The 66,775-nt window shown below is 36.6% G+C and overlaps 2 protein-coding genes across 2 annotated transcripts; both read left to right on the top strand.

The window, feature by feature from the left end:
• Positions 1-11,180: 11,180 nt before the first annotated feature.
• LOC129938413 (uncharacterized protein K02A2.6-like) lies at positions 11,181-14,249 on the top strand. Its single transcript, XM_056045963.1, has one exon. It carries the CDS (start codon positions 11,181-11,183, stop codon positions 14,247-14,249), a length of 3,069 nt encoding a protein of 1,022 aa, XP_055901938.1.
• A 108-nt stretch (positions 14,250-14,357) lies between these two features.
• Positions 14,358-15,182, top strand: LOC129938407 (uncharacterized protein K02A2.6-like). Its single transcript, XM_056045949.1, has one exon. It carries the CDS (start codon positions 14,358-14,360, stop codon positions 15,180-15,182), a length of 825 nt encoding a protein of 274 aa, XP_055901924.1.
• Positions 15,183-66,775: the final 51,593 nt, after the last annotated feature.

The following is a 66,775-nucleotide window of genomic DNA, read 5'->3' as shown; positions in this document are numbered from 1 at the left end:
CAGTTTGAAGATGTTGAGGCGGTATATCGTAGGGGTGTACATTTTGTACATTTGGATTAAATTCCGTTGTTACATGATGTGTTTGCGAGCTATTTGGATTCTGGGTGTTTATATTTGTGTGAGCGAATGTGTTTCTATTATTATTCTGTTGAGTGGGTGTATATGTGTTTGTTTGTAATTGAGCGCGAGGATTATTTGAAAATGTGTTATTATTATTTGTGTTGTGTTGGAATTGGTTATGATTACCTTGAGAGCTTGATTGTTGATTGAATGCATTTGGAAAATTGTTTGACTGCGAGTATGGTTGCTGATTTGTGTTGTTAAAATTGTTGCTAAAATGTAGCAGTGAGTTGTGTTTTTTATGGCAAAAATGACACGACTTATTACTTGGGCACAAATTTGTTCGGTGACTGTAAGCTAAACAATTGAAACAATTGCCAAATTGTCTAACAACTCGTTGTCTAGCACTTACGTCCATTTTTAAAAATTTCGAACATGTTCGTAAGGAATGTACACCTTTATGACATACCTTACACGTAAAATTTTCTGTTGCCTCAGTATTGAGATGAAAAACGTTTTTTTGTTTGTTTTTTCTGTGTTGATGTTGTATTTGTTTGATATTGCTGGTCCATCATCTCTAAAGTTCGGAACCTCGTTTCCAAAAAGTCAGAGAACTCTTTAAATGTAGGGATCTCTTTTTTAGTTCCGAGAGTTGTTTCCCATTTTGATTGCACCGTAGCCGGTAGCTTTTTCAAAAGCAAAAATAATATTATTGCATCCCAGTGATGGACAGGCAATTGCAGATTCTTTAAAGCGTGTAAAATTTTTGTTGAATTATCTAATAATTCTCTTATGCCCCTAGCATTTTCTTCTTTAACAACACTTAATTCATAAAACAACTTAAGTTCGTTGTTAACGAGAATTCTTTTGAAATCGTATCTCGTTGTCAAGAGTTCCCAAGCCTTATCATAGCTTGCATCATCTACACTTATGTGTTCTAGTAAAATACCAGCACCTTCTTTACAACTTGACTTCAAATAATGTAATTTTTCGATTTTTGTAAGTGAAGTGTTGTTATGTACGAGTGAAACAAATTGGTCATGGAAAGAACGCCAATTTTGATATTCTCCCGTGAATGTCGGTGGGTGAATTTTTGGCAAACGTACATCGTGCGGCTTGTCATTGGTCGACTTTTGAACCAATGTAGTAGCAGGCGAATCTTTTACTTTAGTTGCTGCTTCTGCTGCTGCAAACTTGTCTAGCTCATCTAGCAACTCAGATTTATAAATTGTATAAATCTCACCAGATTCATTAAAAAGCTCTTCGATTGGTGCTATGTCTACATCGCTGCAAACCGCGATTTGGTGCTGTTGAACAATGGTTTGCCAATTGTTACCAAGCGTTTCAAGCCGCGTAGAGACATAGTTCTTTGTCCTACGAGTTGCAGAAACTGTCTTCTTAAAATTCTCATAATCTTTAGATATCTGAGCACATATATTTTTTAAAATTTTTACAGCATTCATTTTAATTTATGTATTTAAAATTTCTTTATAGTATATATGTATATATACGAGTATATGTATGTTTATATGTATATAAATTACAAAAGTAAGTAAATTTTACTCACTGCGATTACTTTCAGGAATGGGTAGCTGGACAACTGCACTCTTGGAATGATGACTACGATGGCGATGACGACGGCGGCGGCGGCTGCGTTGGCGATGACGACGGCAATGACGATGATGATGATGAAGATGATGGTGATGATGGTGATGATGATTATGATGATGATGATGATGGTGTTGATGATGATTATGATGATGATTAAAATGTCTTTATTCAAATTAAATGTTAATTAATTAATTTTAAATTCGTTGAATAAACTTTGAAAAAGAACGACAAAATGTCGTCGCACTGTCTTTTTAATTAATTCAAACAATTTAATATAGGCGGTTTGTTTAAAAAGGCTCGCGAAGGACCAAAATGTTTTGAGTTAAATCGAAAAGGTAAGTTTAATTTTGAATTATAATTTTAAAATGGAAAATAATGAAAAATGGATACAAAATGAAATACACTCGTTTATAGTTATAATAGAAGTAAGTATTCTTTTATTTGTGACCTTTTGTCACCTTCAACTTCTTAACAATTTTATAACACATATACAAGCAATTCAACTACATAAAATATTCAACGAAAGACGACATCGGGTAGCGTTCTGAGCTAGTCTTGGCGGCAGCATCCAACAATGAGTAATCGTATATTACACAACAGAACATTCCCAAGAGTATTTACAAATTTAAGCTTACCTTGTTAGCTACCATAAATACTTCAATATCCTCCTTATCCTTCAATAATTGAACTTTCAATAGTAACATAACGAAAGTTTCTAACATTGCAACATAATTAAAAATTTCATTTTGCCATGGTTCATTTACACTAGAACTGATATATTTTGAGCATTTACCGAATTTTTCGCTGAATTCGTTATAACGCGATTCCATTTATTTTTCTCTCTTCTAAAGTAGAGAAAATACGTTTTTATTGACTGATGGTTTTCCTGCCATTTTCCTAAAAATATTGTAATCTCTTCTTTCAACTCCTCGATCCAAAATTTTACAATTATCGATATCTCAAAAAAGCATTTTCTTGCATATGGAAAACATCTTTTTTAACTCCAATTCATAAAAAGAGGAAGAAAGAGAAATGATAAAACAAACATTTTTAAAGCATTCTATATGAATTCCTTAGCTTCTTTGCAGATCCTTTAATACCCCAACACAGCACGGTTCCTAAACAAATAGATCAACCACCGCAAACGAGAGTCTAAGAAAATGGAAATGAAGTTGATATGAACTCCAAGGACTGGCAAAACGTTCGACAAAATGTCTTATAATCTTATAGTCTTCAAACTCTCCTTTTTAAACCTTGAACCTCTACCTCAAATGGATAACTTTTAACATTGATAAACTTGAATATTATATCCGATTTAGATCCGCTTATTCAAATCCTATTCTAGCCACTTCTGGCGTCTCGAAAGTTAGTCATTTAGACCCTTTCCTCTTTATCCTTTGGTTAGGTTAGGTTGATAGGATTAGACCTATTATACTATGAATTGAATTTTTCTGGTAGTCATTTAGAGGGTTTAGTAAAGCCTAATGTCCTTACTATTGGAATATCTTCAAATTCTTTAAAATTTTTGAAGAAGTGTCTTCTTCTAGTGAAGCAAAATGCCAGATAGTGTCATAAGAAGTCGACTGTGTCTTCTTGTTCTTCTTCATATCACATGTTATTTGTACCAAGGTGCAATTTATTTTTATGTGACCTATTATTACGATTATTATCACAAGCAGTCGTACATAATCTAGGTACCTAGTCGAGCGCGATTTTGTTTTGTCCAAATTGGGCAGTAGTTTCCTGACCATGGCTTAGGTTTCAAGAATTTTCCATATCGATCTCTACAATTTCTTAACCCAGTGCACCGAAAACTGCTTAGAGCTTAACAATGATGTTCACAAGCTTTTGCATAAGGTTTCGTTAAAAAATTGTCCACGGGATCTACTAACCCTTACTTGAACCGATCGTTTACATAACGTTTGTCCGACCTTTAACCTCACGTTCCGTTAAACAATTATTGTTTCTCTTAAAAAACATAGACTATACTGGTAAATAAAATCAGGCTATAAACTTAAATGAACGTTTCCATAACTGGCATCTGATTTTTTTATTAATACTGCAAAAATTCTAAAGTTTTTCAGCACAGAATTAAATTTAAAAAACGTCTCCAAAGTGACAGTTTCTCACATCCAACAAAAGCAATTTCATGTTCTTTTTAATTCATTATTTAATTTAATTGTTATTTTATTTTTATTAAAGTTGTTTTGAATTTATTTTTGCATGAACTTAAAAATACCATCATTTGTTTTTATTTTTATATTTTTCTTTTGTCACTTAAGGTTTTATTTCATATTTAAGTTAAAAAACACCATAAATTTATTATATTTAGATATTGCATTTAGCAGTTACCTGCAATTTTAAACTTTTTATGATTGAAATAATGGGACGTGCACTATTAATCCGCTTCTTTTAAACGTTACGAATATTGCATTGAATGTGCTTGATGGCTAGAATGAAAACCAGAGCTGTGCAAGAAGAACTTCTTGAGAAAGAAACCTTACGATGATGCAGCATGGATGATAACTCATCACATCGCACCAAAGTTTCTAAGTCATTAATAAATTAAGACTGATGCCGACGAACAACGACGACGACTATAAGGACGACTACGAGACTATACACTACAGCTTTTCGAGTTATACGATGACGATGTTGCTCATACAAAAAAGTAGAAGCCTTTTCTGCTATCCGCCAGATTGTGATAAACTAAAAGCATTTCGCTGTAAGAAAATTTCTATATGAAAGTATATTAGTTGAATATGGTGTGAAGGTCTACTCGTGGGTAACTTGCTTAACTATGGAGATAGAGGTAGAGCCATCTTCGGATCCTCGACCCTATATAATATAACTTCCCAACAAACCGAAGACCCAACCCTCTAGACCCTAAAACCTCGACGACCTACAGAACCAAACCCAAACCCTTACCCAAATCCAAACCTAGACCCTGATAGCGATAGGTATAGGTAGGAATATTAGGAGAAGGAGCCCAAACTCAAGCTCAAGCCCAACAATCCACAACTAGCTAGCTGTCACTGCTGGTTTCAGTGTTCTCGAAGTGCTCAGTTTATAAATAAAATATGACGCAGTGGAAATATTCTTCAACGTTCATGTTTTATAATTTAATTCAATTCAATTCAGTGTAAGGATAATGCAATGGAAGTGTTGTCGAGAAAATAGCATTCGAAATATTTGCGCGAGTTTTGTGAGTAAAATGAAAATCTTTTTCATCTATTTACACTCTATGCTGCGATGCTATGCTCCATGCTCTGCTCTGCCCTGCAATACTTCTTCACTCCTCCTCTGATGGTTCTTTTGGCCTCATAGCCATCATAATCACTAGCAACAGTAACGAAGGACGAACATTTGGAAGGAGTTATATTATGATGGTTGGGTTTGGTTTTGGGGTTGGTATAGTTGGAAGCTTTAGGTGAGAGTTATATTTATGCTTCAGCCCTTCGCAGTACACATAGCCACCTCTTTTTTTTGAAGAAAAGCTGACTATCAATTGGTCGCCTTTAGTCTTTTGCCATTTGAAAAGGATCAACTTTCGAGATAAGGATGAGAAGTTTATCAAGATGATGGTTGTCGGAAAAGACACAACAAAGTCATTAAATATGAAAAAGTTTCGATGCTGTGATCCTATTTTTTAATTCAACACAATTTTTACACTTCTTTCCGTTTCCCTCTAACTCTTCTTCTACTTCTTCTTCTTAGGTTACAAACTTACCCGCGCCAATTCAATGCCAAAAATTGTCTTTGAGAGCTCAAAACTCATTAAACGTTGAGGAAAACTTATCTCATTAATATTATAAATAATAGCAGAAAATATATAAAAAAAATATATAAATATAAATAAATATTCAACTTAAAATGAAATGGGTGGAAAGTGGAATTATAGAAAAACACTCTTTTAATTGCTTAGTGAGTTTTGAGTTGCCATTTATTTAAGATATTCTTTTTGATTTGTTGCTGGTTATGGAAAAAATGGTAAAAATTAAAAGACGACATTTAAAACTTTAGAGAAAAATTGTTTTTAATTGAGATTGTGCATTAATTTATAAAAGCATGATAGAAGTATAAAAGTCTACATATTACAGTGATATGTTTGATGAAATACAAAATTTCTCTTAAGAAATTTAATAGGTCCTTGATTTTAATACTAAATAAAATAAAAATGGCTACTAAATTAATTCATGGACACATTTAGAAGTCACGTCACGTTTCCAACTAAAGTTTGGGGTTATTAGATTAACAATGTGGCCGATGACCTTAAAACATTTTATTTTATATTTGGGTGCACTGAACCCATCCGGTGGGAGAAGTAGATGAAAAAGCTCTTCAATGGAAATTCATCAATTTTAGTCCAGTGAACCTTTTCAAAATCGTCAATATGATGAAATTCTTCACTAATAAATCTCGTACATAATTATTCAGTTTGTTTGAACCTTTTCATGTTTAAGGTTAATAATTCGTTCATATGATGAAAGTCATAACTGATAAATCTCGTACATCCTTTCTCAATATGTTTCATTAACATGATTAAACAAATGTATCCCTAATTTTTCTTCAAATGATAAACTGTTTTTTTTATATTGATAAACAATTTCACAACACTGATGAATTCATTTATCAATATGGTGATCTATTTTCCATTTTATGAAATACTCATGGATATTATAAAAAAATGTCTTCAATATGATGAACAAATTTACTATATCTATGATATCATTCATTGAAGTTTTACATCAATATGATGAAATAAACATTCAATATGATCGATTTATTTAGTAATGTAATACGATGAACTAATTTCTATGAAATCATTTATAAATAAGATGAATACGTTCGTTAAAATGATGATGGAGGTAAATGTGAAAAAGTGTTTTTTAAATACGATTAACGCAACTCTAGATTCGCGGAACTCCTCGATTTTCGCAACAGCTCAATTTTTATCATTATTGACGCGGTAATCGCAACTCATCAAAAAAAAATTGACTCGATAAGTGCAACTTTTGTTTTTATATGCATATCCCACAGGTTCTTTACTATTTTTGTTTTTGAAAGTTTGTTTCTAATGCTGATTGTGTACCAGGAAGGAGGATCACATTAAAAGGTGGCGAATACCCTAAGATGGAAAAGGCTTTGTACAAGTGGTTCCAGAATCAAAGAAAGCAAAATGTGCCAATTTCCACCGAGGTCCTGAAAACAAAAGCGTGCTCATTGATGCGAGCAATGGTTGGATAACAAATTTTAAGAAAAGACACGGAATTCACCTGTTGAAAATGTGTGGAGAAAAACTTCGGCTTCGTCATTGGAGCCAGACTTAGGCAAGAAGTCTTGAGCTATAGGTGCATCAATGAGCGCCTCATGACCATTCACATCAAGGCTCAATTCGGCAACATAAGCTTTATATGCGTGCACGCCACCACAGAAGAGAAAGATATCGCTCACCGCCTGCAATATTGGCACAACTCATTTTTTTCACTTTTGAGATATAAGAGATTTAAAATAATGCCTTTTTTCAATTAAGATTATTGTTCTTATAAATTAGGCTATCCTGATACGGATTTGCTATTTTGACGTTAGAATCATTAACTTCATAATAACATTTATTCGAGATTAAAAAGTGGGCGGCAACCGCCCTATTTTGGGGAAGTGTCATTATTGCATTAAGAAGAGTATATCGAAAGTCTTCAAGTGCTATTTCAAAGAATAACGGCATATTACAAAATTCCTCAACTATTTACCAAAAACTTGATGTAATAATTGAAAAAGTCGAAAAAAACTAAATCACGTTAGCTCTCCAAATAATGTTTTTTATTCAGCCAATACAAAATTCATTTCTTATTCATATAAACTTAAAAATAAAAAGTTAAATAAATTTCTTTCTTATAAACTTAAAATTAATTTTGAGTGTATTTATAAAATACGTAATGGCACAAATAATTATAATCATAATGTTTTCATAATGCACTTTGATGCAATAGTGGCACAAATCAAAATGTGCCAAATTTGCTTTAAGAAGGAGACGCGAACACACTCACGATCAAGATAATACTGAGAGAAGTGCCAGTATTGATATAAAGAGAAAGCACAAAAGTTTTAAAAGTTTGATGGCACTATCTCCATCTTTTGGAATTGAGAGGAAGTATCAATGTGCCGATTTTACAGAAATGTAAGGCGTTAAATTTTAACCATAATGGCGTTCACAGTTCAAATTTCAATATTTTTGAGTTGTGCCATTATTGCAGGCGGTGAGCGATATGTTCTTCGAGCTGTTAGACAAAACATATAATAAGTGCCCTAGCTACGATCTTAAAATAGCCCTGGGCGATTTTAATGCCAAGCTAGGAAGGGAAGCCATCTTTGGTGGAATAATCGGGTAAACAGCCTGCACGACAACACTTACGACAATGGATTCAGGCTCATAGATTTTGCGGGGCAAAACGTCGTGGTACATAGCCAGTACGCGTTTTCCACACTTCAACATCCACAAAGGAACTTGGAGTTCTCCATATCAATCTACCGTCAACAAGATTGATCATATTGCGGTCGAAGATGTCACGAGGTTAAAAAGCAGGAATGAAGTTCGAAAGTTTTATGAACAGGTGAAACGAAATTCACAAGTACATAAACTAGAACCGAAGGCTGAAAAAACTAAAGTGGACACATCATAGTGGAACCGCAGTCAATGCTGAGGATATGGAAGGACCACTTCTGCAGACTGTATAACGGCGACGACGAACTAAATTCCGCTGTCAGGCAGGATGATCCATTCAACATAGACGACGAAAGCCAACAATCCCGTCCTCCCGACTTAGACAAAGTAAAGATTGCCATATCTAAGCTGAAGTCTAATAAAGCCGCTGGAGCAGATGGCTTGAATGCCGAGCTCTTTAAAGCAGCTGGAGATAAGTAGGTTAGTAGCATGCACCAACTTATCTATAAAATATGGTCGGAAGGAAGCATGCCGATGAATGGAACCTCAGTATTTTTGCCTGATCCTGAAAAAAGGAGACCTTCTAAACTGCACCAACTATAGAGTAATCAGTCTACTTAACATCGCCTATAAAATATTCTCTGCGGTAATAATGTGAACGTCTAAAGCCCATATTTAACAAAAATCAAGAACACCAAATCGACACCCACCATTTTTTTATCGATTTTAAGGCCACATATGACAGCATCTACAGGGACGAGCTGTATAGAGCCATGTCTAGTTTTTGGCATCACTGCAAAACTCGTCCGTTTGTGCATGATGACCATGGAGAATTCAAACTGATCCATAAAGGTTGGAAACAACTTAACAGAACTTTTCGATGTCAAAAAATGTTTTAGACAAGCTGATCACTGTCATGTGATTTTTTTAACATCGTGCTTAAAATAATAGTGCATAGGACTTTTGTGAGTATTGAGGCAGAGGCGGCAAAAATGGGTCTAACGGTTAATGAGGGCAAAACAAAGTACATGCTGTCGTCAAGAAAGGACATACAACACCGACGTCTTGGTCAAAACGTCACCATCAACAGACGTAACTTCGAGGTAGTCAAGGACTTCGTCTACCTAGGCTCCGCTGTAAAAGGAAAAAAAACAACACCAGTGCAGCGGTGAGATCAAACGCAGAATAAGTTTTGCTAACCGCTGTTTCTTTGGACTAAGAAGGCAATTGAGTGGTAAAGTCCTCTGTCGAGGGACCAAAGTGTTGCTATATAAGCCCCTTATCATCCCCGTCGTGGTATACGGTGCAGAAGCATGGACTATGACAAAAGCGGATGAAAGCACCTTGGGTCGCTTCGAGAGAAAAGTTCTTCGTGTGATCTACGGTCCCGTATGCATCGAAGGGAATAAAGGAGAAGATTGAACGAAAAGCTGTACGGGCTGTACAGCCACGTAGACTTAGCCAGAAGGGTAAAAGTCCAACGACTAAGATGGCTGGGTCACGTCGAGCGCATGGAAACCAATTCTTTGGCCCCGAAAAGTCTTCGAATCCACACCCACAGGACAGTGCAGTAGAGGAAGACCGCAGATCAGGTGGCACGCACAAGTGCAAAGTGACCTTATCCAACTTGGATCGCGAAACTGGAGACATCTAGCTAGGGAGCGAGCTAGCTGGGGAAGTTTATTGGGTGAGGCCCTTGTTCACACAGGACTGTAGCGCTACCTTAAGTTAGTAAGCATAGCATTTCTTAAATTTTTACAAATTGAATTAATTGAATTAATTTGAAAGATATGAAGAACCGAACATCATTTTTCCCAAATTTACATACTATTTTTATTTCGACTGTTAGGACCTTTAAACGTCGAGAAATTGCGCCCATTACAATAACTTCCTATGGGAAGATACTAAAATATTTATTAAGAATCCATAAAAGGAACATTTTTTATCTTCAAATATTATTTTACCATTAGGATGGTTTTCTTGGAAGAGCCAGCCGTGCAATAGACATTTATAAAACATCCTTAATATTTCGAAGGCATTTGATAGAGTTTGACATCAAGCCTTTGGTATTGATGAATCTCTTCTCTCCAATACAAGTAGTACTTTAAGGGTTAAATCTGACATCCACAAAATAAACACTGGTGTGCCTCGGGGCTCCGTTTTGTCGCTGACGATCGTATTTTTTTATAAATGTTTTTTTTTTTTTTTTTTTTTCTACAACTTGTAACCCACAAAATTATTTATCCTTGTCTTTGGGATGTGGACTGTCAACGGCAGCGTATGAAAATCTCATTAAATTCTGATCTTGACAGCATTGTCCAGTGGGAAATCGAAACGGTGTAGAATTAATTTAATGCTTCGAAAACTCAATGCAGTCTACTGTCGAAAAATCGTAGTCCTCGGGTGGTACTTGCAGCGACTTAACAGCTTTCAGTTCCAGGTATGTGCATTACGAACCACGTTTTGTTCAATGCTTACGTATTTAAACTTGCCAAAAATGTTGGTAAGTGTTTGGGTTTTATCCGAAGCATTTTATTTTATTCTGATCTGGTTATAATCTACAAAGCTTTTATTAGTCCAAAACTCCAGTATACTTATCATATTTGGGTTTTGCCTTAATAACATACTCGAGTCTTTCGGATAGACTTGATAAAAAGAGTTAAAAATGATAGGAGATCATTCTCATACCCAGACAATTTGCTTATCTTGAACACGCCACTAGATTGTCGAGTACCAAGTGTAAATGCTACCTTATGCAATGAATTATAATTATAATAATTTATAAGACGAATTGTTATACTTAGTATTAAGAATGAGAAAATAAAGTTCAGTTCACTTCTAACTACAACTCCGAGTACATCACATAAATTGGCGACGAGGACACGAACTGATAGTCAAAGAAGAATTTTTTTTTTTTTCTGATCAACTGGCATTCCACGTGATCAACCAAGCATACATTTATCTCAGTTGAGGATCTTAATTTTAGATTTCCTTTGTTTTTAACAAAAAAAAAAGAAAAGTTTTATTTAAACAAAGTTAGTCGTGGTCTCAATAAAAAAAAATCGAGATGACCTCAGTAAACGAGAGCATATTAACCACAACTACTTCAAGCAGCGTACGGGAGTTCCGACCGCATGTCGATAGTTGGGAAAATTGGTGTGAACTATTAGATTCACATTTTCTGGAAAGTGCAGTCACAGAAGATAACATGAAAGTGGCGATTTTAATAAAATCAATAGGATTGGAAGCATATGGTTTACTTAAAGATCTATGCGATCCGGTTCTGCCTTCCAAAAAACCATTCAATGAATTGAAGGAATTGTTGGACACGCAATATTCAATTCCTGTAATTGTTTTTCGAGAAAGACGAACTTTCTTAGAAGCAAAGAAGTCGTATACAGAAACAGCGTCACAGTGGTTCGCTCGTCTTAAAAAATTAGCGAAAGATTGTAAATTTGGGCAGCATTTAGACGCATTCGTGCTCAATAAATTTATTACCGGCTTTGAAGGCAAAGTCTTCGAACGTTTGTGCGAAGAAAATGAAAAACTAAAATTGAGCGAAGCCTTAAAAAAGGCAATGGCAGCAGAAGTAAAATTAATCACGCAACAGCAACAACAAACGCAAAAAGAGGTTAATTTTGTATCGAAAAGGTACCAACGTGGTCAGCGAAGCAGCAGCAACAAGCAGAACAGCTCCAACAACAACAGCAAAGATAGTGGAAGTTCACGGCGACGGTGCTCACATTGTGGCTGGAAGAACCACACCAGTGAAAAATGCAAATACAAATCGAGCACGTGTAACAAGTGCGGCAGAGTGGGTCATTTGGCGAGCGTATGCAGCAGTAGCAGACAAATTAATTTAGTAGAAGTATCAAATAATTTAAGTAGTGAATTTAATACAACTTCTGATTACATTTCGAACTTTTCAAATTTTTCTATTTTCAGTGTTACTGGAGAAGCGGTGGCTTCACCATTTACAGAAGCAGTAAAAGTTAATCAAGTCTGGCTCGAATTTGTGTTGGATACCGGCGCAGCTTGTTCCCTGGTTTCTCTATCAATTTTTGATAAGTTTTTTGACCGCAAGATTTTGAAGCCCTGCGTTGATCGATTTTGTGCATATAACGGGGAAACTATACAAATTGTGGGTGAGTTCAAAGCAACTGTTAAATATCGCGAGCGAACACGTGAATTGCGGTTAATCGTTAGTAACACAAACAGTCCGCCCATTTTGGGCAGAGATTTTATGCAACTTTTTGATATGACTTTATCACAAATTAATTCGATTCGGTATGATCACAAACAAGACGATTTAGTTTCTCGAATTAAAAGCAAATATCGCAACGTTTTTAAGAATGAACTTGGTACATATAAGGGTAATAAAATTAAATTGAGTATAAGCGAGAATGCAAAGCCTGTTTTTTGCAAGCCACGTCCGGTGCCTTTAGCATGGCGTAGTAATATTGAAAATCAATTAAATAATTTAGTTAAAACTGGTGTGTTAATCCCTGTCGAAAATGCAGAGTGGGGTACACCTTTGGTACCAATCGTTAAGCCTAATGGCGACCTCCGCATTTGTGGCGACTACAAAACCACGGTTAATAAGTTTTTGATGGATGTAAAATATCCATTACCGCTTATTAACGAATTATTCACATCACTTCAGGGGAATCATTTTACAAAATTAGATTTGTCGAACGCATACAATCAATTAGTGTTGGATGAAGATTCACAATTGTTATGTGCTTGGAGCACGCATGTTGGTGTTTTCAAGATGACACGTTTGCCCTTCGGAGTAAAGCCGGCTGCGGCTATTTTTCAGAAAACAATTGAAACTCTTTTACGAGGTATTCCAAATGCAATCAATTATTTAGATGATATTGTTGTAACGGGTGCCACCACCGCAGATCATATGAAAACACTTGAGCTTGTTTTAGGAAAATTAGATTCTGTCGGGTTACGTCTAAATGAAAGTAAATGTGAGTTCTTCAAGGAACGAATTTCATACTTAGGTTTTAACATCGATCGTTTTGGTTTAAGCAAGAATAAAGATCGAATCGCATCCGTATTAGAAGCCCCAATTCCACAATGTGTGTCGGAAGTAAGAGCTTTCGTGGGTATGATTAATTATTACTCAAAGTTTATTCCTAATTTTGCTCATAAGATGGCACCTTTATATAATTTGTTGAAAAAAGATGTGAAATTCCAATGGTCAAAAACATGCCAAGAAGCGTACGAGTTATTAAAGCAAGACGTAACGTCGGATCAGGTTTTGACACATTTTAATCCAAAAATTCCAATAGTTTTGTCAACTGATGCTTCTAATTCAGCGGTAGCAGGGGTTTTGTCACATATTTTTGCAAATGGTGTTCGAAAACCAATTGCGTTTATTTCTCGTGCACTTTCACAAACAGAAAAAGGCTACAGTACTATTCAAAAGGAAGCATTGGCTATAGTTTACAGCGTCTCAAAATTAAAACAATATTTATTAGGCGTTCATTTTACATTAGAGTCTGATCACAAACCACTTTTGGCTATATTTGGTGAGAATAAAGGTTTACCAGTTATGGCGGCAGCAAGGATGCAAAGATGGGCTTTTATTTTGTCTGGTTTCGATTACTCTATCAAATATATTAAATGTGAACTTAATCAAGCCGATCACTTATCGCGGATTCCGCAAGAAGATGTAGGCAAAATAAGTAACGATTTTTCATATATAAATTTAGTTGAAACAGATAACCAGTTGAAACTAGATTTCAAAAATATTGCAAAAGAAACTAGACGCGACCCGATTCTGTCAAAATTGGTAGATGCGATAAATAGTGGTACAATTGATGCGTTAATGGGCGAAGAATTTGGCCCTTTTCGTAATAAGAAAAATGAATTGTCGGTTAAATACAATTGTATTCTATGGGGCTATCGAACGATTGTTCCATTTAAATTACGTGAAGAGGTATTGAAAGAATTACATCTGTCACACTTAGGCATAGTAAAAACCAAAGCATTGGCACGTTCGTATGTTTGGTGGCCTAAAATAGACCATAATATTGAGAAAATGATTTCGAGTTGTGTTTCTTGCAAGCTTACTCAGTCGAGTCCAGAAAAATGTCCTTTAATCCCATGGACACCCACTGAATGAGCTTGGTCTCGAATCCATGTAGATTTTGCTGGGCCTATAAATGGATTTTATTTTCTAATCATCATAGATTCGTATTCTAAATGGGTTGAAGTTTTTAAAACTCATGAAATGACATCGATATTTACAATCAATAAACTGCGAGACGTCTTTTGCCGTTTTGGTTTAGTTGACACATTAGTAAGTGATAACGGGAGACAATTTATTTCGTTGGACTTCCAACAGTTTTTGGCAAACAATGGCATTAAGCATATTTTGACCGCTCCAGGTCATCCGGCAACCAACGGCCAAGCAGAAAACTTTGTAAAAACACTTAAAAAGTCGTTGCAGGCCATTTTAAACGACACTGGTGGTGGCAGCAAAAATATGGACTTAATATTAAATCGGTTTTTGTTCGATTATAGATGTGCAAAACACTGCACCACTGGTGAATCACCAGCAAAGTTATTGCTTGGTAAAGAGTTAAAAAACCGATTTAGTTTAATGAAACCACCGTTGGTGCGAGAAAAGATCTGTGATAAGCAGTTATCAAACATTAAAAATTTTAAAGGCTCAAGAAATGTTAAATTTGAAGAAGGTGAAAATGTTTACGTGCGCGATTATTCAAATCCGAATAAGGACGGTTGGCAACCAGCTACCGTAAAGAAACGTATTGGCTCACGATCGTATAGTTGTGTTCTTACTCATAATAAAAGACGAATTAAAAGGCATTCGAATCAAATGATATCGGGCACATCAAATGCGTCACCAAAATCGATCGATGGTAGGGCAGATAACTCTCCTAAAGAAACAGCCAGGGTGACGGCAGAGCCGATAGTCAATGCAGATTCAGAAGCTGTTATCGCAACTAATGGTGCTGAGCCATCGATTCTCGAATCACGTTCTAGTAGAGGTTTAAGACCTATTGAGAGAACGAATTATAAAGTTTTTTTTTGATTAAAATAAAAGTACTTACTATGGTAATTAATTTGTAATAAAAAATAGATTCCATGAATTGAAATATTGAATATAAATAATGGTTAAAATAAAAGTAAAATACATATATGTGTAATTGAATTTTTGTTTATAATAAATAACTTACATATGTACATATATTTAACTACATTTCTTTTGATTCATGTGTATATAATATTCAAACTTAAGATGGGAGGTGTCGAGTACCAAGTGTAAATGCTACCTTATGCAATGAATTATAATTATAATAGTTTTTAAGACGAATTGTTATACTTAGTATTAAGAATGAGAAAATAAAGTTCAGTTCACTTCTAACTACAACTCCGAGTACATCACAAATGCCTATCATTGTTTTATCGTTATTTTTATAAACTATGTTCTAGTGACATAGCCAGTTGCATTCCTCCCCTAAACAATTCAACCGTAATACCCTTACTTCTAGGAATGCTCATCAGTTTTTTACCCCTGAGCTCAATATCGGATGCAGTGTTAAGTACAGGAATTCTTTCCTAAGCCGGACAACACGAATGTGCAGACATTACAAAATATCGGTTTTTCGTTTTTAATCCCTTCCCACTGTCCTAATTACTAGCCCTGTATCTAATAAAGTATTCAAAGGGGTGTTCATAACCCCTTTAGTGCAAGCTCAATATAAAAAAACCTATGTCTATTAATCTTTAAAGAAAATTGTTATTCCTTGTTACATGTCAAAAATACCGTAAAGTCTCTCAGAAGCTTATTATCATTCAAGAAAAAACTATTTTAAAACTTTTTTTTTATTTTCTTTAGCATTTTATTTTTTTGCATCTTTTGTTTATTGACATAAATTGACATAACTTTTTTCAAAATTATTACTATATTCGTATTAACAGCCATTGTGTGCCATACTCAAAATACAATTTTACTTTTGCATCAAAATTAACCTATAAACACCTACCTATTGAAAAACGATTATGAATTCATCCTTAGACTCAGTTCTGTATACGTTGCATGTATTGAATATTAATAAGACTTTTAAATAGACACTTAAGCTTAAAATGCTTAATTAATACTTGATTTTCGTTAAAGATATGCGTTTAAACTTTATTAGAGAATTAAACTTATAACAGTTTCAATCTGTTTCTAAACCAACGTAATAACATTTTCATAATGAGGAATTATGTATACAAAGAAAAAACATACACAGAAGGTTGCTATTATAATATTTATTGGTTAGCTCTTTTTATGTTTATATTAATTGACAATCAAATTTAACCATTCCCCCATCTTCAACGGTGTAAAAATGGCACATAAAATCATTTAAAATCCCTTTCAAGAGCACAGATTCTCGTATATTGACAAACCAATTTAATAAAGTTTTATCACGCATTGTTAAGACTGAGAGCCAGAAGAAGAAAGAATACGGCACGGAAAAGAAAACTGAAGAATCTCAAGCACCCTTAGCTTGAGAATATTTTTTTCAACTTGCGTTCTACGACTTAAGGTTAAGTACCTATATTCTTTAAGGGTAAGTTCTGCATTCGTAAGAAGCTTTTCCAAGAAATCTAAGAAATCAATACAAGAAGAGACCTTGAATTTTAAAACAACTTGAGATTAAGAACAAATTCATGCGACTGAGTTTTGAATGTTAGAGTAATTTTACTCCCTTCTAAAATGGGCAACAGGATATGGAAAGTGTGGATGTAGATATAACGGATATTATATTGGAAAACTACCATCACGAACGAATTATCCAAGACCGCAAGTTGTATTTTTGTTCGCAATCGCTTTGGTAAGTATGTACCTTTAGCCTTGCTGTTGGCTTTAAGGAGACTGAGGCGCTTTCCCTCCAACCCACACAGAAACACAGAAGTAAGGAATAGTAAGACACCCTAGAGAAATAAACGTAGCTAGCTTTAAGGGTAAGGAAATAAGGTTGATGGCCGAGGTTGATGGTGATGCAATCATCACCAACGTCTTCGTCCTTTCCTGCATTAGTTTCTTTTTCTTTTTTCTTTTTTTTGAACACATAATTTGCATATTATTACGAGGACCTTTTGTTCAACTGAATGTGTTTTTCCTTTCCCTTTACAAGTAGATATGTCCTTTTTCTATTTGTTTTCCCATATTCATAGTTAGCAGACACATAGTACAAGTACCTATGCCATTTACATATGATGATCATAACAGCATATGGAGGGCCTTGAAGATTGATTAAATTGGTAACAGGCCCGAAAACGAGATTTTGAAGAGAGAAGTCTTGTTCTACAGAAAGGGGGAGGGGGTTATTTTGTGTGATAAATTCGAAAATCTGGTATTTCAGGCAAAATGTCCTAAAGGTTTTTATTTATTTTCGAAAGAAAAATTCCATTCAAGATTTATAAACTTACCATAGTAAGATTTCTCGAATAGAAAATATTGACATTTCTCGAAAATACACATTTCTACCTCCAATATTTTTACTTGCGACTAATAGGAACTATGGCAAGTATTGCATTCGTTAAAAATGTCAAACTCGAGATTTTAATCGAACATTGCATTAAGATGGTAGAGAAGTAGAAAAAGTTGGGTCACTTGATTCAGTCCGTCTGTCTGTTCTCACCCCTACCACCTAAATTCTTGAGTGGATTCAAACTTGGAAATTAAGGTTTTAAACTGGTTTCTGTAAGGTGTTTTTTCTTTTGTAAGACTCGAAATAAGATAAACATTTTTAAATCTTGTCATGAAAAAGTGCTTTCTCAAATTCGCCGTTCGGATTCGGCCCAAAACTGTAGGTCCCTTTCATTCCTGACAACAGTACTCGCACACAGGAATGGTTGAGAGTTGTAAGTCACTAGGCCCTGGTTCACAACGGACTGTTGCGCCACCCAATTTAATTTAATTTAAGATTATTGAATTTTGAAGCAGTCTTATTTTATTTCTCGCGAGCTTGGCAGTTGTCACATCTTTCCAATTGTCTGTTACCCCATAGAGTTCCAATAAGGTGCGTTTGACGAGCAGGAAGGTTTTAAGCTTAGAACTACTTGGTACTTACTTACCAAAAGTGGAGCTACAGTCCGGGGCGGACCTGGGGCTCAACCAATATGCGTCTCCACTCTCAAACCAGCTCGGTGCCCAGCTGTCTCCAGTTTCGCAATCCAAGCTGGTCATGGTGTTCTGCGTGCGACAACTGAGTCGTGAGTTGCGGTTTTCCTCTACTGCGCCGTCCCTCGAAATTCCATTCGAAGACCTTTCGGGGTATAGCGTTATATCCATTCGCTTTACATAACCCAGTCGTTGGACTTTAATTCTGTTAACCAGATCAGTGTATCTTCACCATCGTAATGCTCAAACACACGTTACTGACATGATTTGATCTTTTAATTATATCAATATCATCGGCGTATTCGAGTATTTGGAGGGACATTTTTAAGATTGTGCCTTTAGTGTTGAAGGTTGAGTTTTGCACAATTACGATGTTTAAAAAGTCGCACCTTTTTTGACATCAAATGCATGGGGGAGATCTTGTCCAAACTTGATAGAACAGCGTGCATTCTCCATCGTCATTCTGCACAAACAGACATGTTTAAAACGGATGTCATAAATAGACAATGCTCTGTAGAGCTCTTCCCTATAGATTCTGTCATACAGGGCTTCAAAATCGATAAAGAGATGGTGGGCCTCGATTTGAAGTTCTTGGGTTTTTTTCCAATACATGCCGTAATTTGAATATTTTGTCAATGGTGGACTTTCCTGGTCTGACGCCACACTAATAGGACCAAGTTGTAGAAGAACGGCTTCAGACAGTCACATATCACGGCAGATAGGGTCTTATATGCAAAGTTCAGGAGGCTGATGCCTCTGTAGTTGATGCAATTTAGAAAGTCTTTTTTCTTATGTATCGGGTAAACTATGCTGGTGGTTGAGTGGTTCTATCTCCCTTACAGCGGAATTCAGTTCGTCATCGCTGTTATATAATTTGGAGAAGTGATCTTTCCATATTCTCAGCATCGACTGCAGTTCTACTACGATGTTCCCCTGATCGTCTCTACAGGCTTCGGTTCATGGCTGTACCCTTGGGAGGTTTTTTTTTACCTTTTGGTTCCTCTCTCCTCTTCTGCTCGTAGAGCTCGAGAGCAGCTCTAGTCCTTTAGTGCAGCGCCGTTTTGTATGCCTCTTGTTTAGCTGCGTGCTCTTGCCGGCATTCGTCGTCAAACCAGGAGTTTCGCTGTGGTGGCCGTATGAAAACTAGCACTTCAGAGGCGGCATCTCTGATAGCTGCAAGGCAATATTGCCACTGGTTTTTAATGCTTATTGCAGGCAGCATAGGACTCCGTAGGAGATTATTAGAGACTCGATCGGAAAAGAACAGGGTAGTCTCTTGCAATTGTAGCCGTCTAACGTCAAATCTTCTCACAGTACTTCCTTGTTTTGGCTTGGATTGGGATATCCGTAGACGTACCTTGGCTACAACGAGATAGTGGTCCGAGTCAATGTTGGCCTCTCAGAATGTTCGGATATAATGTCTACTGGAGGTCAATCTGGTTGACGGTTGATTGATCAGGAGATTTCCATGTCTCCAAGTAGATATTAAGATGCGTGAACACTGCGTACTACCTACCAGAAACGTCTCGCCCCGCAGCGAAATCGACCAGCCTTAATCCGTTGTTGAAGGTGGTGTCGTATAGGCTGTATCTCCCGATTATGCCACCAAAGATGTCTTCTCTTCCTAGCTTGGCATTAAAATCTCGTAAGACATTTTTAATGTCATAGCCAGGGCACTGCTCATATGTCTTGTCCAAGAGCTCGAAGAATATGTCTTTGGTGTCTTCATCTTTCGCCTCTGTTGGAGCATGCGTGCATATTAGGCTTATTTTGGCGAATTTAGCCTTGATGCGGATTGTCGTGTTGCGCTCGCTCACACTGTTGAAACTTAAGACTTTTTGCCTGAGTCTAGTTCCAGCAACAAATCCACTTTCAAATAGACGCTGTCTTTGTTCTCGGTAGTATACATCGCAGCCTTTTAGTTTGCGTTTGCCCGGTCCATTCCATCGCACTTCTTGGATGGCGGTAATATCTGCCTTGCAGCAGTTAAGGGTTTCCGCTAATTGTTCGGCTGCGCGTGGTCTGTTTAGGGACCTATGATTCCACGTACATATCCGAAGTTCGTTGTCCTTATTTCGTTTGCGTGGGTTGTCAACAGTGAATCCATCCGTATCCGAGGCTTGTTGGTGCTTCGCAACTATGAAATCTTTTACGTGGCCAGGAAGTCACCCCGACGCACAACCTCCAACCTGAAGGGCCAGATCCTAAGTATAACTCCAAAAATGGGGAGCCGGATAAAACCGCTCCTTACAGGCCTGGGCTTCGAATAAGTCGAAGAAGCCATATAAGGTGTTCACTAAGTAGTTCAACCTTACTGGAACTGTAGACGCCACCGTTGATTCCATCTCAAGAATTCATCCGCTGCCGCCTGGATAAGGAGAGGTGCCTTAGTGGAAACACCTATCCCCCCCTTTCTCGTTTGCTGCCCCCAACAACTTTCCACTGGGGTTGGAACCCAATCTCCAGTTGAGGTACTAGGCACCCGATGTTCACCGCGGGGAGGTGATAGTAGGAGTTGATAGACAGAGGTGGGTTTTGAGAAAAACCTGTGGACCTCTTGAATGCATACATGTCTACCATTTGAACATCAACATTTGATATTGTTGTTCCGCTTAAAATAAAATATATTTATATAAGTTACATAACAGTTACGGGGCGTTACATTATGATATTAATCTTATGTTTTGTGGGTTTATAAAATCAAATGTCCAAGTTTGCATGACTGTATCTAGAAGACAAAAATGTTTGCATTGCAAAGAAAGACTTATTACTTTTTTTGGTAATTTTTTCTTTTCGTAAAATATGCTGATTAAAAAATTTAATTTAAATCCAATATTTTTCATTTTCTTATGATTTGAATATTGTAATTGTAGCTATGTTGAGAAAAATGTGTATATTGACAAAAAAAAACTAAATAAGGTCTTTTAAATATTCTTAAGTGGTAATAATTAATAAAATTCCACCAGAAACATCAGGCAACGCAACTTTATCCGAAAACTATTCTTAATTTTCGAGGGATTCCGCTAATGATAAAAAGCTTCTTGTTGACAAAAGCCTCAAAGAGAATAAAACATTCACGGAAGAAACTGTGACCACCCACCAACGGGTCATGTGGCACCCCATGCATATCAGTTCAAAAAACGGGACGAAAATGGGTGGCAGTTAAAGTGCTAAAATCTTAACTAAAAACCCTAAAAACTGATTTTAAATCAAATATCTCGAAAGCAAGTGAAGATTTACACTTTTCATTATTTCATTCCATATACGAGTAAATCAAAACGGCATTTTATTTTATAATAAATAAAGACTTTTAAATATTCTTAAGTGGTAATAATTAATATTGGTTTTCGAATTAAATAAGCAAATCAAATATTGAAATCAAACTTTTTTTTAGCACAATATCTAGCTAATTTTTAGTTAAGTTTAGAAAAAAATCCAGTTATCTACTTTTTTACAAACAATGATTTTTGACTCAAGTATCTTGAGAACGAGATTAATTTTATACTTTTGTTACCTTGCACGAAATATTGTTAACGATATTTTGTAAATTTTATAGAAACATAGACCTCCGGCGGGCAAAAATCTGAAGATATTATTATATTCTCTTTTTTCAACCTCGTTTTTCAAAAGCGATGACCTATATTTCCAAATATCTTCTTCAAGACTTTAAAACTGAATAAAACTGTTACTTTTACCCTTTTCTTTATTTTTCTATCATAATAAAAAATTCACTCTCATCCCCAAACTTTCTGTCAAAAGTATTTTATAGTCTTACATTTGCAAACATCAATAACCTTTAAACACACAAAAACCTTGACAAAAAAAACTCTCAAAAGATTTCAAAATCTGGCACCATTTAAATAGAATAAAAATGACAAGCAAAAATCCAACAGACCTGAATCTACATAAAAATACTCAAAGAAAGCATAGCGCACATTCAAACGGAATAAGAAACCAAACTAAGAATAAAAGCCTGAGTATCCCATAATGCTTTCATATTTTTTCGTTTTCATTTTAGTCTTTTGGCCAATCACTACACTTACACTTAGCTTACAATTTGCATAATATATTATAAGATGTCCCGCTATACTTTTCTTCCTTAATGGCCAGCAATGCCAAAAGGAAAAATGTTTAATTCCTTGAATGAAAAACAAAACAACAAAAATGAACGAAAGAAAAGTCTTGCAGTTCAAATAAAAAAGTAAAGCAAACCGAAAAAACCTTTCTTTTAGGACCATTCATTATAGTTTGGCTTTATGGTATAAGGGCATAAAAGGAAATGACAAACAAATAGAAGCTACAAAAAAGGAACTTCATGGAGATAGTTTCGTAAAATGTTTTGATCTTTTGTTCTGACTAAAAACTCATTACTGTGTATCTAAGGCAAATTTTAACCAACATTGTCTACGGTCTTTTTACTTTAATTTCTTAAATTGAAAATCGACAATTACTATAGATCATTAAAAAACTAAGTTGAAATGATGTACATCTTCCGTTAGCCCTCCTTTACATCACGGGGAAAATTGGTACAACTGTTTCATGGGGTACATTTTTTCTCAGAATGTTCTTTATGAATGATTTTCAAACATTTAACATATTCGTAAAGTCGAAATTTTAATAGACAATTAATCTTTAAGGTCATTCAAAAATTTATTTCGTTAAAAATGGTTACTTCTTTTTAGTAACAAATTTGGAAGGAATACTCTGAAAAGATTTAACAAAGATAATAAAGAATTACGGAAAGTAGCATTGATATCATTGTGAAGATCTAATTATTGATTTGGACTATGTATGTCCAAGAAAATGAGTTAAAAGAATCCAATGATTAAGCTGAGGTTGAGGCAATGGGTCCACTAGAAAATTTGATGGAACACGACGAAGTTGGAAGTAGCGAACCAATTGAGCAAGAAACTTTAACCGAAGAGTTTTTCATTAATCCAAGGGGACGAAAGTAAGTGGGAAAAAGAGATAGATGTAGCAATTTTGTTTAGCATCCAAGGTAGCTAATACCCTTAACTCCCGGGGAACAATTTGACTTATTGTTGAATTAAAACATCCATCAGTTAAATGTCAATCGGATTCCTGACGTTGCAGATCAATCCGCCAACAATATTGACTTATTTCTTAGTTTGATAAATATGCTACCAGTGTATTTTTGACTCTAGGCACATCAGATCTTTGTATCGCATCTGCAAATTTCTCATTTCAAAAAACCTCATTAAAGAAAAAACTCCTATGAGAACCGTTTGTCAATATGAGAAAGCCAACTGGTACGGTCTCAGTGAATTCTTCAGTAACTTTAACTGGTCACTGTGTTTTCTCGATAATGACGCAGATTCCAGCGCAGATATGATTACAAAATTTAATTCTCTGTATAATGAGATATTCCGAATAGGGTAAAATCTATCAAACCCAAGGAAAACTCATGGTTTGATTTAAGCTGTAAAGAGATTATTAGGATGAAAGATGTAAGTTTTCGGATTTATAAACCCAACCCCACTGAGTTAAACCGAAATAAGTTTAAAGAAGCTAGTAAGACATGTAACGCATTTAATTTTTGCATAACCAAAAATGACGGCAAAAAATACTAGAATGTCCCAAAGTCAATCAAAATTTCTGGTAATTTGTAAAGAAATTGCTCAACACAACGTCATCGTCAGTTCCTATGCTCGTTTCCAATGACACTTCTTTTATAAGCTCGGTTGATAAAACCAATTTGCTTGCAACACAGTTTGCTGTTAATTCAACGCTAACGGAGAGTGTCATTAATCCTCCGGTTCTTGAGAGCGTAATCTTCAAACGAGGAACCTTTTTTAGCACTCTCAAAGCTGCTAAAATACTAAAAGATCTTGACATTCCCAAATCAGCTGGCCCAGATAGTATCCCCGCTATTTTTCTGAAAAGGTGTTCTTCGACGCTGACAAAACCACTGCGTAAGCTTTTCCATTTGTCCTATTCTACTGGTCTCTCTTCGAGTTGGTGGAAAACTGCATTTGTATAGCCTATCCCCCAAAAAAGGTGAATGCTCCTCCCCCTCTTACTATCGTCCAATTGCTCCTACGTTCTTTCTTTTCAATGTCATGGAAACGCTGATTAATTTTTAGCTTAGAAAATATCTTGAAGAACGAAAGCTTGACCAGCGTAGAAATAGACCCACTGGTGTTCTCATGGTTTATCTCACCGATCAGTGGACAAATCTTTACATTGTTTTGGCAAAATAAAATTATTGAGCTGATATTTCAAACGCAGTCGATAGAGTTTGGCATCAAGCTCTCTTATCAAAAATGCATGCATTTGGTATTGATGAATTCCTGCTTCTTTGGGTTAGAAATAATCTTTCGGACCGTTCAATTCAAGTAGTATTGGACTGGTTTAAAGCTAATATCCACAAAATAAACGCTGTTCTGCCTCAGGGCTCCGTTTCGTCTCCAATACTCTTCCACAATTTTATAAGTGATCTCTCATCTGAAACTTCTAACAGACTAAATTGTTTCGCTGATGACAATACCCTCAGCTTTTCACATTCGTTTTTAGATTCTCATCGTTGTTCTTCGGAAGTGGGCTTCCGACGCCAGCGTATGATAAGCTCATTTAATTCAGATTTTTACAGCATTATATAATGGGGAATCAAAAACCGTGAAGAATTTAATACTTCGTAAATTCAATGCTGTTTTCTGTCACAGAAGCGTAACATTCCCCTAATGCCACTTTCCATGAGTGGTACTTGCATCGAGGAGACTGAACAGCTTTTAGTTCTAGGTATGTGCATTACAAACCGCTTATTGTGGAATGATCACTTATTTGACATTGGTAAAAATGCTGCTTAATGTTAAGGTTTTCTCCGAAGATGTAAGAACGTTGTGCCCTTTTGATCTGGCTATAATCTATAAAGCCAACATTCGTCCGAAACTCAAGTACAAATCACATATTTGGACAGGTGCTCCTAGAGACTCAAGGCTCTTGGACAGAATTCAAAAGAGAGCCCTTAAAATGATGATGTACCGTTTCCTTACTGAAACGTTTGTATCTCACGAGTAGCGGGCGTGGTAAGGTTTCATGCCTGTCATTATTTTAACGCTACTTTCATAAACAATTCTCTAATGAAATAGGTAGCTTAAAATATTGGATTAAAAGTTATAGACAGGAGATCATTAATTAAAATAAGAAAGAGCGTTGGAGATATAACAGAGCCCTGGGACACACTAGCATTTACTTCTTAGTTTTTAGGATTGAACCCATCCAATAGTAGGTACTTGTATTCAACGATCCTAAAAGTAATTATTCATCCAATGAAGCAGGGAATCATAAAACCGAAAGCACGCATTTTTCATAAGAGAGCCCGATGCCTTTAAAATATAAAATGAAATAATCGTACTTTCTCCAAAATGTTGGAAGGATTGTTCGATTAGATGAATCATACACCACAAGTTGACCTATTGTCATAATGTCTTTCAACAAGAAGCTTTCCATCATGTAGACATATCTTGGATTATTAATTAAACACCGTTTTCAAGTTCTTGGAAAGAAGGAACGAAGTCGATAATAAGAGGGAAAGGAGGATTTGCCTTTGATGGGCGGGAAAAATATCTTTCTAGTCGGAGAGAGCCCTCTGTATAGTATGGAGTAGGACATACGAAAAAGGTCTTTGCGCCGGCATTGCATAACACCTCTTTCAAAAAATAACTTAAACTTTCTTTTTTAAGAAGGTATCCCGAAGTATACGAATTATACGAACACCTTGACATCTCTTTAAAAACCGTTGATAAAGATTTTAGCGACTTTAAAACGTCGAAAAATGTCAATTCAAAATTCAGATCGCTTATACAATAATTACCTTTGTGAAGATAACAAACGTAGTAAACATATTTGAATGTTACCATTTTCGTTTTTGAAAGAAAGATTTATCTATAGCAACCTCCAACTTTTGAAACTCAAATAAAACCAAAAGTATCGAACCTACAAACTATAGATACCTTAAACCCAACCCTTTCATTTCATAGCCAGAAACTTTTTGAATGAAACACAAAAACTTAAGCTATAAATGTAAAAATAAAACTAATAAAATAAAATACAATTTCCTTTCAGAAGATTTTTGGTTTGCACGTTAATCTCTCATATTTCTCCAAACGAGTTCGCCTTTATACCTTTTACGCATATGAAAGTAAAAAAACCTTAAAAATCACAACCTTTCAATGTTTCCGCCAAAAAGGACAAGAGTACGAGAATACGAATGCGAGTGCCGTGTATGCGATTGCTAGTAGCACCACTTCAGAGTCACTATAATGTTCATAGCCGTATGAACTCCCTTTAAGGACCTTTCACCTTTTTAATTAGTTACGTGACTCAATAAAATCTCAGTTTCCATATTATAATACCGTCGGTCGCGTCGCCCTCGGTTGAGAGTGGAGAATGGAGAGTGGACGAACGAACGCTTTGATGTCAAATAAAAATGGCAATTTTATGAAAATGCTCACAGAAAGCTCTAGAAGGAGGGTTGATCCGTTGAGAACTCAAGCGCTGGCTGAGGGTTTCACCAGCTTATAGCTATGCAGGTATTAAAGTTGACAATAAAATAGTGAAAATGTTGAAAATTTTATTACGACTTAAAAACGTGGTCATGGTCATGTATTATAGAGTTGTGCATTCCAGGATTTACTTATTAATTGGCTTTTTGAGAATAAAAATACAGTCGAACCAGCTTAACTGAACAGCATTAGATTTATTTAGATTTAGAGTTTAAAAGCCAACATTCATTTTTTATCTGTTACATTCTTGAACTTGAAACTTGATTACTTTTCCATGGAATCCATTCGGCAGATATTATGAAGCACTGAATGACAGTTAAGCTTGACAGTTGTGAAATACCAGCTCTACAAACTTCAATCCATGAATTTAATTACCCTGTATAATACGTTTTCGTATAAGAAAACGCTTCGAGAAGTGTTTTGAATGAGAGTAAATAAATGTTAAAGTTTTTTTTAATTTTTTCTAAACTTCCAAAAAGATAGAACAATACATTAATCGGGTTTGACTGTTTTTAAAATTAACAATGAGACGGAAACGTACAATAAAGTTGGTAATGCTATTTACGTCGAGGATTTAAAATTGACATATTTTCATATATTAAAGTAGGTATGTGATGTAGGTATTTGCCCTGACAGGCTTTTTGGCATGTTTCACGTTACAATGTAGGTACATTGTTGATTTTGAATGATTACCAGAAATATGTATGCTAGCAACTGGGTACACTTTTAATGGATGTACATTGTACATATGTATGTTTGTAAGGTTTTGTACACATAAAACAAGCTCTTTAAAGCTTAAGTGGCTTGAAGGTGTAAAAATCAGTTTATTCGAAATAAAATAAACAAATTGGACACACATTGTTGCTTTTTTTATAGCTCAAGTGCATCGGGAGTATAATTTAAATTTTTACATTTTAAACCAAGGATCAAATTTTAAGTAAAATGTTGAAAGTCGAAAATTTAGTTTTTTTAAAGTTCTTAAGCAAATCCAAAAAGTTAAACAAGAATGTGAAAAAAGTTTAATAATACAGCTAGAATATAACCAGATGATTAAAATATTGATTTGGTAAAGTCTTATGATTGGAATCAAAGCAGGTTTAATTCTGAGAAGCGTTTTCAAAGTCTACGAAAAACAATTTATTGGATTTTTACCAGACTTATATAATTTATTAGTGCCCCTAACATGCTTATACATAATGCGAACGATAGGAAAATAGGAATAGATTCAAGAGGAGAAAAGATAAACTTGTGTAAAGCATTCTACATTCTTCATGTGTGGCTGAGATATAAAACTCTGTACCAGAGAATATGTCCGAAATTGGGTTCGGGGATAAGACCATTGGTATACCCAGAAGTTCGAGCATTACGGCAGAATTGTTTGGGGTGCAACTGTCTAGTTTGATAAAACAACACGGTGTCACCCTCTAATTTTCAAAGCTCTTTTTATCATTCTGTTCAGTAGATTCAGGCTTTTTTTAAAGAGTTATCGGTCTTAATATCAGACCTTAACTTTTTTACAAATAAACAATTTTTAAATTGCAGTATTTGGTCTATTTCTAAAAACGAGCATGAAAAGCCCAAAGTACTATCACCAGGAAAACAGTTTAATGGCTTAGAAAGTACTTGCATAAGATCTGCATCGTTAAGGAATATGAACAAGTAAGCCGAAGACAAAATGGGACTCTGAGAAACACCAGCGAAGCAAAGGTTTGACAAAATTACCTAAACATTATAAATACAATTCAAGATATTTTTGTGTCTACATATAAAAAATAAAAGGAGGCTATAAATTCATGAAACCAAGTAAGGGTATCCACATTTCTATTCAATATCTTCAACAGATTTCGACATGAGGATGGATTGGCCTGCCTTCTCTTCAATCTGGCGTTGAAAAAAGTAAATTAAGACTCTGAAACATCTAACAGGGAAACAATTGTTAAAAGTCCTAGCTTAAGAAATTACATTTTCATCTATTGAAAAAGCCAAAAAGCTGTACAGAACTCACTTATCCACATCGACTGGTTGTCAAAAACCTGTGGTTGCCCTTCGTCTTCTAGAATCTTCGAAAGACCAACAATAATCAAGGTTCACGAATTTAAAGTGATCTTATATTTCACCAAACCTGAATCAATAGCAATGGCGTATACTATGGTCTATTAGACTCTTAACATCTATGGTCACTTGTAGAATATAGAAGAGAGACTTCTCCATCTAGCTCGGTCCCCAGCTAGATGTCTCCTGTTTCGCTCTCCGAGTTGGGTGAGGTCACTTTCCACTTGTGCGTGCCATCTGATTCGAAGTCTTCCTCTACTGCGCTGTCCTGTGGGTGTGGATTCTAAGACTTTCTAGGCCGGAGCATTGGTTTTCATGCGCTCTACGTGACCCAGCCATCTTAGTCGTTTAACTTTTACCCTTCTGGCTAAGTCTACGTCGCTATACAGCCCGTCATCATCTCTTCCACTCCCCTTCGATGCTTACGGGACCGCAGATCACACGAAGAACTTTTCTCTCCAAACGACCCAAGGTGCTTTCTTCCGCTTTTGTCAAAGTCCATGCTTCTACACCATTTAGCAGGACAAGGATAATGAGGGTCTTATATAGCGACACTTTGGTCCTTCGAGAGAGGACTTTTATACTCAATTGCTTTCTTAGCCCAAAGAAAAAGAGGTAAGCAAGACTAATTCTTCTTTTGATCTCAGCGCTGGTTTTGTTTTCTGCGTTTACAGCGGAGACTAGGTAGAAGAAGTCCTTGACTTCCTTAAAGTTACGCCTGTCGAAGGTGATGTTTTGACCGAGACGTCTTGATGACAGCATGTACTTTGTTTTGCCTCACTAACCGTTAAACCCATTTTTTCCGCCTCTGCCACAATACTCACAAAAGCCCCATTGACATCACGCTGAGTTCTTACGATTATGTCAATGTCATCAGCATATGCTAGTAATTGGACAAACTTTTAAAATATAGTGCCCTTTAGTGTTGACGTGTGAGCTCTGCACTATTCTTCCTAGAACGATGTTAGAAAAATCACATGACAGCGCATTACCTTGTCTAAAACCTTTTTTGACATTGAAAGGTTCTGTTAAGTTGTTTCCAACCTTTATGGAACAGGGTGAATTCGCCATGGTCATTCTGCCTAACGGACGAGTTTGGAGGAGGAATGCAAGTGGCTACTTCGGCAGAACATTCTTTGTAAAAATATCGGTAAGAAAACGAAAGTCAAGAAACTTTGCAACGCAGTTTGTGTGATGTTATCGGTTATAGTTCCATCGCATATCATTTCGAAATCTTGTACAAGTGCCCCTTAAGAAGACTCAAACTTGTCCTAGGAGCACCTACCCAAATACGAGAGTTATATTCAAGTTTTGGACGAATAAATGCTTTGTACATTACAGGCAGATCAAAAGGGGTTTACAATTTCCTGCACCATGCGTCCGATTAATCCTAAGCACCTAGCATAATATTTGCTAATATCGAATATGTGATAATTTCATAAGAGGTGATCTGTGATACACATACCGCTTTAAGGACAATAGATAGTTTTGAGTTTTTTAAGCATTAAATTATTTCTAACTCAACGAAAGGACAAAATTCATCGATAATATTGCTGCAAAGCTCTATCGAATGCTTTTGAAATATCAAGTACAATAATTTTCGTTTCCATGACTTTGGGAAAGGTAAAGATTTATCCCACTGTTCGGTTAGATAACCCATCGAATCCTCGGTGGACCTATTGCTACGAAAGCCGTAGTTCCGGTCATTAAGAAGCTTTCCTTCTTTAAGATATTTCTTAAGCTGATAATTAATAAGCGTTTTTATGACTTTGGAAAGATAGGACGTGAGTGCTATTGTGCGAAAGTTAGGGGGGGGGGGGGGGGTAGGATTCGGATTTTTTAGGGACAGGCTGGAAAAATGCTGTTTCCAATCCGATTGGAAAGAGTTTAAACCATTGATTTTTTTTCAGTAGTTTTGCCAGCGTTGAGAAACCCGTCTTCTTACCAATAGAGGATTTGAGTATCTCAAAGTTTTCAGTAAAATTGCAACTACACGACTGCAAAAGAATGTTTGTAACAAAAGATAGTTTACGCTCTCAAATACAAGGGACCTCAACTTTAACGTTAAATTAACAGCAAGCTGTGCTGCATGTAACTTGGATTTATCAATCGAAAGCAGTTTTTTACTATCTTTGACGTAATTTCTGGTTATGCAAAAATTTGGCCCATCGAATCGACCGTTATCTTTCTAGTTTAAACTTATTTCGGCAGTCTTTAGTAAGTTAGTTTTATAACAATATCAACTCACATCGATCCTAATAATCTCGTTTAGCTCGAATCAAACCATGAATTTTTCTTGGGTTAATTGATATTTCCCTAACATGGAGTGCATGAGCGGAGACGATTTATGGCTAAAGACAACGGGGAAAACCATTCCTCCACTGGAAAGATGGTTTGGACCAGGGCGCTTGAAACCTCTTGGTGGGAAACTGGATTGCTTTCGCCAGCAATAGGCAGTTTGAAGAAGCATCTTGAACAAGCGTTTATCTTGTCCTAAACCAAAATGGCAAAGTAAGTGAGTTAGTAAGAAGGTTGGGAAAAATTAATTTTTTTAAATAGATTTTTCATTTTTTCTTATAAAATTTCTGGTTTTTTCAATTTTGTTTAAAGCTAAATTTTGGTTCAATTTTTCAATTCAAATTTATATTTTCAATCTTTCAAAAATGAAACTCATTATTTTTTTCGACTCACTTACCTTGACAGTATCTTTGGTCACCACTCACCTCCATAATTCGAACATTGTGCATTTAAAATGAAGTTTCTGTTAAACAAGTTGATTCCTCAGGAGGCTATTGTGTATACCTATTTCTATTTCTATATAGATACAATCATATACTTGACTTATTTGTCAAATGGGGGTGGTAATGTAGTTATACTATGTCTTACAATCTATTTGAGCACAAATTTCATTATAGAATGTTGGCAACTTACCCAAGGGGGTGTTATTCATGTCCATGTCCAATAATGTCCAGTCCATTGCTGTTCGTTGTTTAGAGTCATGACCTGTGCGCATCACCTCATGTTAACTGCAATAACAATCACAATCTAGCTGCCAGCAAGATGTAAGGAGGCGATATCTATAAGTATCTATAGAGGTATCTATAGAGGTATCTATTTTATACATATCTTCTCGAATACCATAAGTACATCTAGAAGATATGTTCTACTACAAGAAACATCATTTGCGGAGTGGCAATTGCACCACAAGTTCAAACTTTGAATATAGATACTCCTCATTTGACCAACAAACAGAGGCAAGGAATAATAACACAATAATACTATACAACAATTGATAGAAACAAGGTATCTATAATATCAAGCTGCAGTCCTTATGTTGATGGTATTTCAATTTACGACGTTCGTCGTGTTGGTTTCATTGGCGGTAAGGGAATCTAGGAGCAGCTATGATTATGATACGCAAAACCATTTGATTTCAATTGTTTCAAATATGACGCATATGACTGGTGAGACACTATAATGGACCCGTTGTCACATATTTGATGGCTTGCAAAAGTAGCTTACTATACTATAGGGTCTTTCACTAGACGGTTTTTCTCTTTAAATTTAAAATACACAATGGGTGAAGGTGTGTACTCGTTTAAAGTTCTCATTTTAAAAAGCATGCTCTACGAAGACGAACTTACGTACACACGCACGCACAGACATCTTTCTAAAAATCCCTTCTTTCGACTTTAGGGAACTTGAAACGTAGAAAAATGTAAACATTTTCATTTCTACAAATTGAACCGATTACAATAACTTCCTATCGAAAGTTAAAAACTATTAAAACTTAGATTTAAAAGTCAAAGCTAGGTTTTATGTGATTAAAAACAAGATTTACCTAAAAATTAAAGATGTCTACTAGTAATAGCTGTTTTAAGATAGCTAAAGCTTGATTTATGTGGCTATAGCTTGTTTTTCAGGCCTTATCATCAAATTGTATTATAAGTTACAGCTTAAGATAGAATATTTTAGTTCAAGCTACAAAAATACAATAAAAAATCGTGAATCCAAGTCTTGAAAGCTTTGACTAGTTCTCGTATTAAGATTTCTTTTCAGTTGATTTTGGAATATGCCCGAAGTTTTGGACCTGTCCAAACTTTTAATATATCCTGATGAATGCATATACCATCAGAAGGATTTTTTTCAGTTTTAAGGTATAAACATGCAATTTAGGTGAAAAAATTCAGGAGTGTGTACCCAGAGTCAGTTCATAACGCACAAGCCTTAAAAAGATCAACAATAAATTTATTACTGATAATGACTAGGATATTTAGGAAAAAGATGTCTTTCTTTGAGATTCTTCTTATGGTATTACTCGAAGTTTTCAAATAATAATAAATAAACTGCGAAGAGCACTATTTTATAGAGAGATGTTTTGACCAATAAAAACAGATGTTTTGTGTTTAAAATACATCTTAAATCTTAGTATGGTTCCAATTCCCAATCTTGCTATTTTGTGTCACTTTGTGTGCTTCACAATTTGCCAACGTATTTAAATGTCTTATTATCTGGCGACATTTTTGACACTTTGCCACATTATCAAAAAGCCAAGACAATAAAAACTACAACTAGCTAAAAGCGAAGGTAATAGCTCCAGTGAAATAAACCTTCGTGACCATTTCCCTCAAAAAACTTTAAAGCTCTTTTTCCATTTTGGCAGTTATTTGACAAAACCCACAAAAGTAATCTTTTAAGAACTGTTGCACAGATACAAAGTTTAATATTGGGAACATTTTTGATAATGAAAACTTTTGTATTGGAGCTATACATCTTAGAAAACTAAACACAACAGTGCAAGCTCAAGGGAATGACATTAAAATGCTCTTAATCCGTGTCAAATTGGAAGCTCAACGATGCTTCAAGTCCTAAAGACGATAAGAAGTAGACATACATACATAAATACAATTGTCCATAGCTTAAGTACTTTGTTGAACTTATCCATTTATCGTTAGCTAAATTAGATTTAAAACTCGAAAAGTTCGATTTACGTGAAAGCAATACTTTACCATAAACAGTATTGGCAGTTTTAACTAAAACTTGTACATAAACAAATCGAAGCTTAAAATATTAAGCTTAAATTAGAGCTTTTTAGCTAAATTTATAAAACGTGAATTTATTTTTTATTCACATGAAACAAAGCTTAAGATGGAATTGTGTAGCTTTGGCTATTAGTAAGAGCTATGGCTAATTAGATTCGTCTTGGTTCAAAAATAGAGTAAATCTTGTTTTACCACAAGGTCCAACTTACTAAGATCCTCAGACCTGTAAAGTGCGCCTACGCGCCATCGTGTACGGCTTCCCGAGATGTGTTAGAGCTCCCTCCAATTTTTGCCTAGTCACGCTGATTCCTCCTGGACTGTTCTGCGCCATGTGTTTCTCGGTTGTCCAGCTCTTCTTACTTCGTGTGTGAGTGGATTCCAGCATTGCTAGTCTTGCAGTGTAGTCGTTAGCTTTTTGAAGCGTATGTCCAATCTAATCTATTGCCACTATTATTTCGTATTTTAGAGTCAATAGGTTCCTGGCCTGTCCTTCTATGAAGGACATCATTTTATATACGGTTTGGCCAGAAAATCTTAAGGATGTAACAAAGACATCTATTCACGAAGGTTGAAGCTTTCTTGTAATGGCCAAAGTAACCTTTCAAGAGCACCCTCATAAAGAAGCAAAGATTCGACATCTGTGCGAAACAGTCGTAGCTTTGTCCTTAAGCTGATAGAGTTATTCCTCCAAATTTTCGACAACATACCGAACGCCGCCACTTTTGCTACTCCGATGCTTCAGATGACGTCTTGTTTGATTCCGCTTTTGATGAAGACGATACCTCCAAGTTATAGAAAGCTCTCCACTTTTCCCACCGGTTGCGAGGAAATATTTATTTGAGAGGATAGTCGGGTTCCGAGGCTGATCATTCTTTTTTTCGCCGGAATTAATTTTCAGACCCACAACTTCTACCTCTCTCTTTACACTTGTTATCATTAGATGGAGACCCTTGGTCCTTTAAAAGAGTTAGCAAACATCGTCCGCGTTATCCAAGTGCTTTAAATAGGATGTCAAAGTCCATTGGATACTTCCACTACCTGACAAAGCTGCGTGCAGTACATCGCTCATCACCAACAAAAACAATATTGGCGTCAGAATACAGCCTTGTCTGACTCTGCTACAGATTTCAAAATCATCTGGCAACGTACTAACGTGCAGAACGCGGCACTTGGATCCATCAAATGTTGCATTTTTAGTTTTTCTGGGATGCCTCTCCTCCGTTAAGCTAACCTCCATATTCAACGCACTGCTCAATAATGATCCGCAGAGTGTTGATATGTTAAATACAGGACGATCCAGTGCGGAATGTTGCCTGCTCGGAATGGAGTGTGGCCTCAAGGGGTTCTCTGATGCGTTCCAGTATGACTTTTGCTACTATTTAGGCAACGGCAGTTAGAACATAAATTCCTCTCCAGTTTTCGCACTTGGTAAGATCTCCTTTGTTCTGAGCTTGTAGATAATTCAATTCTTCTACTCATCGGGGTCCAGGTTTCTTCTATAAGCGGATGATGACGTTGACGCTGCTTGTAAAAGCTTTGCGGGAATTAAATCAAGTTCTACCGTTGTTCTTAAGTGCTTTAACTGCGGTAACGATCTCATCTTTACTTTGAGGTGTGGTTTTGATTCGGGGATTAGTTTGTTCAGGTGCTTCAGAAGATATCGGCTGCACGTTGTTTGCACAAACACCCTGTTTAAAACCGAGGAAAAATGTTCTTTCCACCTTCTGACTTGCTCATCCATCGAACTTATCACAGTACCGTCTACTTCTTTCATCAAGTATTTTTTTGAGCTGTGTGCACGCACCATACAGGTTATTCTGTAAACGGTCCTGCTGTCGCACCAGTTTGCAGCATCTTCTGCTTCTTGCGCCAATGCGTTGATGTAGTTACGCTTGTCACGGCAAACACTGTGGTGAACCTCTCTCTTTTTCATGTGGTACGAGGACTCCAGCTCATTTTTTTCTTCCCCTTGTGCAGCAGTTATTCGAGTTATTAACTGTTTGCTTTAGTAGATCCTTGCCCAAGATTCTTCTAAAAGCCAAGTGTTGTTACTTCCTTCTTTTCGACCGACTATTCTGTCAGCGCCCGAAATGAAAACATTTTTCACAGCAATCCAATGGTATTTGAAGTCGTCATGTACTCTGCTGCTGATTGTTCTCATCTCGTGAGACAGGTGGTCCCTCAATTGTTGACGGGTCGTGGGATCCTTTAGTCTGGCGATGTTGAATTTGGGGGCTCGTGTTATTCCGTTGGATTCAAACTGTAGCTGTACGCAATCTTAGGTTAGCTCTCATTAAGTGGTGGTCACGAGCATGTCCCCAGTTATCGCCTCTTCTGTTTCAGAAATCGAAGAGACTGCTTATTCGCGAAGTGGTGAATTTGGTTAAAAGCCGCTTGCCTGTCCGTCGACACCCAGTTAATTTTGTGACACAGTTTATGTTCAAACATAGTGCCACCAATCCAAGCCATTGGCGTTGAAGAAGTAAATGAACCTCTCACCATTATTATTGCAATTCCCGACACCAGAACACCCATCACATGGCCGTTACTACCAACCTTGGAATTGAAGTCTCCTATAACAAAAATATTATCTCCACGGGTTGTGTTGTTGTAGGCAGATCCAAGTTGACTGTAAAAGCATTCTTTCTCTTCATCAGATGCGAGCTCCATCGGGGCGTAACACTGTATAATGGTGACGGATCGTACTCATCTCTGAAATCTAGCTTTGTAAGCCTTTCCCAAAGGGCTCCCACAAAATAAGGCTCCTGGTTGCCGTTTTTGGAAGAAGTAACCCAACTCCAGCTTCCCGAGCGTTTCCTGGATCATGACCAGAGTAAAGCATTACAGTGTTACGTATTGGTTACTTGTATTTGGCCGATCCCAACCATCGCACTTCACTTAACCCTTAAATATGTATCCTATACCGCATAAATTCTCTCTCTAATTGGAGGTATCTGGCATGGTGCTGACCTTTACTACGTGCATCCAGAAGCGTCCTCACATTCCAGAAACCAATCTTTGTCCGGGTACAATAGCCAAAAGTCGTCAACGAGTTATCATCCAAGACGTTATTTCGGTTTCCATAGCGTGATGAAGTTCAGTTACGAAGAGTGCTAATCTCCGTAACCTATCCTGAAGAGTCAGGAAACTTCGCAATTTTAGGTAACTTATGTATATAGGTATACACAAATCATTGCCCGGGAGCCACCACGACGAGGTAAGGCAAGAACTGCGACATGGCAAGAAAGTTACATTGCTGGCCTGAACCAAGTCTTAGCAAATCACCAACTACCCAATCTGCCATGCCGCAGGCACGCATACGAAGTTTAATATTGGGACAAGGCCCAAGGTCTATTAAAATACTCCAACATTAATTTAAGACCATAAAGGTAGTGTTCGTTAAGTTATTGTGGGCATGGAACCGGAAATGATGATAGGAACCGGAATAGATAGACAATTTCATAAAAACAATGTTTTGCTGCCACAATGTATATTGTTTTTCATTGATTATGGCACACCTCTTTCTCTTACTTCTCGCTCTGACTATCAAAATCAAAGAAAATATCCGTATTAGAATACAATATACAAATAAATGACATCTGATTTGACAGATGCAACTTCAACAATATGGCCGCTTTCACCTGTCAAAGTTGGGAAGTCCCTGAAAATGTCCCTTATATTTAAATAGTTTGTTTGAGTAAAACTCATGTTAATCCTTTTAACTTTTATACGTATTAAAATTCAGTGCCCTATTTTTAAACAGCAGATAATTATTTTGGAAAAAGAAAGAAAAAGTCTATACAAAACTAAAGGATAAGTTAATTTACTTTTATGCCCGACGACGCTCTCAAAAACATGTTCCTAAGTGCTGCAGTATCCTGTTTTCGAATCTTTGTGTATAGAATAGAGGTTGTGTTATGGTGCGTTGTCCTTTGTTTTATTTCGTATTTGATTTTTGTTTAACATTCTATACAATTTGTGCATCTTCGCTTTAGAAACTTGTACTTATGGTGGAAGAGATACAAAGTGCTCCTTTAAGGCTTATATTGTTGTTTTCCATACTTTAACTTTCACTAATTCTCATGCAAATGCAAGCTCTTGACATCGGCAATGGGTGTTTATTGTCTTTGTTCATAAGCTAAGTTTAAATTTTTTTGTTAACACTTTCTCACTCTTATCTTGTTTTCATACAATTTTCTTGTAAAGGGTCTTTCATGTGCACACAATGAAAGTGAGTGGGAGAGTGGCTCAGTAAATATGTATGAATTTATATAAACAAGGAGGAATATTCTGAACATTGAAAATTTTGTTCGCAGAAATTGCACTTTGAAAATATTTTATAGCCTCATGGATAAAAGCGCTGCTGCATCTAGGACTTAGCGGGAAAGTAAGCCAGTTTTTATTTTATTTGTAGATTATAATTTTACAAAAAAAAAACATATTTATTTATCCATAATAAAGAGTACACCTTAGTTGCCTTCTTAGATATAGAAGGTGCATTTAACAATGTCGACACATCTGCATTTGCACGTGTATTGATATCTCTGAAGGTAGATAAGTCGATCAGCGAATTGATTAATCAGATGCTGATAAACAGGATTATCAATTCAAAACCCTCTTGTTTGGAACTTAGTAATAAATGAATTACTAATTACTCTAGAAAGAGAGGGATACAGAGTGTTTGCTTATGCGGACGATGTTGCTATTGCAGTAACGGGTAAACATCCCAATATACTAAAAGAACTCTTACAAAACGCTTTAAATAAGCTTTTCAGATTGGCAAATCGGTGTGGATTAGGAGTTAACCCACAACAAACAGACCTTGTCCTCTTCACAAGGAAATACAAAGTCCCACTCATTGACCCTCCCCTCATAAACGGTGTACCACTTAAATGCTAACTAAAATGGTCTCATTTTTGATACGAAATTAAGTTCGAAACCTAATATTCAAGAGAGAATAAACATGGCCACAGTAGCCCTGTTCTCCTGTAAAAAGGCCATTGGTAATAAATGGGGCGTATAGCCCCGCATTACAAACTGGCTATATATCTCGGTCATAAGGCCGATCCTTACTTATGGAGTAGCGGTATGATGGACGGCGCTAAATATAACGTCAAATCGCGATTAACTCAGCAAAGTACAACGAACATCCTGCTTGTGTATGGGAGGAGCCCTTTGCTCTACGCCCTCCTCCTCACTTGATGTTCTGTTTCATCTTATACCGCTGGACATTTTCAGCAAGCTAACGGCTGCTAATACAGCCATACGGCTTCAAGCCTCCTCTCTGTGGATCAATAATGGAATTCGCCACACCAGTATTTTGAACTCGTTTAGATCTGTAAACAGTAATATTGACTACACCATACCAAATCCAGTTAGTTTAAAATTTAACTATAGTCTGTCCGATAAAAATTGGCAGTACAGGCTTATGGGAGAGCTTTTTAAAAATCAGTGGCGCGCTATTTTCTACACCATACCCAATTGAAGGAAACTCCTTTAAAAAGTTTAATAAAACACCCATGAATTTTCGATGGCATCCAACGTAGGTCCCATAACGACCTACCTGGCACACACTTGAGCATGCACTGATCGTTCTCTGCTGCTTTTCAACCCTCATTAAATCACACACATTCAGAGTTGCCTTTTTCAATTTCTTAACTCAGTTCGTATTTTTTTCTTACTTTTTCAATGGGTTTCTGTTGAGGAGCTTTTGCTTTGAGAGCTTTTTTAAAAGTTCTTAACGATGAGTGTTATCGTGTTGTGTTTTGACTTTTGCATTTCTTTTAAAGTTCTGGAAATCAGTTAAAATGCAGTTATAAAAATCAAAGCCATTTTATTTGAGGAAGTATATTATTTGCTTAGATTCTTGTGCCGGGCGGTAGGTTTGTCCATTTTGCGAGTTATTTTTGTGCGCCATTTATCTTACCTCTTGGTGGTGTGGAAAAAGATAATTTTTATTTCATTTTCATATATAATTATGAACAAAATGAAATTTCAATGTAAAAAAGAAGAATGGTAACCCTGCAGTTATTTTTTTTAGCTTTTTCAAATTCAAAATGCGCATTACGGCAACCCTGTAAGAGCTTTTTTGAAAAAGGTACTTATGCGTAGGAAAAGAGTGCGAACGAGGTGCAGATATCCCTATCTTCCCTGTACTGCCAATTTTTATCGGACAGACTATAGGGTCTAAATACAAATTTTTTAGAAAGATGTCTGCACGTCCGTAGACCGTCCGTTTTTTTGTCGTCCATACCTCAAGAACCAGAAGAGATATCGACTTCAAATAAATTTTGTTATCCAGATAATAATCCAGAAAGGCTCTCAAGCAAATTGCGTGATTGGTTCTTTTACCATAGCAGTTTAAAAATAAAAGAAATAGAAATAATAGAATATTTTGCTAGAAATAACTAACTTATTGTATTGGGAAAGGTATAGAGCACTATAAACGGTGACAAAATATTAAAACAAGTTATCACCTACCAAATAGTTTTAATTTATTAAAAATAATTCTTTAACGCTTATTATGACAATACCACAAAAAAAAAAAACAATATCAATTTCTTAATGCAACAGAGTGTCCCCAATAGAAACAAAGTCGATGGTTTCCATTCGAGAGCACGCCAAGTATAATTGTCCGTGGGAAAAACATGAACGTGCTCAAATCTAATCCGCAGACAGATATCGGCCTTGAGACTTATTGATAGTCATCGCAAATGCCAATCTAATTTGAAATTGAAGGCGTTTGAATTGAATTGGCACATCTGTGGGTATAATAGGGATTCGCTGTATGGTACTTAATCCCCTGGTAACAAATGTTGTATCTTGAGATTTGATTAGTTGAAATCCAAATTTTTTGCTGCAAAAATTGGTCGTTCTGCCGATGTCTGATTTGTATACTGTCTGTGTACATCGGGAAATATTTGGTCAATGACAGAAACTTGTGAATCAATAATCGTGCAGAAATCGACCGGTCATTTTATGCATCCAGTTTCATCTGTAGTAACTTTTCCGTTGAATATATCTAACAGTTGTTTTGAGAATGTTAAAGCGGATGGATCTTAAATACTCATATTTACTTTCAGTCACACTTTTTCAACATTACACCGCCACGGTGGCACGGGTTGATCTCATCAGCGTACGTTGAACGCGAAATAACTGGAAGTGTTTGTCTGAAATCACCTAAAAGAAGTAACAGCGTGCCGCCAAATAGTTTGTCGTTGTTTTTATGACTTTCAATGTCCTGTTTAACGCCTCAATCGAATGTTTGTGTGCCATAGTGCATTTATTCCAGATGATAATTTTACATTGTTTCAGATTTGTATTCTGGGTTATTTTAAATATTAAGTAGCAGTTTATTAAGTGGTCATTTGTAAAAAACGTACGAAACACCACGTCATCCTCGGTTCCAACGCTCGTCCACAATGGCACTCCCTATGTAAGCTCGACAAAGCCAATTTGCTTGCAGCACAGTTTGCTGTTAATTCGACGCTACCGGAAAGTGTCATGAGTCCTCCTGTTCTTGAGAGCGTAAATGATTCAATGGGACGAATCTTCTTTCGCACTCGTACAGTTGCAAAAGTACTGAAAGACCTTGACATACACAAATCCGCTGGCCCGGATAGTATCTCCCCAATTGTTCTGAAGAGATGTTCTTCATCGCTGGAAAAACCACTGCGTAAACTTTTCCATCTTCCTACTCTACAGGTCTCTTTCTGAGCGGATGGAAAATAGCATTTGTCCAGCCTGTCCCTAAAAAAGGCGAATCCTCCTCTCCCTCTAACTATCGTCCAATAGCACTCACGTCCCTTCTTTCTAAGGTCATGGAAACGCTGATTAATTATCAGCTCAAGAAATATCTCGAAGAACGGAAGCTTCTTAATGACCGACAGTATGGTTTTCGTAGCAATAGGTCCACTGGTGATCTCATGGTCCATCTCACCGAACAGTGGAACAAATCTTTACATCGTTTTGGAGAAAGTAAGATTATTGCACTTGATATTTCAAAAGCATTTGATAGAGTTTGACACCAAGCTCTCTTATCGAAAATGCGTGCTTTTGGTATTGATGAATCTCTTCTTCGTTGGATTAGAAATTACCTTTCTAACCGTTCAATACAAGTTGTATTGAATGGTTACAAGTCTGAAATTCATAAAATAAATGCTGGTGTTCCCCAGGGCTCCGTTTTGTCTCCGACACTCTTACTTATATTCATATATGATCTTATGTCTGCCACTTCTAATCCATTAACCTGTTTTGCCGACGACAGTACCCTCAGCTTCTCATACCCGTTTATAGATTCACATCCTTGTCCTTCGGATGTGGAACTTCAACGGCAGCGTATGATAAGCTCATTAAATTCTGATCTTGACAGCATTGTACAATGGGGAATCAAAAACCGTGTAGAATTTAATGCTTCGAAAACTCAATGCTGTCTCCTGTCGTTAAAGCGTAACATACCCCCGATGCCACTATCTATGAGTGGCACTTGCATCCAAGAAACTAATCAACTGTCAGTACTTGGTATGTGTATCACAGATCACCTTTTATGGAACGATCATATATTTGATATTGCCAAAAATGCTGCCAGGTGCTTAGGATTTCTCCGACGGTGCAAGAAATTTTTCACCCCTCCTGATCTGGCTGTAATTTACAAAGCCTTCATCCGTCCCAAGCTTGAATATAATTCGCATATCTGGGCAGGTGCCCCCAAAACTAGTTTAAATCTCTTGGATAGAATACAAAAAAGGGCTTTAAAAATGATAGGCGATAGAACTATAATTGAAACATTTACATCGCTAGAACACCGCCGAAATGTTTCATGCCTTTCGTTGTTTTATCGATATTTTTACAAACAATGTTCTGTTGAACTAGCCAGTTGCATTCCACCCCTTAAACGATTCAGCCGTAATACTCGCACTTCCAGGAATGCTCATCAGTTTACCCTTGAGCTCAATTTCGGGCGTACTGTCAAGTATAGAGATTCTTTCTTAAATCGCACATCGAGAATGTGGAATGCTTTAGCCAACTCTGTTTTTCCCTCCCATTTTGATGTTTAGAACTTTAAGACCAATGTGCACCGGTATCTCCTTTTTAATTCTTCCCTATTTTCCTAATGCTCGCACTGTGTTTAAATATAAACATATAAAGGGTACTAATAACCCCTCGAGTGCCTGCAAATTATAAAAAAAAAAAAAAATGCTGAATGAGCTGTTCAACCTCCATCTAAAACACTTGTCGCAATGCCAGAAGACACAACAGCCAATGCGATATCATTATTTGATCATATTTTAGCAAAAATTAGCGAAATAAGGAATAGTTGGCTAGTTCGACCTAAAAAATAAATAAATTGGGTGGCGCGACAGTCCATTGAGAACCAAGGCCTAGTGACTTACAACTCTCAACCATTCCTGTGTGCGAGTAATGTTGTCAGGAATGGAGGGGACCTACAGTTTATATGCCGACTCCGAACGTCTAATTTTGAGAAAGCACTTTTTCATGACAATAGTTACTCTTGGAGAATTTGTCAATTCCTCGCAAGAGGCAGTACCCGTGAAAAGACTTTAGGTGGCATAGGCAGGGATCGAACCCAAGACCTCTAGCATGACAGTCCAACGCACTAACCATCATGCCACGGGTACCACGGCTAGTTCGACCTGGTTCATCCAAAAAAAAAGAATGTGGTCATAAATGGTTCTTTGTTCTTCATTCATAAGTGTATCGCTGTCATTTCTACAGTATTGTTAACTCACGATTCAAATAAGATACGTTTCAAATTGGTGAATGCATACCGAAATGACTGAGTGGTAGTTTGGCAAAGACCCTCAATAGCAATTAATGCTTCATTGTATGTAGCGTCACTGAATACTATCGTAAGATCGTTGCACCGTGTACGAAGTCAATGCAATAAAACCATAGCACTCAGGACCATACAAAATAGATAAAACCTATTCTCAGACCTGCCGAATGTTATGTATATGCAAAATTTCATTGAAATTCGTCAAGCCGTTACGAAGGAGTACCTGTGGCAATTAACACTGTGACAGAAAAACTTTATATATTAGATATTTTAACGTGATACAAAGAAATATATTTTTTTTAAATCTATCCTTGATATCTCTCAAATTAATTTCATTCATCCAATTTATTACAATTTAATAAAAGCTATTAAAGTATACTAAAAATATTTTTGTTAATTTTTAAATTTTTAAGAATAGTTCAAACAACAACTTTTTAAACCCAACACGAAAACCTACAAACTTTTAAGCAAGACAAATCGACAAACAGGATGGGAAGTTATCAGTGTAGGTCGCATCCCAATCTCTTTTTAACTTCCAACAGGAAGTTATTGTAATGGGTCCGATTAGTCAAATTAAAATATTTGACATTTCTCGACGATTCAAGGTCCCTAGAGGCGATATAAAAGATTTTTAGAAAGACGTCTGTGCGTGCGTGTGTACGTACGTTCGTACGTTCGCGACGTTTTTTCGTCGTCCATAGCTCAAGAACCAGAAGAGATATCGATTTCAAATAAATTTTGTTATACAGATAATAAGGCAGAAAGATGCAGAAAGGGCTCTCAAGAAAATTGCGTGGGTGATTTTTTTATCATAGCAGTTTAAAAAAAGGTGAACATTTTGGTTAACCCTAAATATCTTAAAAAACAAAAACGCTAGAGACTTGAATTAAATTTTTGCAACGTGATATCAAAAAATCTGAAAATTAAAATTTGTCACCTCCAAAATTTTACGACTAAAATATTATTTCATCTCCAAAACAATTTTGTGCAACGAAGAATAATGTTTTTGACATCTGATAAAATTTTGATAAAACTCGAATTGACAGTAAAAATTTAAAAGCAAACATTACTCAAAGTTGGTGAAAATTGAATATCGATTCAAATATCTTTTCAAAAGCTTGAAATTTAGGCTTTAAACTTATTTTATCTTATAACAAACATTGTTTTTAACATTCTGAAAAATGTTGAGAAAAATCGAATTGACAGTTTTTTTTTACAAAAAATAAAAACCTAAAAAAAATAATGAAAGTTGTAAAAAATTGATTTTCGACTCAAATATGTTTTCAAAACTTTGAGATATTGGCTTTAATTTACATTTATCTTTCAAAAAATATTATTTTCAACATTCGATAAAATTTACAAAAAATAAAACTAAAAAAAACAATACTAAAACTTGGTAAAAATTTACTTTCGACTCAAATAGCTTTTCAAAAATTTAAAATATTAGCTTCAAACTTATTTTATTTCACAGAAAATATTGTTTTCGATATTCAGTAATTTTTATATAGAAATCCAATGGTCCGTTTTTTCATAAAAAATAAAATCTACAAAAAATAGTACGCAAATTTGGTAAAAATTGATACGAGTACATATAGACACACTTTTAAGCAAGACAAATCGACAGACGGTATGGGAAGTTATCAGTGTGGGTCGCATCCCAGATTATTTTTTAAATTGCTATGGTAAAAAAAACAACCACTTAATCGGTGTGAGAGTTTTTCTGCATTGTTATCTGTATAACAACATTTATTTTAGTAATTCCCATCAAAAAAACTTGGCGAGTGTGCGGACTTATACGTACACAGGCACGCACAGACATCTCCCTAAAAATGTTTTATTTTTACTGTAGGGACCTTGAAATGGCTCTCCACGCGCGCCGCGCCGCCGTGGCGAAAAATGTCAAAATTTTCAATTCGACGAATCCAACCGATTACAATAACTTCTTATGTTAAGCTGATAATTTGAAGATCAAAACAAAAATTATCATTTGAAAGTTTTTAAAGGTTTAAACAGAAACTTATCACGTTGGGTCATATCCTTATTCCAAAAATAAGCTTTATACGAAAATATTAATTTGTTTATAAGCGGATTTATCTCTGAATTCCTTAATTCTTTTGCAGACAAAATTGACTTAGATGAATATGTGGCTACTCTTAAAATGCTTTGAAATTGTTCTTTAAAACTTAGTTCTGAAAATATGGTTCACTATTACATTTAACATCGGTCTAATTTCTGAAGTGTAGACAAAATAACTTCGAAGTATTTCCTTATAAAGTATTATGCATAGGCTTATGAGTATTTGAACAAGTTTTACAGTTTTGGGATTTTTCAATAGGAATATGAACAGTCTTTTCTGATTAAAACGTGGAATTCTTCAACCCTGTTCCCCTATGTCCAAAGAAACAACAAAGAAAAAAAGATGTGAAATAAATATTATTAGAGCGGTAAATACAAAAAAAAAATATTGTAAATCCAGTATCCAACCGAGAGGAAGGAAACTATTAAAAAGGATTCCCAAAGGTTTGTAATAAATTTCGCAACTCCTGCAAACATCTTAACACGAAAAGTAAACCATTCAAACGCAAGGAATTTCCACCCACCACCACCGCAACAAATCATTTCTTGTGAAAAATCCCGACGACGACGATGAGACGAGGATATACCACGAAGTGTGCTGTAATGGTCGGTGGCGGTGGAAGTGGCGGTGGTGGTAGCGGAAACCTAGAGTCGTAGAAGAAGCTTAACCACTATTTCACCCCTACTTATATCTTAGAGAGTTTTCGCAAAAGCAGCAGCAATATACCGACACTTGTACTCTCACAGCCAGATACATACGAGTATATCGCAGTTCGTAGCCACAACAACATGGAGTAGATTATGCCAAGAAATCTAGGATTGCAAGGATAAGATTAGTTGAGAAATCGTTTGTATGGTTGGGGAGTGGTGCTAGGGTTGCGAATAGCGCACTCTGACTCGTATATAAGTTCTTGCTACATATTGCCGGATGGAGGAATATCCCATCATCGTCCCTTTGCCATCTGCCATTTCGATGGCAGCGGGTGGTTTGATCCTTTTTCTAGCATACAGTTCTGTGGAACATAATTTATCCGAATACAAATCCTTATTGGAGTTACCATCCAGAAGGGCCAATTATACGCTAGCATAGTGCCACTACAATCACAGAAGATGTAATCATTTCCGCCACTTCAACCTCTTAAATGTAATTAAAAATCATTTTTATAATCCTTGAGCGCAAATATTTACCGATTCAATGAGTTAGCTATACCTCTAGTCTATAAACATTCTCCACGGATTCGTTAATATCAAGATTGTAGACCAACTTGGTATAGCGCTGCCGTTGGGGTGGCGATGTGGTGGGGGCGGTAGTTATGAGGGCAAATGTTAAGAGTGCAAAAGCCTTTGCAGAGGTTTTCTTTGTAATTCTTTTTTATTCGTCGTCATCGTCGTTGGTCGTTTCTCTGATGAATGAAATTTTTAAGAATAACTTTTAAATGACAATGGCAAACAAAAAGCAAGATCTAGATGTTGAAGTTTGAAGTATGGTGGTTAACCTACATAAACCGCCACCGGGAGAAACATATTTTTGTCAGAATTTAGAACCAATCAAAAGAGGGACTTCAAAAATAGACATCTACATAAATACACAAGTATTTCTGGAGGATTGACCCTTTAAGGAATTTCCCTAGAGCCAAAACTGTTGAACTGATTCTCTCTAAAGTGGTTTACAGATAATGAAATTAAATTGGTACCTATTTCCATCAGCTTTTGTGAAAAAGCATTAACTATTTATAGACTTATACAAATTAGTAACACGATAGAAAAGTACACATAGAATCGAGTTTAAGTTGAGTGTCAAGTTGATAGCGGCCAATAAATTGATCAAGTTGTCAGAAAACAATATGCAGATGTAGCGTTTAAAACATAGAATTGCTTATTGCGAAAAGTTAATCTACAGACAATGGAATTTTGAGTCCATATGGGTCCACAATCAAACAAAATCCACACCCGTTTCAAAACAAGATCTGCCGAAATTGTCGCCTCTATCCGTAAGAGTGTCTATAGGAGAACAACAACCAGCATGATTCACAAGTACTTGGACGTTTGCTGACCACAGCTTGGTGAATTAAGCGTTCGTAGCTTGGTAGTACATTCGTACTACCTTCAACTGACTAAGGACGCGATGTGTGTTCGCCGAATGAACTCTGGGAAAAAAGAGCCGGGTATATAAAAGATTGAATAATTTAGAAGCAGAAAATTATAGAAAATATTTTACAAAATCTTTAAAAATGAACATATTAAAACATTGAATTGAAAAATATAAAAAAACGTTTTATATAAAAAGAGACCTTAGATTTTCTTTGTTCCTTAATTCAATAAATTACTTAAATAAAAATAATTTCCGAAATCTCTTACATATATCAAAATCTTACAAAATCTCGCATAATGATAGCCTGCAACATTAAAATCCTGAAATACATCTGCCTTACAATCCTTAAATATGTATGCGCGTGCGTATTAACGTACACTTGTACGTGCGTCGGTACGTTCGTACGAGCATACGTTCGCGACGTGTATGTATATAGAGTACTGACTCATTTTCTTTCACTATTTTTTCGTGACTTTCTTTATTAATAAATGCACTTTGTTCATTCATATTCAAAACACTTTATACGCAAATTTTACAAGTACAGCTATTCACTGTTGTAAATAAATACCTATACACCTTTATTTATTTCTCAGTTCGCCACCAATTCCTCGATGCCAGTGAGTGTTATGACTCCGCCTGTACTTGAGCGACTTATTGATTCCATGGGACCAATTTTTCTTTGGCACTCGTACTGTGGAAAGAGTCCTTAGAGATCTAAACACACCTAAATCCGCTGGTCCGGATGGTATCCCGCCATTGTTCTGAAGAGTTGTTCTTCAACGCTGGCAAAAGCACTGCGTAAGCTTTTTTATCTGTCCTACTCCTCACGTCTCGATCCGAGAGAATGGAAAATTGCATTTGTCCAGTCCATCCCGAAAAAAGGCGACTCTTCCTCACCCTCTAATTACCGACCGATTGCACTTACGTCCCTTCTTTCCAAGGCCATGAAAACGCTGATTAATTATCAGCTCAAATATCTTGAAGATCGAAAGCTTCTTAATGACCGGCAGTACGGCTTTCGAAGCAATAGGTCCACTGGTGATCTCATGGTTCATCTCACTGAACATTGGAGCAAATCTTTACATCGTTTTAGAGAAAGTAAGATTATTGCACTTGATATTTCAAAAGCATTTGATAGGGTTTGGCAAGTAGTATTGGATGGATTCAAGTCTGAAAACCATAAAATTAATGCTGGTGTGCCCCAGGGCTCTGTTTTATCTCCAACACTCTTTTTCTCATTTTTAATAATGATCTCCTGTCTGCAACATCTAATCCAATACATTGTTTCGCTTACGATAGTACTCTTAGCTTTTCATATTCGTTTTCAGACTCACATCCCTCTTCTTCGCATGTGGAACTGCAACGACAAAATATGATAAGCTCATTAAATTCCGACCGCGTGGAATTTAATGCTTGGTATCGCAATTCTGTCTGGTATCGTTAAGGCGTGATATACCCCCCTTGCCATTATTCCTGGATGGCACTTGCATCGAGGAGACTGAACATCTCGATATTCTCGGTATGCGTACCTCAACCACCTCTTGTGGAACGAACACATACGCGATGTCGCCAAATATGCCGCAAGGTGGGTGGGTTTCCCAGGCGATGCAAGAAATATTTCACACCTTCTGATCTGGCTGTTATCTACAAGACTTATATACGTCCAAAGCTTGAGTATAACTCCCATCTCTGGGCTGGTGCTCCTGCAACTTACTTAAACCTCTTGGATAGTATTGAACGTAGAGCATTTAAATTGATAGATGATAATATCACCATAAGTTCATTTACTTCGCTTGAACATCGTCGAAAGGTCTCTTGCTGATCTTTTTTTACCGTTATTTTAACGGCTTATGCTTTAGTAAAGTATCCAGTTGCATTCCTCCCCTTAAACAGTTTAACCGTAATACTCGTGCTTCTAGGAATGCTCATCAGTATACCTTCGAGCATATTTTCGGCCGTACTGTCAAATACAGTGATTCGTTCTTTAGCCGTACTACACGTATGTGGAATGCCTTACCACACTCTGTCTTTCCTAGTCATTGCAATATTCAGGAATTCAAAACCAATGTACACCGGCACCTTCTTTAGAATTGATGAAATCAAACTCTTTTATCCTATGCAAAATATTGTTGGTAATTTTCAAATTTGTTAGAATAATTCAACTGATAACTTTTTTAAGGAAACACGAAGTTATCAATGTGGGTCGCATCTCAGTCTCTTTTTTTCAAATATTAGAATCGAAATACAATTTTGTTTCATATTTGTTTGCAAATCTTTAACTTCTTTTAAAAAATTGAAATTGGTTTTACTTTTAAATTTTACCAAATGTTGAAAACAATGAAGCAACATTTTAAACAACCAATTGTTAAGGGTTAAAGAATTTAGTTAGTTAGAAAATTTGTTAAAAAAATGTTAAATTGCTTTTTATTAAAAAACAAGCATCCAAACATAATATTTAAAAAGTGACTTTTCGTAAAAGTAAACAAATCACCTGGGTATGTAGAAATGGCGATCTCAAGGCAACCTAGCCTGAGATCCAATTACCGCTGTAGTGCGCCGTTTTGAAACCAAAAACTCGTTTGACCTATGATAGAAAGGGAAAGATTTATAGAGAAGCTTCATAGCGATTATGTTAGAGCCATTTTGTCGCATTGAGAAAAAAGATTAGGTCTTTAATCTTTGTCTCAGATAGCTCATCAAGTTCGTGAAAGAATGCTTTTCCAAAGTATTTCATTCTAGTGTTTGCCAAAGCAGGACATTCGCAGAGGAAATGGATTATCGTTTCACTTTCCTGGTTATGTCTTGCCTTGGCCTGCGAAGAAGATCGTTTGTAGGGGTTTTATTATAGCTGGGCCATATCTTCCTAGATATAATGCAGTTGGGTAAATTGCTCCACCTTCGGTTTGATTCAGTTTGGTAGATAGAAAAGATTTTACCCTTCATAGCGGCAAGAGGAATGTTCACCATTTCCGCAAGTGAGCTAGGAAGGGCCGATCCTTGCCTGGCTAACTCGTCAGCCCGTTCATTTCCCACGATACCACTATGGCCCGGAACCCAGATCAGGGTAACACCGAGGTTAATATTCAAGCTCGCAAGCTCATCGCGACATTGCTGGACCAATTTATATGAGGATATCCGAGTTAATGGTTTTGACAGCTGCCTGACTGTCTTTAAAGATAACCGCATTTCGGTTTTGGTTTGGGTTTTGTTTAAGTATCTTATATGCCTCCCTTATTGCCAGCAGCTCAGTTTGAAAATGTCAGTAAAGTCAGGAAGCCTAAAGGATTTAGCTTCATTTAGGGACTCAGAAAAGATCCCAGAACCAACTCCGCACTTCATCTTTGAGCCGTCGGTAAAGATGGCTGTGTCGAAACCTATCGACACGATGTCATCCTCCCAATCTTCTCTCGATGGGAAAATAACCTTAAAACCCTTACTAAGGTTCAAAATAGGAGTGCAGTAGTCAGTGTCTACCGAGATAATATCTGAGGGAATCAATTTCGTTGTGTTGCTGTGACCATAAGGTTTTGACAACCAGCTGTTTGATTCCTTCAGCCTAATAGCGCTGCAGGAAACTACATATTTAATAAAAAGGTCGATTGGTAGAAGATCCAAAATAACGTTTAAGGCGTCCTTTGGGCAAGTACACATGGCCCCTGTGGTGCCCACGCAAGCTGTTCTCTGAAACTTCTTTAGCTTATCAATATTATAAGCCTTGCTAAGAGCAGGCCACCACACAATCGAACCATATGTTAAGATTGGACGTACTACGGCTGTGTACGTCCATAAAATCATCTTCAAATGAAGTCCGAAGTCCCCTGGACAAGAAGTTAACCAAAGTAAAACTGAACTGTTGCTCTTTACCACCAAAATTAAAGCACCGCCCATCACGCTACCTCGACACAACGGTTAAATCCTACAATTGTCTTCCAGAGCAAAATATTTGGGTGTTGTTATACTCGACCCTTAACTAAACTGGAAACTAAGTATTGAAGTACGCGTTAAGAAGGCCTGTGTTGCCTTCTATGCCTGCAGCAAAACTTTCGAAAAAAAGTGGATTTCTAACATTTTACTTAATCTTTGCTTGATTGTGCGTCAATGTTTTTGTAAAGAAAAGACTTATTTTGAAGCAGGCAATATTTCTAATATTTGGAAAGATAATCAATCCAAAACCACTACTTTAACAACTTTTTTTGGGGTTTTTATTTTTCAATAGAAAACAATATGTCAAAACTTTTTTCCAGCTATCAAAAACGTTAATGTTAAGCTTATATTAAGTGCCGGTAATGCAAAGAATTTGGGCGAATGGGTTTGTCTACTGAGCTATGATTAATAAATTGTTTATGACCTTTATTGAATGATATTGACGTTTTCTTTCAGCAACGAAACAATCACTAAATTTGCATCGCGGAATTCTCACCCGACGACGGTTTTCTAATTTTCCTACCATTATCGTTGGAACCAAGTGAAAGGTTAGGTCAATATCAATGTTCCACAGTTGATTCAAAGCCATGAAGATACAATTAGTGGAGTTATGGAGGACATATCTCCGCATATGTATCATATCTCTAGTTAACAAAACTAGATTTTTAAACTAAAATTTTTCTATATATGAAAAATATTGTTGGTAATTTTAAAATTTTCAAAAAAAAAATAACTTACAACTTTTTTAACCCAACACGAAAACCTACAAACTTTTAAGCAAGACAAATCGACAGACGGGATGGGAAGTTATCAGTGTGGGTCGCATCCCATCCTCTCATGAACTTGCTTTTTTCTTAAGGAAATAAATATAAAATGCTGTGACTGAAATAAATTCTAGATGTATAATGACATAATTAGGAGAGACCTTCCTCGATCCAATTGCTGAAAATGTACCATTTTTCCCATTTTTGCCCACGTTCCTTTACAATATTTTCACGCATGTGTGATGATGATAAATGTTGCCAGTTAACCAAAAGGTAAATTGGGAGTCCCCAATTATAATAAATTTTAATTCGAAATAAAAGTTGAAAAAAAAACAAAACAACAAAAAATAAATAAAAAAAAGCAATTTAAATTGATTCTTTTTTTTAATAAAAATTAAGCCAAAGCAAGTCCTGGTAAGCTCTTTTCATTTGCAGCATTGCGGTATTGCACTTTTGCACTGAAAAATCATAATGATGTCCTGTATATGGTCTGTAGTTCTGTACTGTCGAGCTCCAGCAACTCTGGACTTTTTTTGCTTCCTCAGAACAAAAACCAAAAAAAAAACAACAACAAAAATTCTTTTTAAAAATATTTTCTCTTAATTTTTGCATTTTATTGTAACTGACATCAAATTTAATTTTATTTTTTTTTGCATTGCTTTCTTTATTATATAATTTTAATTGCTTCGAAAAATGTGAGCCACTGTTCTGTGGACTGTATCACATGAAAATTCACATACTTTTCGTTTTCGTACACACATAAACTCGAAAGCCTTATGGCTGGGGAACCGTTATTTTAAAAAAATTGAATCAATTTCCATATAAGTATACGAGTACAAGTATATGAGCTTGGGTTTGAGTTTGAGTAGAAAAATTTATATGTATTGTAGGTACTTACCCTGCATATTATAAATCATCTTTAGATAGGTAGCATGGCGACGACGACGACGGACGAAGGCGATGGTGGTGGCAACGGTATGAAGGTTCCTATTTTATTTTTCTGTCTGCATGTCTCCATCGAAGACCACCGAAAGGACACAATGAAAAAGATGTATAATTAAAATTTATTTTAATATAAGAGAAAGCTTAATGTGGCTTATAAAAAAGGGGTGGGGATAAGCTAGCACTCCAGCAGCGCAGGGGGCCCGGGCGGGAGTAACCCAAAGCAACCTTACATTTATTTTATGATCTATCACAGTTTTACAAATGTCGGAAATCTATGTGACTCTGTCGGAAAAAACGCATTTTGGCAGAAAATTTTAATTAAACCAGAAAATTTTGTTATCTGCAAACGGAAGCTGATGGCGGTAGCAGCGACATGGCACGAAGACGGTGGCGGCGGCTCGGCGGTGGCGGTGACGTTGCGATGGCGGAAGAGTATAGCGGAGGAGCATTACGAGTTAGAGTATACGTATAGTAGAGTTAAGAGCTATAAGAGGACCCCGTATACAAATTAGTACCTTGTAATGTTTCGCTTCCTGTATTTTACATATCGTTGGCTTTAGCTTGGCATATATCGCATAAGTAGGGGATTTTGCTGATGAAATGAATGGAAGAAATGAGAAGCAAATTAGATAGAATTTGCTGTGCAAGCGTGTATGAAGTTATTAGTGGTTTGACTTGGTTTTCATAAATATACACATATGTATAGGTATAATAGTACTCGACTCCTAAATACTTATGTTAGGCCAAGTTAGGTTATCTAGGTTTGTTCATCGTCGTCGTCGTTTGCCTCACCCCATATATAAACCTTTAAAATGCGGTGGGAGTGGAATGATCCTACATTTTGTTGACATTATGTGGAAAGAGCAATGGGCTTTTGAAATTTCTAATTCCACCAAATACCACTACTTCTCTATGTGCAGAAGTAACCGCAGAATTGCAATTACCGTTTGTATTGTTGCTCTCTATGATACTTCAACAAATAAACCGATTTGTACCTATTTGTGTGATTGATTTTGTGTTTACGTCGCAATGGGTATATAGAATAGAATCCATGCTAAACGAACTTAAATTTGCGAATTTAATTTACGGAAATAGAGGGTGTTTTTTTAGCTGTGTGATAATTTGGATAGTTTTCTTGGTATGGTTTGACAGCTGAAAGGGTCAAACTAGGTTGACGTTTCTGTTCAGAAAGGAGTTAATTCATAGGCTAAGGTAGCTCTACCATACTTATCAGAAACAAGGAGCGAGGTCTTCTTTCAGACCTATAATTAATAAAGGTAGATAGATAGATTTGATTTCATTATCTTTTTCCATGTGTATAATTTACATAGATAATACAAAAATCGTTAAAGCATGGCTTTGCCGTCTGCTGGATTGACATTAATTAATTTACGTATTAAAATGGAAATAGAATTCAAAAGTGAAAATATTTTTTTTGTACATTATAAATACATATACAAATATATAAAGGGTGTCCCAAAATTAACGCAAGATTTGAATTTGCCGCCATTTGTGCAGTGAAGTTTTGGCAACCCTGAAAAAAAAGCAATTTGACAGCTAACAGTATAGGGTTATTAAAAATGGAACGATAGAACAACGTGTCTTCATTATTAAAGAATATTTCAAAAATAGTGAAAGCTTGGCGGCTGCAGTTCGAAAGTTTCATACAAATATGGTCGGAATAGTGTTTTAACTTCGTCAACTGTGAAGAGATTAATTGAAAAATTCATGGAGACTGGATCCGTTGGAGACGCCAAACACACTGGTCTTCCAAAAACAAGCCGTTCAAATGTGAATGTCGAAGCAGTGCGTGAGAGTGTTGCTGACAATCCAGGAACCTCAATTCGACGTTCGTGGACAAGAATTGCAAATTTCAAGAACCTCTCTACAGCGTATACTCACCAAAGATCTGTGTCTTCATGCTTACAAAATTCAATTAACACAACAATTGAAGTCTAATGACCATGGACAGAGAAGAGAGTTCGTTGAATGGATTATTGAACATCAACAAATGGACCCTGATTTTTCGAGCAAAATCATCCTAAGCAATGAAGCACATTTTTATTTTGATGGCTTTGTCAATCGCCAAAATTGCCGCATTTGGGGTTCGGAGAACCCACATGTGATTGTCGAAAAACAAATGCATCTACAGCGCGTGACTGTATGGTGTGGATTTTGGACTGGAGGCATAATTGGGCTATATTTTTTTTAAAATGATGCTGGTCAAGCAGTGACTGTTACTGGTGCTCGATATCGCGACATGATTACACAGTTCTTTCTGCCAAAATTGGATGATATTGATGTGTCCAATATGTGGTTTCAACAAGACGGTGCCACATGTCATACAGCCCGTGAAACAATTCAATTACTGCATGAGACATTTCCAGGTCATGTACTCTCTTGTTTCGGTGATCAAAATTGGCCTCCTAGATCGCGTGATTTAACACCATTAGACTTCTTTTTGTGCGGTTATTTGAAATCACAAGTCTATGTCAACAAGCCCAAAACCACCCGTGCATTAAAGGAGGAGATTAACGCTGCATCAACGAAATTCAGCCACATTTATGCAGAATGGTCATGGAAAATTTCAACAAAAGAGTGCGCATGTGCATGCAAAGCCGTGGAGGCCATTTGTCCGATGTGTTATTCCATACATAACCCTCTCTTACTTTACGAGTCAATAAAAATATAACTATCGAAAGACTAAAAACGGCGTTTTCTATTTAATTTAAATCTTGCGTTAATTTTGGGACACCCTTTACAACTTTTTGTTTATGATTTTTGTTTCTTCAAACTCCTCGTTCAAAATTTGTTTTTTATAAGAGATTGCCTTTATGTAATACCTAAAGAGGCGGGTAACCTCTTCTTCGCAGTTCAGCATCGCTAGCACCTCCGTTTCTGTTTTCATGTTGCTGCCAAGAAAATTTCTTCATACCTCTTTTACAGAGTGCAAAAAACGTAACATTCTTCGCGATGTGGTATGAAGTTAAGTCTTACCAATTCTCCTCTCATTTTGAATATTGCTGATATAAATTGTTAACTGTTTTCAACCAGAAAATAATTTTTTTCACACAGGTTATGGTTCAGTATGATGTAGGTTGATCTATGAATTGAAGACGTCGGCATGTTGATACAGTCAACCCTATATTTTTCATCAACTATAGATACTAAGTCATAGAGGGCATCTTTTACTACTTTTTTGTAATTTATCTGATGGCTTAAATTCAGGTTCAGTTAAAATCATAATAGTCTGCAAGCTCCATTAGTTTCTCATACCAAAGTCCCTTCTTTTGGATCGTATACAATGCTATTACTTTTGGCAATCTTCCACTTGGCATATTAAGCACTTTCAATATATAGGCAACATGTAACTTAAGTGTTTTGATAAACAGGGGTGACAATCCAGTTTCGATGTTTATCATGTAGTTCAGTGTGTAGATCGGCAGCTGGAAACATCTTTTTACATAAAATCTTAACAACTTCTCATTCGTATTTTTCAAAACCCCAAGTTTGTGCTGCATACAATCATCACGGATTCAGCAACTGCGATGAAAACCATGTATTTGAAATTAAGTTGTTTCCGAAGCATTTCTTCCAAGTCGAGCTAATAGCACTTTTAGCTTTTCTAAGTTTATCTTTTAAATGATTTTTCATGTTTAGATTGCTGGTTATAATAACACCAAGATATTTGTAGGCTCTCACAACTTCGATCGGTTCACTGTTTAAGAACCACTGCTCATTCCTGGACATTCTGTCAGACCCCTTTTTAAAGACCATCACTTTTGATTTGCTTAAATTGACTGTCAAATTCCACAACCTGGAGTATTCACTAAGTGATCATTAATTGCAATGTTGCAGGTGAATATGCAAAAAGCACAAAATTATCAGCAAATAAAAGAGCTTTGATCGCCATTCCCGCAAACTCTATCCCACCAGGTAAACTGTCAATAAGATCGTCGATAAACAAAGCAAAAATATTTGGGCTTAGGGGGATCCTTGCTTTACTGTCGTTGAGGTTTCTAACCATTTCGAAGTTTTGCTTTACCAAAACGGCTTTCAATTGTTGAAAGTATTGAAGTAAAATTTTAATTGCTATTTTAAATATTTTACTTCTAATCCTTTTAGAAACTTTCAGAGAAAAGGAAGTGTAAGCATTTTCACTTTAACGGAAATTTGAAGGATATTTGAAAATTCATGTTAGAACTTTGTTATTGGTCTTAATTTGAAAGTGGTTTGTTTATCCGTATTTGTTCATATATAAATGAATGAACGACATACAATCAAAAAATTATTAAATTCGGAAAAAGCCACTTACTCCAATACAAACAAAGCTTATTTTTATTGCATTCATAAGAATTTATAAGACTTTGTCTAAGGGATTATAAAAACGGATGGAATTGGACGAGAATTCGTTACAAATTCGATAAGGAGACCCATAACTTGATTTCTATTTTCAACAATAATCGAAGACATTTTTCGCAAGCTTAATCTGACTAATAAGTTTAGAATAAACGGGGAAAAAGACTGAGCAAACTGACATTTGCAAATGATATTGTTGAAAGTAATTTTGGAATGTAAAACATATTTTGGGCTTAAAAGTCACAATACTCCCTGTCATGACTTGCGGATTACAATCAATTGGATTCACAACAAATTCTCATCCAACAAAATTCTCCATCTATCTCGGTCACTAGCTTGATGTCTCCAGTTTCGAGCTCCAAGTTGGGTAAGCCCACTTTCCACTTGTGCGTGCCACCTGATTCGCGGTCTTCCTCTATTTCGCTGTCCTGTGGGTGTGGATTCGAAGTATTTCCGGGCCGGTCGGAGCATTGGTTTCCCTGCGTTCTACGTGACCCAGCCATCTTAGTCGTTAGATTTTAACACTCCTGGCTAAATCAACGTCGCTGCACAGCCCGTACAGCTCGTCGGTTCATCTTCTCCTCCACTCCCCTTCGATCAATACGGGATGACAGTAGGTCACACGAAGAACTTTTCTCTCGAAACGACCCAAAATCCTTTTATCCGCTTTTGTCATAGTCCATATTTCTGCACCGTATAGCAGGACGGGGATGATAAGGGTCTTATATAGCGACCATCTGCCATATATCTTACAGATAAGTTGGAGAATGCTCCTAACCAACTAATCTCCAGCTGCTTTAAAGAGCTAGGCACTCAATCCATCCGCTCCAGCGAGCGAATTTATTATAGACTCCAGCTTAGACATGGCAATCTTTACTACGTCTAAGTCGGGAGGACGGGATTGTTGGCTTTCGTCGTCTATTATGAATGGATCATCATCCTGCCTGACAGCAGCATTCAGTTCGTCTTCGCCGTTATACAGTCTGCAGAAAAGGTCTTTCCATGTCCTCAACATTGATTGCGGTTCCACTATGATGGTTCCAGTATAGTCTTTGCAGCTTTTCAACCTCTCAACATCTTCGACCTCACGCTTCTCATGCCCTCTCTTTTTCCTTCTGAGAAGTCGGAGTTCCTCTCGCCTCTTCTGCTCATAGAGCTCATTAGCAGCTCTCGTCCTTTTATGCAGCGTCTTTAGCGTGCTTGTTGTTTGGCTGCATTTGCCTGCCGACATTCCTGCTCAAACCAGGGGTTCCTTGTTGGTGGTTTCTTGAAACATCAGAGGCGGCTTCTCTGATTGCATCGTCAGAATGTTGGCACTGGTTTTCGATACATTGTTTTGGCGGCAGAGAACTTCGACAGCGATTACTTGTAACTCAGCTGGGGAAGGATTTGGCGATTTCTTGCGATTGTAGCCGTTCGACGTTGTACCCTCTCCCACCATCATAATGACTTGCCTAGGGTCTGAAAACCCGACCACGAGGTATTCGTCCGAGTCGATGTAAGCTTCTCGGAAAATTCGGACATCCATGATGCTGGAAGCTTGTCTGGCGACGATCGCAATATGGTCAATCTGGTTGACGCTAGATTGATCTGAAGAACTTCAAGTTCCTTTGTGGATGTTGAGGTGTGGAATACGCGTACTAGCTACCATGACGTTTCTCCCCTCACCAAAATCTTTGAGCCTGAATCCCTTGTCGGTGTGTTGTGGTGCAGGCTGTTCTTTCCGATTTTTCCACCAAAGATGTCTTCCCTTTCTAGCTTGGCATTAAAATCGCCCAGGATAATTTAAGTATCGTAGCTCATATGTTTTGTCCAAGACCTCGAAGAACATATCGTTGGTGTTGTCATCCTTCTCTTATGTAGGGGCGTGTGCGCATATCAGGCTAATGTTGCCGAATTAAGCTTTGATGCGGATGGTCATGAGGCACTCGTTGCACCTATAGCTCAAGAATTGTTGCCTAAGTCTGGCTCCATTGATAAAGCCGCATCCAAATAAGCGCTGTTGGTTTTCTCGGTAGCATTCACCATAGTAAATGTCGCAGTTTTTCATCCTCTTTTTGCCCGGCCCATCCCATCGTATTTACTGGATGGCGGTGTTGTCTGCTTTATAGTGGTCTAGGCCCTCCGCTAATTCTTCGGCCGCACGTGATCTGTTAAGTGACCTAACATTTCACGTAAATATCCGAAGTTCGTTGTCTTTTATTCGTTTGTGTTGTTTGTCAACAGTAAATCCGTCCGTATCCGAGGCTTGTTTGGCTTCAACTATGAAAGCTTTCACGTGGCCAGGAAGTCACTCCGGCGGCACAACCCCAACCTGGAGGGCCAGATCCTTAGTATAACTTCAAGGAAGGGGAGCCGGATAAAACCGCTCCTTATAGGCAGGGGCTCCGAATAAGTCGAAGAAGCCCTATAAGGTGTTCACTAAGTAGTTCAACCTTACTGGAACAGTAGAGGCCACCGTTGATTCCATCTTGAGAATTCGTCCACTGCCGTCTGGATAAGGATAGGTGCCTTAGTGGAAACACCTCTCCCCACCTCTCTAGTTTGCTGCCCCCAACAACTTTCCCCTGAGGTTGGAACCCAATCTCCAGTTGAGGTACTAGACAACCGATGTTCACCACGGTGAGGTGAGAGTAGGAGTTGATAGACAGGGGTGGATTTTGAGAAAAACCTGTGGACGCTTGTGCCCTCTCGAATGCACATATGCACATGTCTACCATTTGAACATGTTGAGTTTGCTAGTTCTTCTATAACATAATTCTTTGCAGCACCCAAGTCAATACAACTTGTCAACTACTACCGACAGTGCAAGTTGGTGAGTAACAGCAAGATCGTACCAATTCTTGAAAGGGCTTTAACCGCGTCTAAAGTAAATCAGAAGGATTCCTTTTTGTAAGTTATGATTCAAAATCAAATCAAATGGGGTGGCGCAACAGTCCGTTGTGAACCAGGGCCTAGTGACTTACAACTCTCAACCATTCCTGTGTGCGAGTACTGTTGTCAGGAATGGAAGGGACCTACAATTTAAGGCCGAATCCGAACGGCTAGTTTGAGAAAGCACTTTTTCATGACAAGAATTACTCTTGAAGGATTTGTCAATTCCTCGCAAGAGGCAGTACCCGCGAAAATTATTTTTTTTAAATTAAGGTGGCACAGGCAGGGATTGAACCCTAGACCCCTTGCATGGCAGTCCAACGCAATAACCATCATGCTACGGGTACTACTAGATTATATACTAGTTATGATTAGATTGCCTTATAAGTTTGATAATAAAGTTAGAATTATACTTTAATTTAAGAAAATTGGGTGAAAGTCTGACACAATTTAAATAGCATAATTAGAATTGTTAAAAGGTTACTCAATAACTCGTTTAAAAAATTTTCTTTGCATGTTTTCCAACTATTAAAAACCTTGAATGTAGTTCATCCACAAACTTGTTATCAAAAAACTGTTAGTAATTATTGCAACTTTTACCATATTAGTTTTAATATGAACGTGCAATTTTAGAGAGTATAGTTATCTCATTAAATATCCAAGATTCATGAACTACTTCGATATTTTCAATATCAAGGGTTCAATTACGCTCATTTTAGAGCTTTTGGTCTACAAGACCTTTTAATTTGTACCAAGTCATGAAGAAACCAACACGAATCAGTAGTGTCCGTTTTAAACAGTTAAACCCCAAACAAATCGATATGTGATAAACGCTGGAGAAAACTATTTGCACGTTAAAATTAGGTTCAGTTTCTTACTACTCTAGATTCCAGAATTCACTCGGCTAGCACGAGTCTCTATTTTGATTAACTAGATCAGGTGATTTTGTATTTAAGTGTTTACTATACAAGTCCTACTGCACATGTAGTCTCTGTTTCTTTCTAAAGCATAGCTGAAGAGTTTCCAAGTGATCTTGCACTCGGCGAAGAACATACGAATATTGGTTGATCGTTTTATTGAACAAAGAGATTAAACTTTCTTTCTTAGCAACATGCTTCTCCAGTCAAGTCGATCCCTAGCTAGATGTCTATAGATTCGCACCCAAGTTGTTTGTAGTAATCTTCCACCTGCATGCGTCACCAGAGTCACGGTCTTTCTCCACTGCATTGAATTCGTAGATCTTCCAGACTAGAGCCACAGATAATACATTTATTATCTGTGCTAGAGCGTTGATGTCCATTCGCTCTACATGACCCAGCCATCTAGGTAAGGTAAGGTTAAAGTGGCTGTGCATGTTGGAAATGGGCACACTTAGGCCAGTTTAATAGCCCATTGCGATACCACATGAATCTTGAGGCTTCCTCATAAGCTCAATGGAATCAGTTTGAGTCCCTTACGAAACGTGTGAGGCTGATTATGCTGATATGATTTAGATCGTTAGAGAAAAATTCTCCTATGTAATTCTTGAGTTTTTGAGCCAGAGCAGGGCATGTACAGAGAAGAATTGTTGCCTCATATTCCTCGTCCATACAGCTTCTGCAAAAGTCATTTGAGAATACGCCTAGTCGCGTGGCGTGCTTTTCTATTAGCTTTTCTGAGCTTATAGGCGATCTGCTTAGAGCCAGCAAGCACCTACTACTGTTGGCCAGATGTTTTTGTGACCTGACACGTGGTGATGTTGTTCCAGAGACCAAAAATCACCCGAAAGAGTTATTCTTCGTTTGATTTCAGCGATGATGTTGATGTCTTAAATAATTATAGTGGAGCCTAGGTACTTAACCACTTCAATGTTATGGCTATCCATGGTACCGTTTTGTCCTAGATGTCGTTTACTTGGTATTGCCCTCATTGCCCACTAAACCTATCTTCTTCGCTTCTGTTGCAATGCTCAAAAAAGCTCCACTGACATCACGGTTTGATCTTCCAATTCTGTCAATATCATCGGCGTATCCCAGTAATTGGATGGATATTTGGAATATTGTAACCTTTATTGTTGATGGTTGAATTTTGCACAGTTATTTTCAGAACGACGTTGAAGAAGTCGCAGGACAGCGCATCGCGATACTTTCAGCTGGAGCAGCTTTGTTAGACTTCAGTTTCGATACAAATAGCTATCTTCATTTCGTCGAGTTCGAGTAAGCGGAATTATTGTTTTGCGTCACCTATAGGTTAAGTGGTTATATCTTTCTTACAGTGGAAGTCTTCCCCTGATCTTCCTAACATGCTTCGGTTTGTGGCTAGTACCTTCAGAAGGTTTTGTATCTTTTCGTGAAATTTACAAACCGTAGTCCTATTTGATAAGCCTCTAGCTCCCCGATCGCGCGGTTTTCATGCTCCCCTATTTCTTCATCTAAGTAGCTGGATTCAAATTTAGTAGAAAGATTATGGTGAGCATAAAAGTTGACAGGAACTTGAATTGATTGAACAAAATTTCCACGTGTTGTTAAAAACAAAAAATTCTAAAGACAAAGATTCCAACTACGGCCATTTTTAAATCCCTAAGCTTGAAAGTTTCTACTGGAAGAGCTTACGTATAAATTCAACTTCTATATGAATCCATTTTTATCTCGATAATTTATTCTTCCATGCATCTGACATTTGACATCTAATGACAACCAAAGGCTAGTTTTATTTTATTCGGTTCGATCTGAAGGGTTATAAAGTATGTCCTTCTGAAAAGTGCATGTATGCATATTATTTCAAAATTGAATTCAAGATTTAAACCTGATGCCATTTCTTAAATGCTCTTGCGTTTCAATATTTTCAATTTTAACAATAAAAATAAACATACAAATATGTTATCCTTTGTGGCCGATAAGTATGTCCTTTTTGTTATAATCTGTTTTATCTACGCACATCTACTTATGTTTATACCTTTCTGTATTGTGCACATAAAAGTTCAAATTTGAAACTTTTTAACGAGCTTTATAACAAGAAGACTGAGAAGAAGAGAGAGAGAGGGAGAAAAAAGAAAGATTATAATATTGAAAAATATAAAACTTCATCTGATTAAAATCCTCAAAACATTATCCTGCGTTTAACTTGTTTTATCTTCTATACTTCTACACCTATATCTCATACTAAAAGTCCTTTTATACCGCAAATCAGCATCTGATGCCCGTTGAAAGTTTCACACAGCCATATTAAATTATTCAGCGACCAAACAGATTTTTCCAGACACAAAACTTTCTTCCTTAAATCTATATACAGAGTATGTCGAAGTGAAAACTTCATAAATCAGGATCCCAGTCATTAGTGCAAAAAGCGAAAGAACACAAACGCACATTCTCATCATCTCTAAACTTTCTCAATAGCTTCTATACGATAGTCCCCATATATCTAGGAATGTATCAGATAGAAATAGAATTAAAAAAAAAAGGAGAAGAAAATATCAAACATATCCTTGAGGAACAACAAAGCATATACATATAATTCCTATACGTACAACAGCTATACTTAAAGAGAGAGAGGAGATGTACGAAAAGAAGGAAATAAAATTACCTAAACACTGACGCCCATAAATAAGGACAAAGTCCCTAATGGAAAAATGTGATAAATCACTTAGGGAATTGAGAGAATCGGTTCACATCGCTCTGAAGTTTTGTATCCCATAGGAACCTATTGGTATAGAGGAAGGTATGATGATGATGATGATGGTATGGCAATGGCGAGTCGCCTTCTTCGTCGTCGTCGTCGAACTAGAACCCTCCAATTTACGTCCTTTTCAATACAATTTTTCTTCAGTACTTTTATTTTTGGCATTGCAAGTTTTGTTTTTCAAAGCAGACATCCCCAATCCACTGCGCACATAAGGTCTTTTGATAAAACGTATATTCTATAGAGATAGAAGACTTAAAGTTGACCAATTACTTATGTGATCGACTTTGGGCAGTTTAATGACTTGTGAGCCACTTGCACCTCCAACACCAATCCCTGACACACGAACGACAAGAGCTACCAACGACGACGACGACGACGTCTGACATGCAAATGAGAAAAGTTTAAATTTTCTTAGCCTTTGAAAGAGGTACGAGCTACCAAACCCTCTAGCAGACAGATAACATCAGAGGGGTGCAAAACGCCCCTATTTTAAGAGTTTGGCAAGAATACGACAAAAATTAAAAAAAAAGTAATAAAATTGCGGGAGTAATGAAAATTATGACAACGAAGCAGATTCCAAGTTGAGGATCAAAATTTATTCATGTAAATTCATGGCTTATTAATTATGATGTTTTACATTTCAACCACACGAGAAATGTGTATAAACTATACACACACACATAAAATAAAATACCCATTCATGTTATAATGAAAGATGGGCATAATCTGACTGCTTAATATAGACAAAATTTAATTTCAGGGTTGCCATCCTATCGGTTTATCGATGGTGATAAAAAGTATTCGTGTTTTCATGTGGAATTGTATCCACTTATGGTTAAAGTAGTAATTAACATAAAATTGAATGTCAACTAATAGAAATTTTATGTATAGAAAAGTCAGAGACAGTTTTTGACAATATTAATTTTAAGATTGTTTTTTTTAAGGAGCAAAGATGCTATTTTCTTTGGCTAAAAATCCAACCCACTATGGAAAACTAGAATAAGTTTAAGACAGCTTGAAAGGCTTGTAACGGTGATATTCCACACATTTTTAATTATCAAAAACTAGATTAATCCTTGACTGTGACACCTTTAAATTTATTTTTACAATAACTGCTTCTTACAATGATTTACTATCTATACTATGACTGTCCTTCAAAAGTAATAACTTAACTAAGTTGGTCAACGTTTCGGCGTAAAATGTATAAGTCCCCAATATTACTCACACACACAGAAATTTTAGTGTCACCAAAAATTTTAGAAATTTGGACAAAAGCCCGTGGTGGGATGGATAGTGCAAAAGACTGTCAAGTCAGAGGTCTTGGGTTCGAACCCTGCCTGTGCCCACTAAATTCTTTTTATTCACGAGTACTGCCTAGTGCATGGAATCGACAAATCCTCCAAGAGTAATTTCTATCCTGAATGGTTCTTTCTCAAATCCGGAATTCAGAATAGCGCATATTATCAAGTGCATTGGAAGACCGCATTGGTTCTTCCTCTACCTAAAAAGGGAAAGGACCACTCCAACCCGTCCAAATATTCGGTCGATAAATCTTCTTCCAAATATCAGCAAAGTTTTCGAAAAAATCATTATTAGGGCTTTGACTAAGTGGGCTACGGACAACAAAATAATTCTTCATAAACAGTTCGGGTTCAAGCCGGGTCATGACACAATTCATGCTGCGTCTAAACTCGTTTCAGATATCCAATAGAATAAATCAAAACAACAATGTACAGGTGCTGTTCTGGTTGATTTGGAAAAGTCCTTTGGCACCGTATGGTTAGAGGGTCTTTTTCTAAATCTGAGCAGGCTTGGCATAAGCAAACCATTGTTGTATATATACTTTATGGTATGCTTAACGGTAGAAAGTTTGTTGTCAAAAGTAGCAATGTAACTTCTACCACACTATTTTCAATTAAAAATGGTCTTCAACAGGTAGCGGTGAATTCGCCGATTCTCTTCAGCATTTACACCAGCGATCTGATAGGTAGTCTTACGAAGGCAATTGCATACGCCCCCGATCTAATTGCGTACCGAACGTCCCGAAAGGTTGAGGTTATTAGAACTCTCTTGCAGCGTGATTTCAACAAGATTCAGCGATATTGTGACGACTGGAAACTGAAAATAAATGTCCAGAAGTCGGAGACAATTCTGTTCCGGACTCCGTTGGCTAGGGCCACGAGGGATACGTGTAAGAATTGGCGCAAGATTGTCATCGTTGATCTTCACGGGCAGCCATTAGTGAGAAAAAGTGTAGTAAAGTACCTCGGTATCTGGTTTGGTCAGTATTCATATTTCGACAGACATATAAATGGTGCTCTAATCAGGGCCAGAGGAGCCTTCGCTTTGACGAAAAGGCTGGTTTGTAGCAGTCGGCTTGACCCCAGAGTGAAGGTAATTTGC

The sequence above is a fragment of the Eupeodes corollae genome, chromosome 1 (assembly GCF_945859685.1).
Source record: "Eupeodes corollae chromosome 1, idEupCoro1.1, whole genome shotgun sequence".
Taxonomy (NCBI): Eukaryota; Metazoa; Arthropoda; class Insecta; order Diptera; family Syrphidae; genus Eupeodes; species Eupeodes corollae.
Note: the sequence above shows the minus strand (reverse complement) of the source record. Positions and strands in the feature narration are given on the sequence as shown.

Excerpts from the sequence above, each read along its gene's own strand:
- LOC129938407 (XM_056045949.1), top strand. The coding sequence starts at position 14,358 with ATGACATCGATATTTACAATCAATAAACTGCGAGACGTCTTTTGCCGT.
- LOC129938413 (XM_056045963.1), top strand. The coding sequence starts at position 11,181 with ATGACCTCAGTAAACGAGAGCATATTAACCACAACTACTTCAAGCAGC.